At 39.5% G+C, this 72,089-nt stretch overlaps 1 protein-coding gene across 1 annotated transcript; it reads right to left on the bottom strand.

Annotated features, from left to right (window-relative positions):
- Positions 1-17,508: 17,508 nt before the first annotated feature.
- hsd17b12b (hydroxysteroid (17-beta) dehydrogenase 12b) lies at positions 17,509-57,920 on the bottom strand. The gene is made up of 11 exons (XM_085162469.1): positions 57,586-57,920; positions 49,138-49,184; positions 47,263-47,338; positions 46,381-46,488; positions 46,043-46,107; positions 43,876-43,920; positions 42,899-42,933; positions 38,685-38,766; positions 37,979-38,044; positions 37,650-37,799; positions 17,509-33,437 (listed from the first exon to the last, which is right to left on the bottom strand). Exons 1-11 carry the CDS (start codon positions 57,761-57,763, stop codon positions 33,330-33,332), a joined length of 960 nt encoding a protein of 319 aa, XP_085018595.1. The 5' UTR covers positions 57,764-57,920; the 3' UTR covers positions 17,509-33,329.
- Between the last annotated feature and the right edge of the window lie 14,169 nt (positions 57,921-72,089).

Below are 72,089 nucleotides of genomic sequence, written 5' to 3' on the forward strand. Positions count from 1 at the left end.
CATAAAAGTAAATACTGCCCAGAGAATGAGCTGCCTTGGCGGAGGTTTGCGCTTTCATACTGCTTCTTCTTCATTATGTTTGTTTTTATTTTTAGGCTGGTGAATCGCTTTTGTTCCTCCAGTAAAGCTAATCCTGCATGAATAGGACAGTACTCTTTCACAGGGATGCATTAGTATGTCCCCCTAAAAGGTAGTCAACTGGCTAATATGACAAGAGCATCAATACAAATACAGATAAGTATAAAAGCTATGGGGCAGGTCAGTTAATGATGAGATGATGATCGCTAAAATATTCCAAAGGGAGGAGGGAGTTGCCCGCTGAGTCTATTTTCTAAAGGTTCCCTTCAAAATTGCCCAGTCATGGTTTAAAACGTTTTTATTACAGTGTGAAAAATATATTGATGTTGAAAGATGATCTAAAAAACAATAAGAACAAAATCCAGTGACAATTCATCTGCATGTTATATCATGGCATCAATGTGTTGTCATGCTCCTGTAGCATGCCCTCATAGTTGCTGGCATTATACAGCCATACAGAGAGAAATTATTATGCATGATGATAATGAGCCAAGCCAAATGGCTGTTCATATAAAAACTATTACATATCCGACGGCATGTTTAATGAGACACAAGGACTAAATGCATTCTGTGGTGAAACTCAATTTTGGTCCAAATATCAAAGTATTTGTACGCAGGTAGCACACAAATGTTTATATGTGATGCACCATCTTTGCTCCAACATATGAGGAACGGGATATGAGAAGAGCATGAAAAAATGTGCTACAATTTATAATTTAATGTCATAAGCAAAGGACCGCCTCTCAACCACACGCACAAAACACAAAATGTATGGGCTGTAGTTGTCACAGGCCATATGCAGTTTGTCTGGACACACAAAAAAACAGCTGATCAGCTAAACATGGATGAGAAACGCTGGAAAACACTCTGAGGAAATGCAGCACACATTACTAAACAGGACTCGGACACAAGATGAAGCACTAATAACTAATTAAGAAACCAACATGATTAAAAGGGACAGTAGAATCCAAATGACAAAAGACTGCAGCATATTTAAGGTTAGTATGATGACAACAAATTACATAAAATGTCATGTGAGGTTAGACAAATTTGAAAGTCTCTGATGCAGAAAATGAAATCATCGCTTTTGTGACAGTGTGCGAGTGTTGGTGAATGTGTATTGAGGGTATGGGTGGCTGAGTGTATTAATTGTAACTTAATCCTTTATCAAATTCATTTGCATTTTTTGTTTATCTGGAAGTCTTTTTGTGTCTTTTCACATTTGTTTCAACGTGCTAGGCTTTTATAAGCCCTTTAGGATTTTGCATACGCTGCGTACCACTGCGACAAAAGACACTTTGATTTCACACCAAACAAGGGGAACAGCAACAGATGTGAGAATGGGCTTCATAAAAGATATTATCATGTTCAGCGGTGTCAGCAGGGTAGCTATGAACACTGTCGAGATATTGGTGGTGTTTGGTTTGGAAAGCAGCAGTCTCCGAGGTGTTCAATCAAAAGACCTGAACAAAAACAAATATTTGCTTTGTGACAGAATGTGTTAGTACAAGAATGTGAGCGATAGCAGATGAATGAACTTATCAGGATGTTTGGCTGGAGCCCTTAGAGTTGATCTCCTTGGAGAGGAAGACGGTGCATTGCAGAAGCAGTTGGCTGAGGGGATCTCGAAGTTCATCATACCCAGGATGTCTTTCCCAATGCTGACCATCCCACGAGGAGAGTCAACCATGAAACCTGTCGATATGACCAATCACAGTCATATCGACAGGTCTACTGGCAGTGTAGCAACTGATTTTATAAATGAAGATAAAATTATAATATTAGAAAAATATGGAGAGGTTAAAGCTACAGACAACACAGGTGTGTCAGTGTGTGAGAGGAAAAGTATGATAGGCTATTAAAAGTGCTGTGTGATTTTGTGTGTGCTTTAAGCACTTTGGTAAGTACTATATTATTAAAGTCTAGCCTATTTGAAGCCGGAAAGGAAAGCCAGCAAAAATGCCGACTGCAAGTTAATAGACTTATCAGTATTACAGCTTTATCATTAAGACACGGGAGAATCTGACATGTTACAATTGCATATTCCATTAAATTAAGGTTTAAATGTGTGTAGGACTATTTTAGCCTTATTCTTTCAACTGCAGCCACTGTGGTGTTTAACAGTCTGAGAGCAACTAAAGAATAAATATTAAAAACAGAATTGAAATGTAAGCTTGGCCCTTGCAAATTTGATAAGGTCAAGAAGTGCAAATAGCTTTTCTGTTTTAGGATCATATATTAAAGCTTATCGAACATTAAATTGAATTAAAATTGCTTGCAGCCAACAGAAATGCAAGCCAGGAATAAAGCTGCTTCTAAGAATCTATATTACTCACAGATTCTCATTAGGGAAATAAAAAGAGTTTAGACTCTGTTTTTTAGACACTGTGTGTCTTTACGTGGTCGAGAGATCTTGCACAAACTTGATTGCATGATTGCAAAAGCATTTCATATCTGTGGTTCTCTAATCTTGAACAGGTGGGCAGCATAAGTCACCCTGCTAAAATGTGAACCACTTTTATTAACTTAGAAACTTTGGTTAAATCTAAAATTACCCATCTTATGCCTTCATAATACAGGCCTGTGGATATTGCTTTGGAAAGCATTCAAGCACTTCACTTGTTCTACATTTCTCTTATTACAGCCTTATTTCAAAATGGGTTAAAGTAATTTTTAACCTACAAATTCTGCATGCCATATACATATATATAGTGCACTAAAAGCCTTTGTTATGACACTCAAAATGAAGCTCAGGTGCATCCTTTGTCCACTGATCATCTGGTACATGTTTCTACAACTTGATTTGAGTCCACCTGTGGTAAATTCATTTGTTGGACATCATTTGGAAAGGCACATAGATGTCTACATAAGGTCCCATAGTTGAATGGCAGAAGACTGAGACAGGATTATATCAAGTCACAGATCTGGGGAGGGGCACCAGAAAAATTCTACAGCATTGGAGGCCCCAAAAACTCAGTGGCCTCCATCATCTGTAAATGACTCAAGAGTAGAACTTGAGTCTTCCTTTGCCAATCTGAGCAGTCAGAGTAGAAGGGTCTTAGTAAGGGAGGTGACGAAGAGCGCAAAGGTCACACTGACAGAGCTCCAGCATTGCTCTGTGGAGAGAGAAGAACTTTCTACAAGAATAAACATTTCTGCAGCACTCCATTTCTACAGTTTACCAAAAAAAAGCACCTGAATTACTCTCAGACCATGAAAAACAAAATTCTCCTGTCTGATAACCCAAAGATTGCACTCTGCGGCCTGAATGCCAAGCATCATGTTTGGAGGAAACAAGGACACCTCATCACCCGGCCAAAAAACAAAATAACCCCACAAGTGGTGCTGTGCTCAGTTACACCACAGAATACAAGCAGCACCAATGAGTTGACTACACCCACCTTCAAGCTCATCCTTAATATTGATCTTAAAAGTGAAGCAGTCAAACATTTTATAACTGCATTTTGCATGGTTGCAACGCTGTGCTGCTGACAAAGTCAAAGCTGCCTTTGACAATAGGAGTCTCCAAGACTGCATATTGCCATGATGACACACACTACCACACACACACACACAGTGAAAACAATGGCAGGCTCTCTGTTGCAGCTGGTAATCATGGTTGCATGACTTTAGTGGCAATTCATGAAATTAGGAAGATTAACCATGATAATTGTGTTTTTAGAAGGTTCTGCACACATTTCTCAAAATACTAGAGTGAATTAGGCACATTTGTCATGGCCTATGAGAAACATAATTTTCTTTAATTATTCTCTCTTGCACAGTGACAAACAAATTCTTCTTGGTCAAGTCTCATCAGCTTTAACAGTCTGTGTGCCAGTTAGCAAATCTAGTGTGAAAATCTAAAAATTAGGGCTGAAACTAATCTGCTGATTATTTTCTTGATTAATTGTGTAATCGTATAAAACAGTGAAAACTGTTATTAGAATTTCCTTCAAACTCTTCAAATCATTGCTTATTCAATTTACTATCAAGACAAGCAGACAAGCAGAAAGCCATCAGCGTTGAAGAGATGGAATCAGTGGATGTTTGGCATCTTTGTCGAAGGAAATGGCTGAGCTACTCAGTTTTTTATGAAAAGAATTAATTATAATTTTATTACATTTATAGAAATTCTGCCAATAAATAGCTACCAAAATTCTGTGCTTAGGCACTGTGTTTAGTGTTCTAGTCAACAACTGAAACAGACCTAACTAACGAGTCAACTGCTGAAATATTTCAAGACTAAAATCATTTATGGAAGGTGTTTTCAAGTCCTGGCACCAAGCTAACATATCCTAAACCATCCAATTCTAATCTATGTATATGTTTCTAGGCTTTCTATTCTAGCACTCTATGATACAGATGCTTAGTTAAGATTAGAACAGCCAACAGGATTATTTTGATCTTTTGGCATCTGTTTTAAAGTAGAACCAAATCCTCTCATCTTTCATGACTTTAAGTAAAATGGGCTTATTCATCAAATATTGAATTTCGGTGTGTGTGTAGGGGGTGGGGGGGTGAACAATCAAAAAGCCACTCTTACCTAGAACCACCAAGTACATAAAACTAATATAAAACAACGACTGCGGCATGCTGGGATGCCTAGCAACATAATTGTTTACACAAATTTTAACCTGCTCTAACATGAGCCAGAGCTAGCTGGTTGCGATCGATAAATAAATATATAGGTCTGTATAGACTGTAGTTAGATGAAAACAAAAGCAGGGCTGAGAATGGGATACTGAGTCAGTGCAGAGCAGGTCAGAGTGGGGGAGTTTGAAATCCTGACCTCCACAGTCACCAGATCTCAAGGATTTGCATCATGGTGCTATCATATCAGTATGATCCAAAATGTCTGATATATAGGCTGCATAGGAATAGGTCAGAACCTATAAAATGTCAAGGCTCAGATAACATTTTACAATATGATAACAACGTAAATGGCCATTTCATACATGGCCTCTTGGACATGACAGAGTTTAAATCTGATTAAGACAAAGCATTTTTGGGAAAGGTCATTAGAGCAACTGTTTACATCACATGGTTTTTGTCATGATACGCTATTACTGCATATAGGAAGATCATGAATTTTAATTTCCGTATTTGTGCATTCATATTAATAAGTGATACGGGATTTTATAAGCAATCAACTATATAGTTCCTTAATTCCAATAATTCCATACATTGTAATCCCTCTGAAAAAAAACCAAAAGCTGAACACACGGGCAGAGTTAACTGGAGAGCTAACGCTGCCTCTGTCTCTTCATCTGTCATAATCCATCCACCACATGTTAGAGGTTTGAGTGGATTTAAACTCAAATAACATTTGCTGCCATTCCCTCCATCCCTACGTGCATCACCATTACGGTAATAGCGTTCAGCTCATATGCACGCTAAAAAATGGATTTAGGATCCATTAGCTTATTAGGCGCAAAATGACATTATCTTCCACAATGTGAACTCCGTAGCAGCCATTCAGAGATAAATTATGCCACAGCAACACCCTCCTGGTCTGTCAATCAATCCTATCAGTTTGTCTCCCCCAGGGAGAATGTAAGTGCACTGTGGTTGATCCATGCATGCAGCATGTTTGTAGAAGGATTAATTCAAATGAGAGCGATATTCTGAACTAAATGCTTGACTAGAGATAAAAGTGAAGAAGCAGTAAGGGTTTAAGACTGTCCTTCCCTTTACCAGACAGTTACAGTGATATAAACAGTTCAGTATGTCATTTTTTTTGTCTCGTTTTTGTAATGTTTTGATATAAATAGAATTTAGGCTTACCCTATTTTCCAACAATAACAGTCCCATGAAAGTGAACTAGATTCTCAAATATGCTTTGACGTAGTAGCAACATGGCTACAGTATAAGACAGAAGATAAAGGCCACAGTTGGAAAGAGAAGGCAATTGTAGTGCCATATGCCAGACTGTGAATTTTCACCCACGAGAAGATTTAGGTCCAGTTTTTTAGGACTTTTTAAGACATTTTTTCAATCACTATTTGGTTAGGATTAGGAAAGAAAAATGCATCCTTTGACAAGGGTGTTACCCTCATTTAAGTAGCTTACCAGGGTGATGACTCTTTCAACTTCTTTTGTAGGAAGAGAGGAAGATAATACGTCACTTAGAGTAATTTTAAAATGTCTCTCAATCATCATAGAAACTTAATCTGGGACAAAATAAGTTTTTCTCAAAAATAACTGAGAAGGCAGATCAGGTACACACTCTTGGATTTTTGTCCATATTGACATGGTAGCTTCACACATTTGCTGCAGATTTGCTAACTGCACATCCATGATACCAAGCTTACATTTCACCACATCCCACGCAGTGCTGGTCAAGTTACTTGAAAAAAGTAATTAATAACTAATTACTGATTACTTCTCCAAAAAAGTAATTCCGTTACTTTACTGATTACTTATTTTCAAAAGTAATTACTTAGTTGCTTAGCTTAAAAACAATACACAACCTGAATAGGTAATAAAGCAATAGACCTTTCACCCCAATTCTATTTTTTCCGCATAATCCATCATACAAAATGTAATCAAATGGAAAAATCTATTTTTAAAACTTGTTTTATTAGTTTTAATCTTTTAACTTTATGCATGAAGCAAAAAAATTAATTACATGCAACATTCTCTGACTGGAAGAAATTTGTTTAACCTATTTTCTGGATAATCCAGCACATAAAATATATATATTTTTTTGCATTTACACTCACTCTTTCAAAGAGATGCAAGTAAAACACAGCAGAAAAGAAATAAAATCAAAGATTCAGCGACACAGAGTCCTGTCGCTCGTAAATCTATTTTCACCTGTTTAGCAGGAGTACAGCAGGCGGATGTTTGCCCGGTGTTGCAGCAGTCATGTCGGTGGGAGGGATCTGGGGGTTTCTCTGTGAATTTCACATTCCTGTGGCAGCATGCTAGATACTTGCTCAGAAGTTTAGGGGGTTTTTTCGCTGGAAAAAGAAGTTTTCTTCCCACGCTGTGAACAGCAGACGCTAATGTTTTTGTCAATTTTTACTGAATCAAACTCAAAGTAAGGTCAGCACTTCCACGCTTTAAACACTACACAGTCATACTCTCCCCCGCACTCGATATATTATCCATTGTTGATCTGCACACAGATGTTTCCATGAATGTCGCATACGCTTAAGTCATTGTCATGAGACACTCTCACAAACAAAATCACGTTTTAGTAACGCAGTAACGCAGCGTGCTTATGGGAAAGTAACAGTAATCTAATTACTTTTTTGCAATAGTAATCTCTTACTTTACTCGTTACTTGAAAAAAGTAATCGGATTACAGTAACACGTAACGCATTACTGCCCATCTCTTATCTCAGGATGCTCTGCTGGATTGAAATCTGTTGACTACAGAGCCCACTTGAGTACAGTGAACTGATTGTCTTGTTCAAGAAGCCAGTTTGAGATTATTTGAGCTTCGTAACATGGTGCATTATCCTGCTCAAAGCCAACAGAAGAGGGTGACATTAAGGTCATAAAGGGGTAGTCAGGCTCAGCAACTGATGTGACATGTAAACAATGAAAATATTCTCCAAATCATTACAACACCGCCACTTACCTGAACCACTGATACAAGGCAGGATGGATCCATGCGTTTATGTCCCATCCAAATATTTCACTGCAGAAATTGAGACTCACTGGACCAGGCAACATTTTTCCAGTCCTCTATTGTCCAATTTTGGCAATTTCGTGTGAACTGCAGCCACAGGTTCTTCTTCTTATCTTATAGAAGAAGCACCTGGTAAGGTCTTCTGCTGCTCTAGCCAATCTGCTTTAAGGTTGGACGTACTGTGCATACAGAGAAGCTATTCTGCATGTCTTGATTGTAACAAGTGGTTATTTGGGTTGTTTTTGCCTTCCCCTCCGCTCAAAGCACTAGGGTGGTTTTCCTCCTACCTCTTACTTTAACAAGTCAAAAGAACTGGATTTTTTTCTCGCTTTCTCTTTTTCACACTGGACCAGCGTCTGTAAACCCTAGAGATGGTTGTGCAGGAAAATCCCAGTAGATCAGCAGTTTCTGAAATACTCAGACCAGCCTGTCTGGCACATTCAGTGTCAATGAAATCACCTTTCTTCCCCATTCTGATGCTGAGTTTGAATTTGAGCATGTCATCTGAACCATGTCTACTTGCCTAAATACACTGATTATGTTACTGGCTGTTGAGATATTTGCGTAAACGAGCAACTGAAGTGGTGTACCTAATGAAGTGATCTGTGCACTGTGTTTTTAGGGCTCCCAGTTAACTTTTCTATTTGTTGAGTTGTTTTTTAATTGTCAAGCTGTTAATGAAGTCAAGAGTTTACATCTTTATAATTGTATTGAATAAGTACCTCTTTTTTTTTTTCGTCTATCCCTGATTTTTTTTCTTACTTGGTTGCAGATTGGCTGTCCAATGTTATACTGTACACTGATGTTACACTGAAACTTCCAGTGTGGCCTTTGCAGGATGAATTAAGAATTAAATAGTGCATCTCTGAAGGGTTAGCTGTACTCCAAATTGGAATCTCTCTCCTCCTTGCTTCATTATCACATTCTGTGTGTGTGCGTGTGTGTGTGTGTGTGTGCGCGTGTGTGTGTGTGTCTGCATGGAGGCTAATTAAGAGGGGACAGAGAGAGAGAGAACAAGACCTCGTTGATGGAGATCAAATGAGAAGGACAGGAATGTGAGAATGCAGGAATAATCGGTCGTGTGATGAACGCTTACAGTGTCCTTGATGAATAGCGCCCATGCTTTGCTGAAAAGGATAAGGGGCGAGCTTGACAAGAGCCAGGGAAAAACTAGTCTTCTAAAAAAGAAGGGTTAGCCAAGTGTAGGAAGGAACCAAAGTAAGTAAAATCGGCTTAATTTGCCGGCTTGAGTCTTATTTGTGCCCCCATCCCTGACAGTCAGACCACATAGTGCAAATTAACTGGCCTGAATTCATTCTTTTGCCTTTCTTTTTGTTTACATTGGCTATATTTGTTCTCTTTTTGTTCCATTTTCTGTGGTACATGGGAAATGTAAGTGATGTAAGTAATGAATACATAATTGTAAGTGACAGATCCTGTTTTTTGGTTTGTTTTGTATTAATCTTATCAATATTTTCTTAATGTCATAATAACGAAAAGCCAAATCTGTAAATTCAAAGATAACATCTCAGAACTCAACTTTTCATTATCGTTAAACACCGAAAAGCATGAAATTCAAAATGCGATATTTGATTTGAGCAGCAAAGTTACAATCGAGAGTTTACAGATTGGGCATGTTAATAAAAATGCCATCTTTGATTTGCTTAGTAAAGTAGCCAATGAGTCACTTTTGTTGAATGACAAATAACTATTAATTTATCAATGACTCATTTACACACACAGCGTAGTTTAACAGCACAGGCAGAGTCGGATATGTGCCTCTTTCTTTCCGTCTCTATACTCTGGGAGGTCAATCAATCACTTTGAGTTTCCTTTAAATCCTTTGTGACAAGTGACCTTGCAAAATGGCTTTTGTCAACATCTCTGCATTGTAATTCATGCTAAACGACAGACTGTGACTGTGGCAGCGCAGCATCATTCAAAATTGGCCGTCTAATCTAATACAAAAATCCACTTTATTAAATAAACCATGTCCCATGCCATGTCTGAATGGAATCAGTGCTCTAAAGAAAAAAGAAAGTCCGATCATAAGTAGAACTTTCGCGATAGTGCTTTTAGGGCACAGGTTTTTAGCCTCCTGTCAGGTCTGCATAAGACAGCTGGGGACTCACCTTCCCCTGCAGACTTTAATATTTAAAGCATGTATGCTCTTAGCATGTAGATGAATGGGTCTGTTTCCTTTCTTCCAAGAACTCAACATAACCAATCATGCCAAAAGCAGAGAAAGTGTCACTTTGTGCAATCTGTATTTTAATAACGAAGAGGAAAGACATGAAAGCGTAGAAGAGATGCGTGTATGTCAGGACTCACGGTGACTGACAACAGAGTGTGTTGACTGGGCTCGGAGTGTGCGGGGGTGCATGTCCTGGGTGAAGTGTGAGAAGCAGAAAAGGTTATTTGTCACCAAAGCATAAAGAGGAAGAGAGAGCTGGCAAAAGAGGGGAGAAACAGTAGTGGCTTTTGTCAGTCATCACAAATGTTCCCTCTTTAGAGACAAAACTAGCAAACCTGGGAGTGTGCTATTTGAATGGCATTACAGTTTGTTTACTGTACTTGTACAATCACACTATCAATAGACCTTCTTTGTAGGTATTATTATAATCTCCTTGAAACAAAACTCGGCAGAAACACGCAACCTCTGATGAATAGGCTGCTGTCATGTAGACACAAAGAGCTCTGTAGGGTAACAGTGGGTTTTGATATTGAAGGCAAGACAATCCACACTGTCACATGATGCATAAAAGCACTGTGCTTTTTGACACGCACATGCACGCATATACACACTCATATGCATATCATTTAAAATGGTTATGTAATGCAGCTAATAAAAATAGCACCTCCAGTTTGGGATCGTTCTTTATAGATATATTTCAAACAAAGTTACAAAAGTAGCTGGAATCAGCGGAATATGTAGTTCAGACAAATATAGAAAATTATCCCGAAGGGAATGTTTTTTGTTTTGTTTTGTTTTTTACGATAAAAGAAACAAAAACAATGCAGGGAGCGTGAAAAATGTGAATACAGTTTGCATCCCGTGAAAACAAAAGTAATTCTAAAGACAGCTTTAGCTAAAAAGGAGGGCATTTTCAAAGTCTTGACAAATTACTCTAAGCTTAAGTGTAACCTCCTGAAAAACCAGAAAAAAAATAAAAAAAACAAAACATTTGTCTGTCTTCATTTACCATGGAAATATATTCAAATTATGCAGATTATCTTTGTCACCAAATAGGACGAAGAAAATAATGAAAAAAAAAAAAAAAAACCAGCTGCTGTGTAAATCCTTGCCAAATGTAGAGCTTGAGCATGTTGTGTGATTCATATCAGTTTGGCAGGTGGACAGTTTCTGCTCTGCACCATATCTTTATGTAACCTCTGTATCACAGAGAATCATTGTATATATATATTTTTGATTTTATTGCACAGTTAAAAAAACAACAAAAAAACAGTACAACAAAGTGTACATGTGGGATTATTGGCAGGATACATGGAGGAGGCAGCAAACAGTAAATTCATTTAGTGGTAGAATCAGCATTGCGTTGTGATCTTTTCCATCACAGTATTTCACTTTACTTAATAAAGTAATAATTGTGCTGGGGAAATACATTCTATGAAGCTTGATAAACACACAGTCTTGCGTTACAGAGTAATGCGTTAGTGTAATCATTTTACATTTTTTCAGTAACGCAGCCATGTAACATGTTACTGTACTAAATTCAGTAATCTCATTATAGTTACACTGGCACTTCAGTTATCTGCATGCCAGGTGGATCACAAGAAAACATTTTTTTTTTTTACCTCCTGTGCACTTCAGTAACAATCTCTTAAGTTTAGTTAGTGTGCAAGGAGGAAAGTGGTGGAGCAGTGCAGTGAGAAGGCTTTTGACAAGTGGAGATATGGTCATTACTTTTATTTTTATTGCACAAAAGAACAACAGCGTGACGGTAAAGTCCAAAGTGGGCGCAGGACAGACACAACAGCATTATACTGCTAACACACAACTTTGGCTCTTTGCAAGCATCTGCACAGACAGCATGCTAACACAAAGCTAGCCAAGAACCCAGAGTGATGTTAAAGCTGAGCGAATGCTGACCGCAGCCCAGCAGTCAGAACCTGAACTTCAACATGTAACAAACAGATGAGCAGTCACACGAACAGGTACTGTTGAGCTCGTTCTCAGCGTTGCTTTGTGTTGTCAGCTTTGTGTTCACCCATAAACACTGAAAGAACGCTTGTATGTTTGTCCTCATTAGGATACACATTTTTGTCGTTGTGGGACTGTAGCATCAGGTTTATATTGTTAAATAATAGTTATGTGACATGTGGCGTTTCAGGTCATTTTTCAGAGTAACGAGAAAGTAATGTAACAAGTAGTGTAATTAATTACTTTCTCTGGTGAGTAATTAAGTAACATACTACATTACTTTCAAGAAAAGCAATGAGTAATGTCTAATACACACACACACACATTTAATTTTGTTGGCTACAATAAGGCCTAAAGCCAAAAGCCACTCATCTATTTGTAGCTAATGATTTTGTTGTTAGCCACATTCCAGTCTCAGGTTCCACAAGTAAACTTCTGATATATTTACCATCCTGTTTTATGTCAGTCAGCAGTGTCCTTCACTTCCACTGGTTGATGCTTTAACCCAGCGGTCCCCAACCTTTTTTGCGCCACGGACCGGTTTATGCCCGACAATATTTTCATGGACCGGCCTTTAAGGTGTTAAGGTGTTAAGGTAAATACAACAAAATAAAACTAGTACCGGTACCGAAAAAAAGAAAATTTATTCATAACACATGAAAAAACCAAGGAAAACCGAGTAAACGATAAAAACGATAACAAAATAACGCTGAAAACCGATAAAAACCCTGAAAACTATACATTTCACACCTGAGCCTCAACTCTCGCGGCCCGGTACCAAACGACTCACGGACCGGTACTGGTCCGAGGCCCGGGGGTTGGGGACCGCTGCTTTAACCGCTTGCAGTGTAAACATTACAGATGAAGTGAAAGGTTCAGTCCTGCTCAAAAAGGTCACTTGCCCCCTCAGCAGATTTTTCCTAACATACTGTTAGACTTTTTTTTTTTTTTTCAAAAGTCATGAAAAAGTTTGGCTCCTGCATTGAAGTTTGGGGGCAGGGGGTATTTCAATGTGATTGTATTTACATGTGTGTGGAGAGTGTATTCATATCCAATATCCATTCATGCATATTATATCCATATGTGCGTAATCTGATCCATGCCACACTTGCATGTTGAGACGCATGTGGGCATAATCTGATTCGAATGCTTCTCAGAATTTTTTTCAGAGTTTTTAAAATGAAATAGCAGATTGTTGTTTCTCCTAGGTTGATATTATATCTAAGTGTGGCCTAACTGAGCTACTCTCCTTAACAGTAAATTAATAGAGAGTTTGGAAAAACTAATAAAAAGTGAATCATCTTCTGAAAATCCTTTTGGTATGACTGCAGTGTTTACAAAGGACATTGAATACTTAACTCTGCTGACAACAAATAGTTTGGTAGAATTTCAGATCCAGAAATAGAACATCGTGAGTAAGACTCTGCTCTTTGTTCTCTGTGTTTCGCATTAATAACAATGTAAAACAGTAAAAGTTTAAGTGTGAAGACTGGGTGTTGAGGATCTCTCTCACATGTATGCAGTATCCTTCACCATGCTCTGAAGTGCATTTGGAGAATCTGCTACAGTTTCAGCTGGACTGGCAGGTTATACCCAAGGAGTGTGAACGTGAAGCTTCAAACTTCTTAGGGAGTGTAATCTTTTATTTTGAGAACTGTCCAGTTACAGATGATTATGACTGTCTCATTTACTGTGACAGTGGGTCTTTAGAAAGAAAGCTTTCCTGGTTTTCTCTTACCATTTGTGTTCATGTTTGCATAACATGGCTAAAAGCTATTTTCACAGACTACTGAATATTTTAGCTTAACACAACGGGACACAGTAGGACACTTGATGAATACAGGAATGTGACCATCATCTGTGTTTATTATGTGTTCTGTGTTTGGTTCTTATCTATGTTTTGATCTTCCTGTACTTGCTTTTCCTTTTGAGTTTAGTCTAGTTTTTTAGTTCTTTGTTCCAGTTTCTGTTTGTGTTTATTTGTTCCCTCAGTGATCTCCATCTCACCTTCCTGTCATTCTGCCTATGTTAAAGTAATTCATGTTTTTGTGTTTCTGTTTAGTTATTGTCTCTCACTTTGTTTTATTTTGGTGGCCCTTTGCCTTTTCCGCTTTAATGTTTAGTTTTATTTTCTCTTTTGTCTCATTGTTTTAGATTATCTTCACCTGTGTCTTATTACCCTCCTGCATTCTGTTCCCCGATTTCCCTTATTTTGTATAAATAGAGGCGATTGTGGCTCAAGAGTTGGGAGTTCGCCTTGTAATCGGAAGGTTGCCGGTTCGAGCAGTGGACAGTCTCGGTCGTTGTGTCCTTAGGCAAGACACTTCACCCTACTGGTGGTGGTCAGAGAGCCTGGTGGCGCCAGTGTCCGGCAGCCCCGCCTCTGTCAGTGCGCCCCAGGGTGGCTGTGGCTACAATGTAGCTTGCCATCACCAGTGTGTGAATGGGCGGATGACTGGATATGTAAAGCACTTTGGGGTCCATAGGGACTAGTAAAGCGCTATATACTGTAAATACAGGCCATCTACCATAGTGATTCTTCCCTCAGTTGTTGTCTCTGTGTTTGTTACCTGCCTGGATTGTGCTTAGATTTGTGTGTGTGTGTGTGTGTGTGTGTGTGTGTGTGTGTGTGGACTTTACGCAGTTTGTGTCAAGAATCTGCATTTGGGTCCTCAGTCATGCACTTTGTGACAGTGATGTGTACGGTGGACCTGTGAGGTAAAACCTACTGCAACTTAACCGCCTAGGACCTGGGGTCCACATCACATTTTGGGTTGTCTAGACCAAAATACTAACTTTTGCTCCACAAGGGCCTGATATCCACTTACGAGGACATTATACTGTCACTGTTCTATTGAAATTTAAAGTGAATGTCCTCATATGTGGATCAAATTTTTCTCAGAAACAAAAATCAGGTTAAAAAAAATCACGAAATTCTTTGTTTTTACATTCATCAGGTCCCAATCAGCCCAAATAGCAAAGATAAATTAAAAATGCATGCCAAGAAAGAGTTCGGTTCTTAGAGGTTAAGAAAACACAAACATGTAGAAAAATGCACACAAAACAACAGAAGTACAAAAAATAAAAAATAAACACAGTGAAAAAGTTGAATAAAACCCAGTGTCAATAGGGACAAAAAATCACAAAACCAAATGGAAGTGTTTTAGTGGAGACAGTAATGTGACGGAACAGCTGCAGAAGTGATAAGCATGTGATACTTGATAAAAACAAACATTTATCCACACTATTATATTAATCAAGCCTTTGAAACCCATGTTACCTTTTATCTTTTGCTTCCCTGTCAAAGCCAGTGGTTCTTGCATGCTGTGCTGACATCAATGTACAGTCTTTTATGCTGTGGAAAAACTGCATTAGGATTTACATGTTTAATTATAGTGCTAGTTTGCATGAAACCCCACTGTAGCTGATCTGATCATGTTCAGCTGTTCACATCCTTTCAGTGTCACAATTGCAGGAAAAGGGTGAAAATAAATCTGAAGCTGGAATATCTGTGTGACAGACTTGATGGGTTAGATCGGATTATGCACACACAGATCACAGAAACACACACACAACTCTCCACACACATCTAAGCATGTGCATGCATTTGCATGCAGATTGTGAAACACAAATAGTTTTCCTGTAATAATAGCCCCATATATCTCCAGCAATCCTGGAAAGCATGGCTGAGGAGGATACTGATTTATGAGCATATGGGTCTATGTAAGTCAGATTTTGGGAAGTACCCCGTATGTCTCTGGGGCACTATCGGCCCCTGAAAACACGATTTCACTCACAAATTGCAAAACAAATAGAAATGTGCCGAGGACATTCTGCACTCACAGTCACTGACCCCAGTTGTCCCCGCGGACTAAGACTTCTGCACACAGAGAGGACCTCTCTCCTGGTTTGAGAAACACTTTGAGACAGATATTTTTATGATTTTAGCTACATAAAGCTATCAATGTACCATGCGTATATGATTTTTATTGTGCATATCAGGTTATGACGTAGTTCAGAATAGTTTGCTTATGATTGAATTTAGTGTTTTGATTTCCTTTTGCAGTACTGTTTCTAATTCCTTTGTTTGCTTTTTTTTTTACTGTGCATTACTTAATAATTATGTGACTGCAAGCACAACTGTGCACACTAGTGTCAGTATTAATGAACTCTCTATCTTTTTTTTAAAAAAGAAATAGCACAGTGAGTTGATAGACAACCAGCTTTGGCAGATATCCCTGGGTTGTCCATCCAGTTCATATGCTCTGGTGCTGACCCAGGCGACTTGCCTCAAAGTAGAGAGAAGCTTAACTCAGGATCTGCCTACTTTACACCACTAACAGTTATTTTGCTTGTTGTCAGTGTCTTTTTTGTGTAAAAGTCCCTTCCAACCATTTAAAAATAAGCATGGGAATTTTAATTTGCATAGCCAGTGAGCTGATCTGGCGTTGCCTTGGGTTGCTCAATCAGGTGCTTGTGATTGCACCAACAACGCTTTTAGGCTCAAAAAAGACCCAAACTCATGTATCAGAATCCAGTTGTGTTCGGTTGCAGACGCATTTTTGAAATGAGCAACCAACCGATGACACTGGACATTACACTGGAGATTATACAAGCTGAAGTCAAAGTGTATAACTGCAGCGGTCACGATTTTTTCCTGTCACATAGCACATAATAACCATAATTTACCTGGGAGGATATGACAGATATGATCAACATTGATGACTCAACAGTTTCTGTGCAGAGGCTGATATTTCTGGCTTTTAAGCCTCCATTTTTACACCTGTTCTGCAAGATAAAACTGCTTATCTCTTGGGGGAAGTTCAGGCTGTTAAAGCTGGAGGAGAAAAAAACTGATTGAATTAGAGGCGATATGCATATAGTTTGAGGAAATGGGACTACTAATTTAAAGTAAAAAAAACAATAGGTTAATGAACAATTACATTCCACAATACTCAGCATGTCAACATGACTAAAATAGGAAGAGGTAATTGACATTTGTGTTGCACTCAACACATTCTAAAAATAAATACATACAATTAACCTAAGCGAACAGAAAATGGAAGCGTTGTTTATGCTGCTGTGGAAAAGAAGATTAGTGGGGGTGAACTGCAGATGGTGTAAATGCATAAATTAATAGTCTTACCACTGCTCTGTCATTGAGGCACTGTGGCCATACTTTATATTGATACAGCACTATGTCATCACTCTAAAATGGTAAAGACGTTCTAATCACAAAGTTGGCTCTGCTTAGAGGTAATTGGAACATTTGCAGTATATTGCTCCATTTTCTCTTGGGAATCCAGTGAATAAGTCTCAGCACACTCACTATGCACCGGTCTTTTTCATTCATTACTGGTAACTACACTCACCTAAAGATAGTTACCTTCTATTCACTTTGCTTTTCACTCTTCTCTTTTATGGCTAAGATTCAGAAAACAGCCCGGGATGACTATAAAGATGCATGATGTAAGGCGTCTTTCATTATAGAAAGCAAAGTGAGTGTACTCGTCTCTAAACGCTGCATTGCTTCTCCTCATTTTCTCTTATTTCAAAGGATTGTTGCACCAGTCTGATTTTATTTCTTTGATTTATTTATTTATTTTTTTTTATTTTTTTGGGGGGGGGGGGGAGGAGGCAGGGGGGTTATATCAAAACTGAGATGTAGTGGTAAAGTAACATCAACAAGTTTAGGGGATCCTTGTGGGAACAGTGCATGTTTTTGTGGCTGATTTTACTGGAATTTGCACAAAGCCGTTTGCATTATAACTTATCTTAGTGATGCACTCTGTTGATGTCTAAATATGCACTCACCAACCACTTTATAAGTTACACCTTTGCAAGAACTGGATTAAACCCCTGCCCCCTCTATTTTTTTATTTTTTTTTTGCATTTTAATCTGCCTTTATTCTTTATGAAATAGATTTAACAAGGTGCTAGAAACGTTTGTCAGAGATTCTCGTCCATATTAACATGAAAGCATCACTACATTGAAATAGCCTGATGAGGCCATGTGAGTACAATGAACTCATTCTCATGTTCAAGAAACCAGTTTGAGATGATTTGATGTTTGTGACTTTGAGCTTTATGCTGCAACCATCAGAAGATGGATACACTGTGGTCATGAAGGTGTGGTGTCGTGTATGCATGAAGATCAGTTGGAAGGGGCCCAAAGTGTGCCAAGAGATTATCTCCCACCACTGCTCCAACAACAACCTGCACCACTCAAACAAAGGAGGAACACCAATCAAGACTTATCAGACCAGACCACATTTTTCCAGTATTCTATTGTCCAATTTTGGTGACCCTATATGAATTGAACCTGTTTCCCTATTCAGTGTTGTCTCCTGCTACTGTAACTGCTTCACAGCTGACAACCACCCCACAGCTTTGTGGGGTGGTTGTAGCTCAGGTGGCAGAGCAGATCAGCCACTAACCAGAAGATCGAGCCTGGGTGGTTCGATCCCAGGCTGCTCCAGTCTGCATGCTTGGTAGCCAATCTCGGGTGGGGGTGATGCCATCTCCCCCCTGACCTGTCGTTCTGGCTCCCCCTTGCCATAGCATGTGTGTTGTACCTCGTCAGTCTCTAGCTGTGAGAGCAGTCCCTTCTTCCAAATGTTGGAACACTGAGCTACAGTTGTTTAACCATCAATGTGGATAGTTGGTATCAAAGATTTGAATAGGTCCCTCATCCTATTCATGTAACCCCTTCCACCAAGTTTACAATAGATAGATAGATACTCACAGTGGACAGGAATGCTCAAAATTCATCTTGCAGTTAATGAGGTTACTTTAAATAAACACCTCAAGCTAAGTTTATTTTGATCGATTCAGAGTCCCTGATACAAACAAAACAAATATCTAGCTGTGCAGTATTACCTTAAACGAACTTCAATTCAATGCAGACTTCAATGTTGGCCTGCTGTGTGAATCTATCTAACTGACCGTGACGGATTGAACCATTTATCTTTGTTTTATTCAGTTTTTCTCTTTTAATAATATCACCTACTGAGCTGAATCACACAGAAAGACTTTCGAGTATCTCTACTATGAAATCCGCATTTAAAATGAAATTAACCAATCTTTATTGCAGTTGAAGCAGATATGTTGTTTGCGCTGTCTGTTTAAGCACTATTCAGCTCCTGTATTTTATTTTCAAGAAGCTCTAACTCTATTATGCATTGTTACAAAGGAAAACATCATATGGGAGTGTTTCTAATGGGAAAGCAAAAAAAAACCAAAACAGCATTGACTAGTAATATCTGGCTTCAAAGCCCTTTGTAGCAGTCTGGAACACGGTTAAAACTTCTGTTCCTTTAAAAATAAATCTCTTTTTTAGTTTTTGTTTTGTTCCACTTACAAGCCTTATAGTCCTATTAGATTGCTCGCCTCTCTCTTCTCATCTAACAAAAAAGAATGGCTGATTGCTTTGGGGCGGGCAAAGTCCCACGGAGTAGCTCAATTATTGACTTTGCTAAGTCAACCTTTAACGTACAAATCTTGCTCAGACTCTTGTCCTTGTGGTGGCCAAGGGCCCACTGAAGGCACGCATTCGGCTCACAGTCCAGCAGACATTAATTCCTCTCAATCTTCACACTCAATTTAGTCTTGAATGTTCCTGCCAATATGGCTGAGCCTTGGAATTAGAAGTGGTAAATTATACAAATAACCCCTTAATAGCATGTCATGCCTGAAAGTGAACCCACCAACATGGCACCGATTTGCAGCATTGCAAGTGAAATGGAAGGGCAAGGCCAATCATGTACGTACATGCGCTCAGCCAGCAAACTACGCTTGGATAATGAGGATCGGTGCCCATAACACACAAGTTTGTACAATGTCTATTTGTTTGTCGTTATTTTCAGCTCGTCATCCCCACAGCCAACACAATTGCATGCAGCTAGCGTGGGAGAATGGCACAAATTGTGCCTGTGGTGACAAAAATCAATTCTGCTCTTCTATTTGACCCCATGATTGTGTCAAGACATAATTAATTGGAGATTTATAATAGTATGAGAAGGCAGGCTCTCAGAAGGACTGAATTCGTAGACTGGGTTTTGGGGAAGGATACAGAGGATGCATACCTCTCAATATTTAGAGAACCACAGAAGACCTCTTGAAAAATTACTATAATGCTACCCATCAATGCCTCCAATTTTCAGTTATAATACAACCACAGAACCTTTTGTTGGAAATATAATTATTCGCACTACACACACAGACACGCACACACTCACACACAGTGCAGTGAGTAGCATTGTATCTATTCCTCTACTCGGCTTAGGTCTTCTGTGTACACAGGCAAACTGGAGCCAGGAAAGGAGGAAAAGGAGGTTTGATTTTTGGACATGGGATGGGAAGATGATAGGTATTGGTAGATATTTTGCTAATTAATATTGAGGCAATATTCCCTTCTCTTTTTTGTTTCCAGTGAACTTCATTAATGTGGCACATTATTAAACACAGGAATGTGTCTTTTAACTGGATGCTTATTAGGGGTAACCCTTGCTTCTCTCTCCTCAACTCAGCAGTTTCGAGTGCCCAGTTTACTAGGAATACCTTTGGAAAAACCTGGAGCATATTCCAGCCCTCCGAGAGGTGTCTTTATTGCTAAACAGAAGTGCCAAAACTCAGGATTAAGAGGAGGTTGTCAAATGTCATATTTATGAGGGCAAGGGGTAAAGGGGCAAAAGGTTTTGATCATAATCAGAAACCATCAAGCCCTTTATGTACATAACATGGGCAATTTAAGGTCTTTACACAACGGATGTGTGGGGTTTTTTTTGTGCATTAAAAATATTTGTTGGACTCACCTATTTTTTTAATACAGCTATTCTCACTGAACGAATTTGTGGCATTTATGTTTTTTGAACCAAGCAGGATTTTTCGATTCTTTCAGATCCAAATAAACAGATCTGACCAATGAGCCCACTGCATTGGCATTATCTCAGACAGCAACTAGACGCTTCTCCAGGTTAGTCGGCTCTCTAAAGTTATTTCTTTGGCCCCTCAGATGTGGTCCCATCTCTGCCAACTAGCTAACCAGCTAACATTTGTTTGGACTGTGGAGAGAAGTCTGAGTACCCTGGAGAAACCCAAACAGGCACAGGGAGAACATTAAAACTCCATACAAGAAGGCCGTGAACCCTTGAGAGCTAAACTCTACACCACTGATCCGCTAATTTACAGTAAGTGGTGTCCCATCCAAGCGTTAACTTCGCCTGATGCTTAGCTCCTGAGATCAAATCACTCTCATGGTGGTGTGGCAATGAGCCGCAAAGTACAGAAGAGTAAATTGTGAATGTGTGTAAGTTGATTCAGTAGAGATGGTAATCTAAACAAAATCTATTTACAATTTGGAAATATTAAAAAAAAATCTTGCCTTTATGTGCTACCTTAAATTGTGAGGAAAAAGCATTAGATAGAGCACTGTAGTGAAATGTTTGAGTGCTCCTGACTTCCTTCACCATCATTTGCTGATTTTCCTCAACATTCAACCAAACTGTATGCTACTGACCATTTAAAACAAGTGTTTCTGAGCGCTTAAAAAAATGAGCATCAGAACAGGATATCACCAAAATAGCCAGTGTAAAGTGGGATTTTTGAGCAGCTGTTGTGTAACTCTTCATCAAAACTGTGAAAGAAATAGAAAAAAGGTCATATTTATTTCCTCTTTAAGATGTATAATTTTTTTCAGGCAGCCAGCTCAAGTAGAAAAAAGAGAGCATGTTGAGAGTTGATATTTGGAGACTGAGCTTGTCATTCACTGCAAGCGAAAGCAAGCCTCAGCATAGCGGCAACTGGGGAGTGACGATAATAAAATCCCCCTAGGGAAACTTAGACTTAGAGCCTACAGGTGGATGCTGAGGTGAAGGTGTGTTTATGTGGTGGTTTATGAAATGCAACAAGAGAGCAGCTGTGGCTGCTGCAATTTTTTTTTTTTTTTTTTTTGCAGCACAGTTAGAGAATTAGCCAGAGGCAACAACCACCATTCCCTTTCTGGGTGCCTAAAACCACAAGGGAATATACTTTTTAGTGAAACGAGAAGGACAACTCTAAATCTAGCCTGCCACCTGATATGTAGCAGGCAGGCTGAGACACATCAGTTATGCAGCTGATTATTATGAGCTTATACATATTAAAATCACAAAACCTCAGGCTTGGAGCTGGCAATCTCCTCATGAAATATAGCTATAAGCAGCTGATGACCACCAATAGACGGATACAAAGCTGACAATGACTGCAGTTGAATGAAGGAGCAGTGAAAAGGTCAAAGCAGCACACTGCAGCCAAGATGTAATTAAGATACGAAGAATAGTATAGAAATGCATCACAGTTTCACTGAGTTCAAGTAGTTTTACTGGTCAGTAAGTATGAGGAGTGCAGAGACATTAAAACCACATTACAGTACACTGTAAATAGGAAATGTGTATTCTCATAGATGTTACTTATTTTACCAAGTCTTTCTGTCATTTTTAAATACATTAATCTTCAAAAGTCACGAGCTCTGCTCATTTCTTGGAAACATGGAAATACAATTCATTCACACAAGTCATTAGCTTGAACTCTCTTAGACAATTGTCTTGTTATTTCTTTAAGTAGTCTTCAGATTCTGGGAAGGTCAATCCATGATCTTTCACACTGGCAGTTCGACTGTTGGGAATGTTTTTTTCTTTATTGTACTATATATTTTTCTTGTTTCCAGTCGAATCAAAGATGCTTTCTAGATGGTATTGCATGATTCATCAACATCTAATGGTATTTTTCTCCGTTGATAATTCCATCAATTTTGACAAGATCCCCAACAATGCTTGTTAAAAATGAGCCCCAGGCCATTACAGAGCCTTCATCATGTTTTACAGATGGCTGTAGACACTCACTGTACCTCTCTTCTGACCTGCTGTTTCGATATTGATGGTGATTTGATCCAAATAAAATTGCCTTTATTACTTTATATTACTTGGAATACTGACTTTGGCATGTCTCTTCCTGTTTGCCTTTCTTAAAAATGTCTTCTTAACAGCCACCCACTGAGACCATTTCTGATGACAATTTGGCAAATAGTAGATGGATCAAAGGAAGGTCCAGAACCATTTTTTAGATCTTGTATTTGATCTTTGCTGGACCACCCCCCCCCCCCCACACACACACACACACACACACATTTTCTGTAGAACCAACTAAAGAAGGGGAAATGAATTATATGTGTTTGTGAAGGGTGGAAAGAAAGCAATATTTTTTTAAAAAAAAATTAAAGTATTGCTCAAGGTCTGTTTAAAAATGACAAAAACTCTGGCTCCTTTCCTGGCTTTTGCACAGTAGTATACATGATCATATAAGTAAAATTTCAACATGAAAAACTATACAAATAAAAAGTCTTCCTTAAAAAATAAAATCCAGTCATTCTTTCATCATTATACAAATGTTTATTTTCATTTAAGAGATTAAAAATGATTGACTCAATCGTCAAATGACCTCACACATACGTTTTAACCAATAACTTTTCATAAATATTATTCATTTTTTGTAAATTTTAATGTCCTTTCTTCTTTCTTAGATCATATATTAGTTACTAAGAAAGAAAGAGAGAAAGAAAGAATAACCCATATAACTCACATACAATTACCTTTTAGTTGGTTTGTGCAAATTGTGATAATGATCAGAGTCCAAGACAGCAGTATGCCCACATCCCTAAAACCAATGTACAATATTAATCGCTACACAGCGTTCAAGTTTACAATGAGCAAAAAAGGAAATCCTCCTCAAACAACAGTAAGAAGCAGGTTAGGGGGAAAGCTGTGCAAAATCATTTCTACCCCCAACATAATTAGCCTATTTATGTATAATTACTAAGCTGAATCAGCAGTGCATTCTAATGCACATTACAAACAATTAGAGCTCTAATAACATTAAACTCGGCCAAAAAAAAATCCTGCAAATAAAATGAGTACAAATAAAATGGCCTACTATTGCTATTGTAAACCTAGCCAAGGGGAGCTAAGGGCCAGTGCACTCATAGTTCTAGACGCAAGACCAGATAAAAAGAGAGGGTTGCATCAGGAAGGGCATCTGGCTTGAAATCTTGGCATAAAGAATGAGATTTCCATACTGGATCAGTTGAGGCCCGGGTTAACGACGACTGCTTCTGGTGCTGCTGGCTGACAGGGTGCCATGGAAACTGTGCTACTGCTGGCCAAAAACAAAGAAAGAAGAAAGGGGCAGCGAGAGAGAAGCAAAGGAGTTTGGAGGTAAGGGAAGAGACTTTAAATGTAAGAGCTATGGCTGGTAAAAGGAGAGAGCTGGATGATGTGATGGAGAGTAGGAAGGTAGATTTGTAGTGTGTTCAGGAGACCATGTGGAAGACAAGCAAGGCAGGGGTGGACTCCTATCTGTACCACTGTATAGATAGGAAGAGAAATAGAGTATAGGCTATATTGAAGACTCTGTGAATAGTTTTTCTGAGGTGAAGAGAGTGTCAGAGAGGACTGTGAGTTTGAAGCTGGAAATCAAAGGGGTAATGATGAATGTTGTCAGTGTGTATGCCCCACAGGTTGGATGTCAGATAAAAGCAAAGGGGAATTTTGGTGATTGGAGCAGACTTCAGTGGACATTTAGTTGAAGGGAGCAGAGGTGTTGGGTAGGTGTGGTGTTGAGAGAAATACAGCAAGACCGATGATGGTGGATTCTGTGAAAAGAATGAAAATGGTTGCATGTGGGTTGCTGCACACAAGTGGGCTGCATCTTATGCAGAAGGTGCAGTCTGAAAGAGATAGGAGCTTGTGAGTTGTTGTGTCAGGGGAGAATATAGCTAAGCACCACTGGACAATAGTTTGTTGGATGGCTGTGGAAACCAAGAAGAGGAAGCGAGTGAAGGTAGAACCAAAAAAGAATGTTGCAGAGAGCCCAGGGAGGAGTAGAGACAGGCTCTGGGTGGTAGGGAAACCTCACCGGATGACTGGGACAGTGCAGCTGTGGGAGACAAGAGAAACTACTAATAAGGAAAGAGGGCAAGGAGACTTGGTGGTGGAAAGAGGATGCACAGGAAAGAAGGTTAGCCAAGAAAAAGTGATAGTCGGGGAGGTGAAAGTAGACAGGAGTAGTGGGATGCTAGACATACAGCAAAGAGAAAGGTGGCAGAGACAAAGTAAAAAGGTTATAGTGAGTTTTATGTGAGGTAGGATACTAAACTAGGAGAAAAGGACTTGTTCTGTTTGCCTTTCAAAATCAAGCTGGAAAGGATGTACAACAGGTTTAGGTGGTTAAGGATAGAGATGGAAATGTACGAGCAGATAGCAGCAAGAGTGAAAGGAGAAGGTTGTGAGACCTGCTATGATGTATATTTTGGAGACAGTGGCACTGATGAAAGACAGGAAGTGTAACTGGAGGTGGCAGAGTTGAAGATTTTCATTGGAAAAAAAATAGAATGAACAAGATTAGAAATGAGTGTATCAGAGGGACAGCTCAGCATGAGTGTTTTGGAGACAAAGTGAAGAGAGCCGAGGCTGAGATGGTTTGTCCACGTGCAGAGGGATAGAGGATATATTGGACAAAGGATGTTGAAGATGGAGCTGCCAGTCAGGAGACAAAGATGAAGACCACAGAAAAGACACATGGATGGACTGAAGGAGGACATAATGTGACAAAAGGGGATGCTAGAGATAAGGAGAGATCCACTGTGATCCACTGTCATGACCCAAAAGAAAGCAGCTGAAAGAAGAAGAAAAGAAGAGACACAGGCTATTGTGCACCTATAATAACGATGTTCAGTTGATATTAAGGGGTTCAGAGTGTGCCAAGAAAATATCCTCCACCACAGGTCTGCAACAGACTAGAAGTGAAATTGTAAAGTGCTTTGAGGGTCTCGAAAAGCACTATATAAATGCAATCCATTATTATTATTATTTTGATGCTTTCTTGATGTTTACCTTACCATTCAAATGCAGAAATCTCATTAGCCCCAGCAGCATTTTTCCAATCTTCCATTGTCCAATTATGGTTAGTCCGTGCAAACTGTAGCCTCAGTTTCCTGTTCTTAGCTGATACGAGTGGTCTTCTGCTTGCTTCAAGGTTTGACATGTTGTTCTTTCAGAGAGGCTCTTCTGCATATTTCAGTTGTAACATGTATTTATTTGCATAACTGTTTCCTTCCTATCAGCTCAAAGCAGTATGGACATTCTCTTCTGACCTCTGGCATCAAGAGGAGATTTTCACCCAGATAATATCACTGGATATTTTCTCTTTTTTGAGCATTCTCTGTAAACCTCAGTCCAGCCCATCTCGCACCAACAACCACCATGCCGCACTCAAAGTCAGTAAAATAACCTTTTTCCCCATTTTGATGCTCAGTTTAAACTTCGTCATCTTAACTATGTCTACATGCTTAAATACACTGACTTGCTGCCATCTGATTGGCTGATTTGATATTTGTGTGTACAAGTAGTTGAATAAGCATACCTAATGAAGTGAGAGTATATGGGAAAAAGTAAAGAATGTAGCATGCACGAATGCTACACAGCACAGTATTTATAGTCGAAGTCATTTATAATGTCTACATGGACGCTTAAAATAATAAGAATAATAATTGATCAAACTTAACAATACAGCATAACACACACACACAAACACACACAATCTATGACTATAAATCAAACTATAAAAACTTTTTAAACTTAAGCTGCTGTGTTAGTTTAAGTTTCATTTGTGCTGTAGTGTGCTAAAACCAGATAAACTAGCCTTTGAAATGCATCCTATTAGAGTGGTCAATTACACATGACCTGGCATAACATGAACCCAGTGATGTTAAGAAAAATACAGACAATAATGTCACCATTAGTTTACTCTAAATGAACTCCATTAGTCACTCTATGCCAGAAAAACAGCAACAGTGGTAAAACAAAAAAACAACAAAAAAATACCATATCTAAGTGCAACCGTAGAAATGTTGTGTGCAACTAATTTAATAAATGCAAAAATGGGTTATTACAAAAAGTACAAATCTATTCCATTTATCCTAATAATGTTTTTTTTCTCTTTATTTATTAAAAGGTCAAATAAGGTGAATTTAATTGTTTTTAATTCTTTAAACTCAAATGTTTAAACCTTTTCATTTTTCTATTACACCTAATGTTTATACAGGTGTATCAGTGTGGTCATTTATTTCTACTGTGAACAAATTTCTTCATATATCAAGAATACCATTTATTACATGTACCAAATGCTACGCTGTTGGTACATTCTGTCCTAATTCCACTTTATAGTTAGAGGAAAACCCTAATCTAGCAGAGGACTTTGTAGTTTTCTTTCAGTACCCTAAACAAGGAAATTCCACAGGGACAAATAGTTCTAAAAACCCTGCAGCTTGCACTGTGCTGTCGGTGAATGTTTTTCCAGCCATGACGTGTGATTGTGCAGTGTCCTTCTTGTCTCGCAAGCTGAGCTTGGCTGTGGCAGGGTGTCTTGGGACACTGGACAAAAATATTTCAGAAATGCTTCAATAAACTCAATATTTGTCATGTCTGCTCTCAACAAGAAGGTCGGAATTTGAAGGAAGCTGTCTGTGCGGCGTTTACATGTTCACCCTTTGTACTGCATGTGTGGGTTTCCTTCCTCAGAGGCACAACTGCATACAGGTCAGCAACTCCAAATTGCCTATAGATGTCAGGGTAAGTGTGGTTGTCTGTCTGTGTTAGCCTTATAACAGATTGGTGATTTGTCCTAAGGTGGACTCAGAAGTGCACAGAGTCTGAGCTCTTTTCCACATAATGTCAGTCTTTATATATCTCTAAGCCTAGCAAAAAAGTGACCACTGGAACATTTTTCCAGACTTTTTCCCAAAATCTTCTTTACAGCATTGCTTCGGTTCATTGAGGTTTCATTTCATGTACTGCCCTTATAAGACCCCCTCATAGCATTTAAGTTCAGGTTGAGGTCTGAACCTTTACTAGGCCATTGTAACACCTTGATTCTTTTCTTTTTCAGTCATTCTATTGGAGATCTAGGACCATTCGCTTGTTCCATGACCCATTTTCAGTCGAGTTGTATTTGTTGGACTGGTGATGTTACATTTGGATCTAGAATACTTTGGTACACAGAGGAATTCATGGTCAACACGGTGAATTCAAGGTGCCCAAGTCCTGTGGCTGCAAAACAAGCCCAAAAAAAATCATCATCCCTCCACCACCGTGCTTAAAAGTTGGTATGAATTTATTTTTGTTTCTCTTCTCTTCTCTTCTCTTCTCTTCTCTTTCACAGGACTCTATAGAATCACATGAAACCTTTCTTTTTCAGCCTGTGTATGTATATATAATTACCTCCATTGCTTTTTCAAATTACAATGACAGTCTAAGGGTTTATTGAGGGCATTCCTGTACATAGCTTTTAATGAATGAGTAATAAAAATATTCATTATTTTACTTTGAGTAATTCTTTTTTCTTAATATGAATGATTTAAAACCAAATATTTGCGGCCTCCAGTCTGGTGGGAAAAGTTTTGTTGGGAAGGAAGCGTCTGACTTGAACACCACTGCAGTGATCGCAACATTAAGTGACGGAGCAAAGGGAATTAAAAGAGTTGTTTGCCAGCATGCAGAAATCTGAAAAAGCTCCTCCACAATGAAATGATATTTACATAACAACCAAAAATTAAACAGGCTCCAGATGGCATACAGTATCTGTAATTGAATTCATTTATACAGCAGACATCTGCAGAGTGTTTTTCAAAAAAAAAAAAACAACTTTTTTTTCTTCACTATTTTCTAAAAATTCACTGAGAAATGGAGAAACAGCAAGTGAACCCATGCGTGATTCAAACAACTGTTCATTCATTCATTCTGTGTAACAGCTCCTTTACTAAGGGTTTGTTTTTGCCTTTGAAACACTATCACATTTATGAGAGTGCAAAGATGAAGCAGAGCCGGAGCTTGATAGTGCAGAGAACCTTTTTGATAATCAAAGCGGAAAGAAATCAGTCACATGATGGGAAAAAATAAGAGGTGAAAATCCTTCATCACCTTTTTTATGTGTGTGTTGCAGCAGTGTAGCTGTTTCTTCACAATTCATAACTGCTGCTTTTGTTTATTTCTCAAAGATAAAGTTGAGTTATATCTGCAGAGACACGGATAATTTAAAGATTTCAGCTGTGAATATGGCGTTAAGCTGGGCTGTTGAGTAGGACAGTATACTGTGCGCTTTGTAGCTCAAAGAAAGTGTGTCAATAGTGCCACCGCCTGGTTAGCCCTGGAAAAAAAAAACCTAATAGCTTGTAAATCAACATTCCTCCTCAAAACACAGCTTCTACTATAAGGTATGAATAATTGTAGCATATTGATGTACTGAGTGTTTTTCTCAGCTTTAACTGGAAATTTTATATATTAATTACAGACAGGCAACAAAATAAAGGTTCAAACATAAAGTTTTTATATGAAATTCAAAATCTTAACAGCAGGCAGTATGAACACAAACAACAAGGAAGCTAATCGTGTTCATGACAAATAGCAGTGCGGCTCGGTGATGGTAAATCTGTGCACATATTAAATACAATAAAGGTCATTTTGTTCTGACAGTGTAGATAAAATATATGAATATGCCAGTACCTTTGAACTGGCTCTATGATAACAAAGAGTTCTCAATGTCTTCACTCAGTGCAGTCTCTGCTGCCATGTTGGCATGTACTGTATGTTCTCCAACAATGATGGTGAAAAAACCACCACCCACAGAGGTTTCATGTCAGCACAGTCTGCATCCATAACACTGTAGACATCTGTTGGTCCAAACGGGTTGTAGGGAAGCCAAATAGGTCAAACATGTCACAGTCGTGCTAGAACTCCCTCTGGATCAGCTCATCTGGTACTCCTCCTCAGGCTCTCCACGGTCTGCAGGAACGAGCGCAGGGCCTGGTCCTCCTCTAGGGTGGAGCAGTCCTCCTCCTCCTCCTCGATGATGCCACACTGCACGCAGCGGAGGCGGGGCTCACGTTGTCCTGCCCTGCAGACACAAGCTGTGGCCAGAGACTGGGGAAACTCCTCCATCACCAAAGGCAGCAGATGGGCAGGGAGCGTGTCCATGCTGGTCGCCATGGTGAACAGTGGCCCAAATGTGAGGATGATGAGCTGTAGACAGTGAAGCTCTTAAGGGAGACGGAAGCGTAGCATGTACGACTTTAAAGGTTTTGTTTTAAAAATTCTTGAGTGTCAAATCAGCCCGGACTGATTTGGGACAGACAATGCAAAAATAAATTAAAACAAAAAAAGAGTAAAATTTATAACAATATGAAGTAGTCAATCAGCAAAAGCTGGCTGACATCTCTCTGAAGGTTCTGCTTGATAAGATGATGTGAGAGATCCTGTTTTAGCTCCTTTTCCAATCTGCTCGTCGTTCTTAAAACTCTGCTGTGAAATTACAAAGTGCAAGTAAGCAGTGGAGTCTGATTGCCACTGAGATCTTCTTTATATACATCTCCGCAGCCCACTCGCTTCTTCCTTTGGGCATCCCTCCACACAGAGCTCCTCTCCCCTCCTACATTCTCTGTGATGACACATTTCCGCAGCTTCCATACCAGTGCACCGGAATAATCTCCCAGAAACTGTTGGCATGGGAACCGGACAGTGATGTTTGGGAGGGAAGAGGCAGAACAGTGAAAAAGCAGCACGTTGGTATGGACAGTGAAAAATGACAAAAATGGTAAAAAGCCACTTTAGGAAGCTATGTGAGCTGGTAATTAGCACGCACAGTGTTAAATATAGGTATGTAAGACAAATTCATTACACAGTAGAGTTTACAGAGTTTTTACATTTAGGTGTGATGGTATGTGATACACACACACATTAACCACAGGCTGTACATAAAAGGCTACCAACTGATTTGTGGTTGGCTTTTTTGGAGCCAGAAGTGACCACATTTAGACAAGATGATGGATTTGAAAATTATCAGATTAATACTAGTAAGCCTTGTAGGCAGGGTACATCCATAGGCTGTGTGCACAGACGCCTGCTAATGCACAGATACCACACTAATAAGATAGTAGAATTCCACAGAGGCACCTCAGACTTATTGGACAGTGAAATTAACCACACAGCAAGGAAATACACGATAACCACAGCTGAAAGGTCCACTTGTGCGAACATGATGCAGAGTTAAAGCTTCAATAAAAATGTAGCAATTTATCTTCTTCTTCTGTTCCATTTAGGGGTTGCCACGGTTGCCATACTTTGTTCACTATATCCTTCCTCTGCATATGTACAAAACATCTTAGACTTTCCTCTCTTTAAAAAAAAAAAATATATATATATATATATATATATATATATATAACTAAATAAATCCCTATCTGCACAAGTGTGCAGGTGTTCAGTTATAGAGACCAAACTTGTTTTACGTTCCAGGGTCTGAACATGATGTAAAGTTTGGCATTTTAACATAGGAATCAGTGCGGTCGACTCTCTTTTCAAGGCAGCCTCAAGTGGGCATTTCAGGAACTGCAATTTTTTGGTACCTGATGACTGTCTACAAAGCTAATTTATATTTTAACCAACTATAAATACTAAAGAATAAAATTTAAAAAAAAACTACAAAGACCTAAGACCCAACTGACACATTTGATTAATATAGTTTAAAATACATGAGGCATACTGTAGTCAGCTGTCACTTCACAGCAAGGAGGTCCCGAGTTTGAGTCTGCAATCTGGCCAGGGCCTTTCTGTGTGGAGTTTTCATGTTCTCCTGGTATTTCCGTGGGAGCTCCGGCTTCCTCCCACAGTCCAAACACATGCAATTAGTGGGGTTAGGTTAACCTGTGAGCCTTAATTGCCCCTAGGTGTAAATGTGAACGCGAATGGTTGTCTGTCTTGCTGTGTTAAGCCCTGCGTCAGATTGGCAACCTGTTCAGGGTTTAATCCGCCTCTCGCCCTTTGGTGGCTAGGATAGGCTCCTGCCTCCCTACGACCATGATAAGAATAAGTGGAAGAGAATGGCTAGTTGGCTAAAATACACAATTCAAAATGCCAGTTACGAAAAATGCTGGTGGCTACCAGTGCTACCCCTCAGCTTCCTACTAGATACTCCTATGGCTATAAATGTGAAAATCCTAGGTGATTTTCAGAAACATGACATCCAGGTCACTGAGATTCAAACTCACCCAAGATTTTTAGTAGATCAATTTGAAAATCCTACATCATCTTCTTCTCGATTTATCATATTCACAAACTTGCGTGTCCACGTTGCCTTCCCAGCGGGATGACAACAATGCTCTATCAGCCTTTTACGGCTGAGGGGTAAAAAAGGTGACTGAACACAGGACATCTGGACAAACGACTGGATGAAGTTAGTTGAAAAGCATTTTTATTGACATCTGCAACGACAGTACACCTTAACAACATTTAAGGTGTTGTTAAGGTAAACAACATTTACCTCTACTGCCATACTGGATGAAGTCAAAAATCACAAAAGAATGTCAAAGAAAAGTCAGATTAGACTTTTTTTTCTGCTTTACTTCATCTGTACATGGGGTACAACATTTCAGCGAATCCAAGACTGAGAAAAAAAATAATACGTCGTCTGTAAAGATGGAGATAAATGTTGATGTGACCCACTTACTGCATAGAAAAAAAAAAATAAGCCACCCACTCATTTATTGTGGAATAAAATACATTTTTGGAATTTCGAGTGTGCTGTGAGAATGACACGGAAACTCAATCATGACTGTAAACAAAACACATTTTTAGTATTCTAACCATCACAAACTCTCCCTCTATGCTCTTCAAGTTTATACACGCAATGTATAGTTGGGTTAAATGACAGCAGCACCTTCGCTAACCCATCAACAGTAGAGGAAGTTTAAAAAAGAAAAAGGATGTTTTTGAATAAGCATGTGGTACTTTTCAACAGAAAGTTGTGCGTTTGCAGACGACAACAATGATGGAATTAAGGAAGTTTTTAACATCACAGTAGAAATGGTTGAAAAAATAAACTTTTCATAAGTCTTGATAACTCACTAAGTGCTTTCAAAACAGTAAGCGCCTCCAGTTTTTATTAAGCAGCTTGAAGCTAGTCCACAAACTCACAGGAGGTCTGAAACAACAGACACGTCCAAATCTTTTAAATCTTCTCCCGCGGGGTTCATTTTTTGATTACGCTTTGCAGACAGATGGTTAGTTTTTTTTTTGTTGTTGTTGTTGTTGGTTTTAGTTTTAACATTAGTGTCCCATTCATTAAAGCTGTTCACTTAGTAAAGAGCAATGCTTTAATCAATATTGTTTGCACAACTGTTTGGATTGAATGCTTTTAATGTGGCCAGATACTGCCTCACATCATCTATGAGCTAGCAAATATCAGAGGGAGACAAAACTGAGATGTTTGCCCAGAAACTGTCACGTTCATTTCAGCTCGGGTCCGTGATGATGATGATGGTAGTCGGACGAGTCGTTAATCCCTCTGTCTTGGCCTCCACCAATCCGTCTACCCCTGCTTCTGCTTCTTGAGGTAACGAGCGCGCTGGGACAGACCCATCCCCATCACGTGGCTGTTGAGGATCTTGGCTGGGAGCAGAGCTGTAGTCACCCAACCCTACAGAGGGAAATTACATGGTCAGCTGGTGGCATTTACAAATAACAGATTAGCATTCATTATTAATTTCCAACCCACAGGAGCAACAAATGTGGCGAGCACGTTTGCGCGCAGGAAAATTCCGGCAATTGTGCCGTTTTAATGCCTGTGCCCTTTTCAAATTATGCTTGAACTACACGCCTTTTAGTACAAGTCCCTGCAATAACTGTGTATTTTGCATAAAGATCATAAAACCATTTCAGCATTATGCAAATCTTTTCTCACTGATGTCATCAAACGCTACACAGACAATCCCATGGTTCCTTTAGAGCCAGTTGTAAAATTCTATCTCTCTCCCCTTTGACTCTATGGGTAAATTCATCTAATTTGCATGCTACACATCATATACTAACAGGCAGCTCAAATTAAACGTTTCTGCTTTAGCCAAAAAGTCTGTTACCTTACCTTTAAAGACAACAGTATCACACTGATTTCAATTATGATTACAGTAAACTTATTTTACAATCAAGGAACAGTTTAAGTAATAGAGCCTTTCAGAGACTTAGAAACACATCCAGATAATTACTAGTAATTTCCTTTTTCCCCCTTTTCATTTTTCATGCTTTATTTACTTTAAAGCTGAAATTCATTTCTTATCTAAAATGACATATTATTAAAACCGAGGGGGTTGTAATCATGGAAAGCCAGTGTGACTTTTTGTGTCAGCTTTAGGACAAAGAAAATCACACTACGGCCATCTGTATGTGCCAGTGAGCAGCGTGTACTGGACCTCCTCCACTGTGTGACAAAGACAAACCCTCAACTTGTGTGAGGAGGATGAATGAGTTGCAGAGAGACCGATCTGGCAAATGCGTCGGGTGAAAACAACTGCGTTGATGTCCCTTTTAAGCGGGCATACACAACAGTTCAGTCACCGCCGCTGCCACAAAACGTCATGCTTCAGACGACCCGCTTACATTCTGATCCCGAGGGAAGGATTCACACTTCGCAGTAGGGATGGGAATCATTCAGTAACTTCCAAGTAGAGCAGGGCGATATGACCAAAAATATTTATCACTATATCCATTTGAAAATTTGCGATAACGATATAACTGACGATATAATTGACACTAGACAAAACACTTTACAACTCTACAACTTTATTAGTGCAAAAAAAACCCACATCAATATATTTTCACTTAAACAAGCAGCTGTGTTTTATGTGCAAATGCAAATTCCTTGCTGACAGTTTAACCAAAAGGCATTTCCAGTGGAAATTGGCCGACATGTCCTCAGCATAACCATGTTTAATATCCACAAAACTTAAAAAGAGGTTATACACACGCAATACGGTAATATTATGTTGAAGCACAGTACGTATCAATCCGCGAGGCGCCTGCCTACGATAGTCGTAATGCTCCGACAATCCATTAAGCGGTGCGGGTTCCTAGCTTAGCAAAGTTGTACTAAAACATTTGACAGATTTTCGAGCGCCGTGTACGACATAAAATCGTTTCGAGGTCAGTAAACACAACCAGAATTCATACATAAGGCACACGGGATTATAAGGGGCACTGTCGATTTTCAGAAAAATCAAAGGATTTTTGAAGTGTGCCGTATTTTCCAAAAAACACGGTAATAACGACGGCCCGCTAGCATGCTCTACCAAAAACAGTGCTTTGTTGTGTATCTGACGGACGAAAGCTAAACCAGTTCCACACCACTGAAGTTGCAACATTTTTACAAACCAATTCTGGTTCATCTGTTTCATTCAACGATCCGCTTTCGCCCTTCTCATTCTCCGTCGTCGTCATGCTTTTTCCGCCATGTGCGTATGAAAATAAAGGCACCGCGCATGCGCGTTTTACCCATATTCTATCGCGATATTTCATTTTCTTATCGTTGCCCAACATTATACCGGTATTACCGTGAACGGTATGATATGGCCCAGCCCTACTTCCAAGTGCTTATTATTACAATAGATTGCCTTTGATTAACATGTTGATGTACTGCTGCAAGACAATCACCCAGGTGACGTCACTATAAGTAGGATTACACGAGTCTGTCCAAACTTCTGACTGGGACTGCATTTACTGTATTATGCACTGCTTTGTTATGTCAATATCTCTAATAGTTTTCAGTTTCAGCTTTTCCTTGCTGCCCAGTCCAACTTTTGTTCACTCTCCCTCATTTACTATTTAAGTGAAGAGTCACACAGTCATAACACGGGTAAGTCTAACTGACTGGGTTGGATGTATTATCAAAAACACTGTTATTTGTCACCAGCGTATCAATAACTGTGCTACAAGAGGAAGCACTATGATATACTGTAATACTGACAAGCCCTGGTAACTTCAGTTACAGTTTCTGGAATGTGGGCTCTTCTCTCTCGATTGTAGCCGCAGACCTGGCTCACCAAGAGTGATGACACTCGATGTGAAAGTTGGGCGAGCCGATACAATTTAAGTTCAAGGCTCACGGTGAAATAACAACTGCAAACCTGCAAATGGTCAGAACAGGGCTACCAAGAGGGAGCTGTAATGAGACAACATTGAAGCGACTATAACTCAGGTACAGGCTTTGATTCTGCACACGCAAACCTTTTCTCTGCACTTCATATGGGGCTGGAGGCAGGAAAGAGTGCTGACTTTATCTTATCCACAAAAAAGAATTCTTTTTTGTGAAAGCTTACTTATGCTGATTAGAATGTATTGACCACCTGTATGCTCTTAATAGACCCTATTCTTATTTATATGCACATCAATAAACAAGATCATTGATATTCATGTCACACAGTTCACCGGTGTAAAGCACAGCATGAAGGAACTGTAAAGAGAAAATGACTGCTGCTCTCAGTGACCTCTGCTAAAAACGAAGACGCCTCCGAAAAAAAAAAGAAAAGCAAAACTATGTTTGTGTTTCCATCTCATTTCTGATGCTCATTTCTCTGCAGAGTAATTGCAGTGTTAGGATGCAGACAATACTGAAAAGATAGCCGAGCATCCCACTCCATTATTTCAGAGGATGTTTACCTTTTGACAGATGCTTTAGCAACTGTTGACACAACATTAATTCAGTGAATGGAGATGAGCCTGTAGGAGGCTATTTTGTATAAAGTGAAACTGCTGCCTGATGGGGTTTCAGTCCTGTTGCCATCACATACCTTGACTACCTGCAGTACGATTCTCGCTCGTTATCGTGAGTGTTACGCTGCAGCAGATCCATTACTACTACAGAGAAACCAGTTGTGTTAAAATAGCATTGCTTTTATGTGCTCCAGCTGTGCTCCCCTATCCTTTATTGTCATTAAGACTACCATTTGCCGAGTAAGAACTGGCCTGTCGAGTCATTTTAAGTTCCAACTAACTGAAGCACTTTCAGCGGAGCTCGAGTCACTGTCAGCAGCAGGTTTATTGTACACACAAATGTCAAAGCAGCTATAGCATCCCAATATTGTTAGTCATGGTTAGTTACTGCCAGCCGTTAAAAGCTAATCCATCTGCAGATACAGTGAGGATTTTGTACTGTGCAAATGAAATGTATTTGATTTTGTTGTATAATTGGTTACACAAATCTTGGCTCCTACACCAACTAAAGGTGTTTTCAAAACACATTATACTCCCAAAATATTCGCTCATCTGCCTTCACCCATATATGACCTTGACTCACATCTCATTCCTAGTCTATATGGTTTAATATGATGTGGGCCAACCTATCACAGCTTTAACAGCTTCAAATGGTCTGGGAAGGCTTTCCACAAGGTTTAAGGGGTGTTTATGGGACTTTTTGGCCATTCTTCCAGACGCATATTTGTGAGGTCTCACACTGATTGGACGAGAAGGCCTGGCTCGCAGTCTCCGCTCCAATTCATCCCAAAGGTTTTATATCAGGTTGAAGTCAGGACTCTGTGCAGAACAGTCAAATTCTTCCACACTAAACTCTCTCATTCCCACACCATAATCCCCTCTCCACCAAACTTTACACTTGGCACAATGCAGGCAGACAAGTACCGTTCTCCTAGCAACCGCCAAACCCAGACTCATCCATCGCATTGCCAGACAGAGAAGCATGATATGTCACATAATACATCAAAGTCAAACTTGTCCTGGATTTTTAGTAAATGAATCTATGAAATCAATTTGAAAATCCTACAACGCCTTGTTAATGTCTGTGCAAACTTTGGTGTCCATGCTGCAAAAAGATGATACCAAGGATGCTCCAAAAAGAACCTACCATTATGGCATGAGGCAGGTAGCCATTGGTCTGGGTCTGTAGCCCCACAGTGTTGAGCTGAGATGCAACATAGCGCTCTGGGCTGGGCTTGTCCAGTGTAGCCCGTCGAATTTTACTCAGCTTAGTCGCAACAAAAAATGGCAAAACACTCTGGAAGAAGAGAACAATGAGATTATAAGTTACAATGTGTCAAATTGTGTAACTCTAATGTATCAATACAGTATTCAGAAACGTGTTTTTTTGGCCTGAAGTCCTATGAAATTTGCATTAATAACTACAGTTATGTCTATATTAAATATGTGGGTCTTTCGCAGTGGTATAAACTTTACCTGAATAATGATCCCCTTACTCTTGTATTCAGCCTGCAGTCCTCGTGAAAAGAAGTCCACAAATGCCTACATGAAATAAATGTAGGTCATTAAATCACAAAGATCTAGAAAGGTGGCAAAAAGGTGACACTGAAAAGATCCTTTAAACTGTCAAACTTTATTAAAAACATATTAAAAACAAAATCAATGAGTGACCGTATCAATGGTACCAGCAGACGAAATCATCAGCAAACTGGACGACAAACTCAAGATGTTGCAAAGGCTAATTTTAGCTGCTTATTTAAAAACGGCAGCCAGGACGGGACCCAGGATTAAGACAGCAGTAAATTAACCAGGAAAACTGTGAACAGCAGGCTGTATTTAAGGTAACAAATGCACATGAGACCGTGATAAAACATTATGATGCCACATGTTCCTATAAACATTTAATTGGTACACTACCTCAGGACCCGAGTTACTCACCGGCTCATTTATTTTGAATAAAAACAGCAAAATTAAAAAAACAACAAAAAAAAAAACCCACTTCATCCCTTCTTCTAAATAAATATTGGACAAACTTCAATCACCATCGTCAATAAATTATCAGTACGCTGTTCAATTAGAATAATTCATAGGATGAGATGGATTCCTCTTCAGTACACGGTAAGCTGAGTCCAACTTCAGTTAACACTTTATGAAAAGGTCATAAACCATGTAGTGCAATTACCTTGGAGGCAGAATAGACAGTAAGAAGAGGAACAGGGTACATGCCGCTGGCAGACGAGATGTTGAGGATGGCTCCCTTCTTCCTAGAAACAGCAAGACAAGCCGGTGCTTCTTTTAAAGAAGCAAATTACGAGTGAAAAGAAAGATGTGCAACAAACACTTCAATCCCCAGGTAACAAAAGAAGACGGTAGTATGTGTACTTGCATGCTGAGCCAAAACTGCTCTTGCTCTACATCAAAGTGGAACTGGTAGATACAGATAGGATCAAAGATTTCATCAAGATACCTAAATGTTTACAATGTGGGGAATAGTTCAGCTGTAACCTGCGGTGCTTGCATACATTTCATTTAACAAAAAAAGAAAAAGACCGATGAAGGAATCATCTTTCTATTATAATGTCTGGCCGTTTGCGTGACCTATCCCTTGTGGAATTATTCAGCCACATTAGTCAACAACAGCCTACGATCAAGCATGCGGCCCACCGGCTTATAACAGCACGACACATTAGCATACACCGAGTGTGCCAGGACTTATTTGAAAACAGAAAACAAACCAATATGCCTCAACACAGCGCCACATTTATTAGGGTACATCTATCATGACTTCTATTTCCAAAGAACGAAAGAGGAAATCCAAGTTGTCATATACTTCTGTGAACTGATGTTTTTCCTGGAGCTGAATGACTATATGACGCACAGAAGGAGAAATCATTTGATCGCCTGCTGAATTTTTAGCTATGGTCACTTCCAAAGAAATCAAAACTCTCTTTTAATGGTAGTTTCATTTAGAAATTAAAAAACCCACATTACATAAAAAATTATGAATTGTTCTGCATGTCACTGAGTGAAAAGTATTTGATCACCAAGCCAGACACGATGTTGTAATTGATGGATTTGATCCACTCCTCATTACAGAAACTGTCTAAATCCTTTGGCTTTTTAGCTACCGGTATGTTCACTTTAGGAGACAGAAAATATGTTCAAGGTTTAAACTGAGGCATTTTCCTGCTTCATGAAAATTATCAGCTCGTTCTAATGCTAACGCTGTTTACAGTTGGTATATATGTATATGTATACATATGTATATTTAGTGTGTACATGTGGGTGTGTACATGTCTATAAATAGGAATAGTAGTGGTACAATAGTTATGTCAAGCTATATAGTTTGTCTTCCATATTTCCAACCATATCCACAATCACATACTGTGTATGCTACCATTGTATATAGTGTATTATTTTTTTCACTGATTGTACTTATTTGTATTTTTGTATTTCCTTCTGATATCTGTACCTGAGCTGATGTGATGCAAAAATTTCCCCGTTGTGGGATCAATAAAGTCTTATCTTATCTTATCTTAAAATGAATGCAGCACATCTCAAAAAAGTTGAGCTCGGGCTATGTTTACCATTATTAGACATCCCCTCGTATTTTAACATAATGTAAACATCTGGGAACAGAGGAGATCATCTGCTGGACCTTTAGAGAAGAATGTTGTCCCACAGCAGCTGGAATCAGCAGCTGGAATCAGCTGGAATCCAGTGTTAAATGAAACACTGGATTCCAGCTGCTCAACAGTCCCGAGTCTTCTTTGTCACATTTTGGTTTTCATGATTCCAAATTTTTTCGTTATGGTGAAAGTTGTGGACTGCAGACAAACCATCACAGCACCTGAACTCGTCTACTATGAGGCCATGATGCTGTTATGGATGCAAGAGGTGATTTGACTTTGTCTTGATGAAATATACCAGCATTGTCTGGATGGAAGCAAATGTGTATATATTGTTCAGCTTCGATGGGGAAAGCTGCTAATTCAATAGGTACTAATGCACACCCGTACCATCAGAGAGAAAGGCTTTTGAACTGAGCACTGATGACACACCGGATGGTCCCTCTCTTCCTAGATCCAGAGGATACAGCTTCTGTGATTTCAAAAAAGAACTTCTGTGTTTTCCACTTTGCCTCTGTCCATGTTAAATAGACTTTGGCCCAGAGAAGAGAGAAGTGTTTCTGGATCATGTTCATATATGGCTTCTTGATAGAGCTTTAAGCTGTATTTGTGGATGGCACGGTGACCTGTGCTCACACATCGATTTCTGGAAGTGTTCCTGAGCCCATGCAGGGATTTCCATGACAGAATCATGTCTGTTTTTATTCCAGTGATGCCCGAGGGCCTGAAGATCACGGGAATCCAATATTAATTTTCAGCCTTGTACCTTGCACAGATATTTCTCCAGCTTCTCAGAATCTTTTGATGTTATGTGGTACAGATGATGAGATATTCAAAGTCTGTACAATTTTACACTGGGGAACATTATTCTTATTCCTCTGTCCAGCTTCACTTCAGAGAAACTCTGCGTAATATGCTCTGTTTTTTTAAATATACAATCAATCATGTTACTGACCTGTTGCCTGTTAACCCCATCAATTCCTCCAGCTGTTTCTTTACAGTGTCACTTACTTTTTCAGTATTTTGCTGCCCCACCACAACTTTTTTGAGGTCTGTTGGCATCAAAAGCCTGTTTTTGTTTCGATATTACATTTTCTTTGCTTAAACATTCAAATATTTTCTATGTTCTATTGTGAACAGTAAGTAACAGAAGTAAATATATGAATTCACTGGTGCTAAAATTTCCAAAAATGTCTTAACATGAAAAGCCCAAGATCTCTTCAGTTCCTGTTTTACTGCAGCTGGTAGCTTCTGTTTACCAAGATAAAAATACTGGCGGCTGCCAGTGGCACCCCGCGGCCTCCTAGTAGATACACTATGGTATCAATTTCAAAATCCTACTATGCCTTTTTTTGTTTTCATGGTATCACATCCACAAGACCTCCGACCTCTAACTTCGATGTCAAAGTCAGGTTTGAATTCAGTGTTTTAGTAGACACATCCATGGTGTCTATTTGAACTGTCTATTTTCAAGTTATCACATTCACAAACTTGGTTTTCCACATCTCCCTGGAGGGTGACTGCAACTCTTACAGCTGAGATGTATAAAGAAAAGAAAAGGTTTACTTGACTACACCCACTGGACTGTCCAAAACACAGTAAAACACAAAAATAAAAGGAGCTCAGTGCAGATATGAGAAAGAGGATCACAGAGTTACAAAAGTTAGGACCTTCTCTTGAAAAACTGAAAAGTCCAAGATCATGAGTTCAATCGGTTCTACAGATACAAGTCAGTAGGAAGTGACACCTCTTTGCTAAGTGTTGAATAACTTAAGCCTCAGCTAAGTCACACTCAGCTAAGACAAAATTAGGCGAGATGGTCAGACGTAACTCAGACACAGGCACTGACTCTGTGGTTTCTGGAATCTGCTGGAACAGCATTGTGTTTTAAATCACTATGGACTAAGAGGCTAGAGTCTAACTACAGGTTGCAGCTGACCGCACAGACAAGAAAACGCCTGCTGGAGGAAGATTTAATGGTCCGATGAGACTAAAAAATTGAGATGTTTTGCCACAATTATAAAAATATGTTTTGGAGCAATGTTGAGGTACTCAAGCTAAAGAAAACAGCATAAACTGTCAAGCATTGTGGTCGGGGTAGAAAGTTGCTGTGCGGCTGCTTTGCTGCTAGTTGAACTGGTACAGAGTGGATGCAATAATGAAGGAAACAGACTACCTCAAAATGTTTTAGCATTACCTCAAACCATTAGAACACTCAAATGGGTGTTTTAGGAACTTTAACAAAAAATCTTTTCTTCCATGCACGAATGTGTATGTTACATGATCTCACAGCCCCAGAAAAAGAACAATTCACTTTTCGAAAACCTAATATTCCCGTGTCATTTGACGACACGTTTGACCCACTGCGTTGTCAAATAATAATAAAGTTCGGGTAAATCTCAACATCTTTTCACATAATTCCAGCATTCTGCCACATTTCTTCTGTCTGTGATTGTATACAAATGACCTTGACTGGAATTTGCTTCAATATCTTCTTTTGCTGCCAGGAAGAAGTTTCCCAAGAATCCTGAATCTTCCAGATCTAATATTTTAAATATCCATTCACCACTACCACAGAAATCCCAGTTTAATCTTTCACTGACCACACTGCTGGTTGGCAAACACAGCGCCCTGTTACACAATCCCACCGTACCGGCCTCCCACGTATCTCGCAGCGGGTTCCAAAACAGGTGCATATCAATGATCAGGATTCACTGCGTTGAACCTTTTATAGATTCGCAGACAACGGTGATGTATAACAACTTACCTCTCCACCATTTGTGGTAAAACAAGACGTGTCATCTGGAAACAGAAAACAATGATAATGGGGAAAAAAGACAGAGAGAGAAAAGGTTAGAAGTGGGTGATGCAGAATAAAAGCATGAGACAGACAAAAACGGCTATTGTTTGTGGGTTGTACGTGGAGGAGTTCATCCACATTCGTAAATGTGTGTGTGCGTGTGGGTGGCTGTTGTGTGAAGAGCTGGTCGGAGAGACAAGAGAAAAGAAATGATAATGATAGCAGAGGGAGCCGTTTAAAGAAATATTGAACAATATAAATTAAGTGTTAAGAGAGAGGGTCGACTGTAGCTGTTGCTCTGGGAACTGCTGAACATGGAGAACTGGGACAGAAGTGACTTCTTATGGTATAAGTCACTGTGTTGTGCCAGTGTGTGTGTGTATGTGTGGAGGTCTTCGCTGGTCTGTGGGACTTCCTGACTATAGATCTATCTTACCAACCATCCTAAACACCTGAATCCACCTTGACAGCTTTAATTACTCATTCCACAGTGAGCGCACCACAGGGAAACGGATGACAAACATTTATGCATCACGAGTCCTCAGCGTGCAGTTTGGGACTGAGCCAGACATTTAAGATGAGCGGTCTGCAGCAGGCATTCGCGCTGACTATCAAAAAGCACCCTGAAATTCTGTAAACATGCCTGAATGCTATTTTTCATTTGTTTGAACACATGTGCCTTTAAGTAAAAACTGGAGGAGAAAAAAAAATCTCAGCTATGTCCCAAGTAGCTGTATTGATCCACACAAATTCAATGCTGTAATTACCGCTAAAGGTGGCTTTACTAAGTATTAGCTTGCTGGGGGAAATACCTGCAGTGCAATCATGAATTTCTTTAGTAGATTTAATTTGTTTTCACACTGACATTTTAAGGTTTTTTTCTCTCTCTCTGATAACCTGTTAAGGGGAAAAAAACGTAATTACTTGAATATAGCAACACTCACCTGGCACACTGATGTTATGTTAATGTTGACCAGGGTGTCAATGAACTGAAACAAGAAGAACACGTGGATTAGTACAGATGGTTACATTTTGCACTGGTGCAAGTACTTGTAAGTAGAATTGTAAACATTATTGGCAAATGAGGTTTGTTTTGTCATTTTTAAGCCTTTTTAAGTAAAAAAGAAAAAGTATCTGTGTGTGCGTTTACATCTAGTGTAACTGACTCGCCTCTGTCAGCTCATCAGACACATTCACACAATCCAACAATCCTGTTGCTTTTGGGTCAGATCCAGCAATCTTTTGAAACAAGCCAAGTTTCTTTCAGAAGGGCCGTGTAGTTTCCAAACGGGCCTTCCACTCGCTTGGCACAGCGTTAACACTAGCAAACTTTTCCTGACAGATGACACACTCGGGCTGAAGGCTGTTGATATCCCTGATCTGAATAAATCCAAAAGATAGCTAAGCTTACGTGATATTTTCTAGTAAAAGGTTTTTATTTATTTAAATTGGATCTCTTTTTATAGGTGTAAGGTTACCTGTTAGCTAACTGTTTTGTTTTCCTCCTTACTGTCAATCACGGCCTTTGATGCATCATGCTATAAGAAATGTGACCATTAACCCTTTAAGACCTACCATAGAACCAAGTCCGCCAGAGCTTATATTATATTTTTACATGTTGTAGTGCCATTTTTGGGAGCATTTCAAGTTGCTATGCATCAATACAACCATTATAGCCCAGATTTTAATAATATGTATGCATTAAGTGCATAGTAATTACATAAATTGCAAAAAAGTGCAATAGACTACGAAGAAATTGAAAATTGTTTTTTTTTTAACATATATTTTTAGTTAGAGAAATTTAAGAGGTTTATCCCTCAAAACTGTAAATACAAAAAAGTTGTACAAAATAGTTTCCCACCACAGAAAATTTATTTTGAGTGTCTTCATAGTTTTATTTTTGAAATACACCAATTTTTATACACTGCAGGAAAAATTAAAATAAATATTATAATGCAAATTTGAAAAAAACAGCATGTGCATCAAAATAAACTATTTCCAGCAGTGTGATTTGAGTTCTAAGCATCCCAGAAATGACACAGAAAGTCATAAAGTCAAACATAACCTTTAAAAACACCAGTATATGCTTGTATAGGCCCTGAAGATAAAAAACATTTCCATGAAAATGATGTCACTTCCGGTTTCGGGCAGGTCATGGCGGACATGCGATAGTTTGCGCTGACGTCTATTCCAATATTATGTTTTTGTTGCTGCAAGCTTTTTATGCAGTTTTTGCAAAGCTATATGTGGAAGGAAACTGTGACCTAGGACAAGCTGATGGCATAAGATGTAAGTACAACTCCTCTGGTTTCATATGCAAAAAAAATTATTGCACTAGCTTACGTGGTTGCAGTGCTACCTGGATTTAAAAATAGTTACGCAAAACGGAGCGTGCCCGCTCCGACCGGCTTTAAAGGGTTAATGGAACTACATACCTGGGATCCCTCTCATTTTTTGTTAGGCTATAGAATATGCCTGAGTGGCTAAGATAGCAGTGATGTAATCGATTTGTTTTACAAAAAGCACTGCATGGCTGACACAAAATCCCAAGTTGTGCAGCAAATCACTTAGGAGCCACTGCTGTAAATGATAACATGATAGGGTGGAATCGTAAAAAAAATGTATTCTGTAACAGTAAAACATTCACATGAAAGAAATACCACGCGCATTCTTCTACAAATTCTTTTACACCTGCTTTCAGCTAGAAATTCCTGAGCAACAGCCATTACTGACTTTATGACTTACATAGCTTAAAGACTTCATGAATAACAAATTTCCTTTCTTCTACTTAACACTTTTAAGAGGCAGAATACTGCTCTGAGTGTAAAACTGTCCCACCTATACCGATCTCCATTTAAGGAGAGTGAGACTGACGGAAACTGGACTGCTGTCTAATGCAGGTGAAGCGACCTAATCTAATTAACTTTAAATAGTAATAAAAAATTTAGATTTTCTTCAACGCTACAGCAGTTTACAGAAATGGAGCAGAGAGCCGATATATGTTGTGGAATAGCAGTCGCTGGAGAACACTTAAAGGGCAAACATTCATGTATTTTCATACTAACTATAATTTGAATGTGAAATACAATAATCAGAAAACTTGGAACTTACAGTGTCGAGATTGGGGACGCTGAGGAAGAACTCAGGGTAAGGGTAGGAGATCCCAACATTGTTCACTGTTAACAAGAGAAAAAATTTCAGAATTGCCAAATTATTCAAAGAGATTAAGTATTTTATGAATGCAGGATTGAGTCTGTTATTCCTCATTTCAATCTTCAGGGGGCAGTAAAAGGCTTATAAATTAACCCTTCTGAATACATGAAAAACAGTGGATTTCACAGCACTCCTTGTTTGTCAGATGTGGTTGAGATAAGATTTGACATATCGTGTGACAGGCTGATTAACACTCATGAAAAGGGAACCGGCCTCAGCACCTCCTGCAGTCTTACCCAGTACTCCAATCTCCAGTCCTGTGAGTCCTTCTTCAATCTTAGAGTAGATGTCAACAGCACTGAAGTCTGCTTGAATCGTTTTTGTCTCCACACCACATTTACTGGCTGAGGACAGAAGTATGCATTTTAATTTAGTATATCTGAGTCACAATGAAAGATACCAGAAAACAATACTCACAAATAGCATTCAGGAATGGCAAAAATGACTATTAAATAGTCATTTAGAAAGGGAAGGAAGGGGAACAAAGTATTAAACCCTAAATTAATCATCAGTGATGTTATCCCTCCCTTAAGAGGACACTTTCATTTAACTGGACATATTCACTTTCAGCTCCAGTAAAAGATTTTACTGCCTCATAACCAAAAGCATAAGAGTCCAGCAAAGGGCTACTCAGTAAGAGATCACTTGTGCTAAAACACTAAATTCAGTGCAGTATAATTTATTCTTTTGTTACTGAGCCCTAGTGTATTATTATGCAAGCTGTAAGATTTCAGATTCGGGACAAATGAGGCTCTAAAAGTCGCGGTCATACACATGAACTAAATTAGTCTGGTGCCTCTGGAACACAGGTAGGGTTTAATTTGACTCTAAAGATGTTTTCACACATAAACTGAAGATAATTTCAGCTGAATCGGTGTGAGATATTGTCCTTAGCTGCTTTTTTGTTTACTTCAAATCATTCTGATAAGCAGGGTGCAGACTCACTGGCTGCAATACACCTAACTACTTCCTGCAGCGATTCTCACAAATCACCAAGGCACACAGACATTGCACCAATCAGGGTGACCGATGCATTAAGGAGAGGAATATTTAACCATGTCCAAAATTTTACAGGGGTGAAACGATTTTGAAATAATATAAACATGTGCATATCTCACCAATAGCCTTGGATACATCATCCAGCTTCTCCTGAGAGCGGCTGATCATCACAATGGCAAATCCTTTACGGGCGAGCTGCAAATACAAAAATGAAATATGTCAACAAAGTAAAACAACTGCGCACTGCACTTACATCCATACTGATGATCAACATTTAACTGCTTCTTTGATCGGCTTTTACATTTTGGCACTAGGCTATCCTGCAATATTATGACGACATCAAAGTTATTACTTTGAATTAATACCAAATTAATATTGTAAACTGAAAATGCAACCTTGTGAACCAAATGCAGATGAAAAAGCTTTTAAAAAGCAAAGTTTGTAGATTTTATTTTTGTCATTTGGTTTCTAAAAATGGAAACTCAAGTAAATAAATTTAATGGAAAATATAAGAGATTCTTGTTGAAAATGATTCTATATCACATGTCTCTGAGGTGAGGTAGTATCTCAAAAACTTGATGCAAAACAGACAATAAGTGTTTGGACTCCATTGATTCACTTTGAACCAGACTTCAAATCAAGAACACTGCTTTTGTTCACAGCAGTGGTCCGCCAACAAATAGACCCAGTGTGTGCCTTAACACTAAACAACAATGGCGTGGATGGCAGGGTCACAAGAGGAAAGTCACTGCACTCCAAAAACCAACGCTGCTGCCCAGAGCCAGTTTGCTAAAGATCACACTAGCAAGCCAGAAGGCTGTTTGAACAGAGCTCTGTGGGCAGCTAAGAGCAAAGAAAAACTTCATTGTGTATACGAGAGGCGTTTGGTTTAGAGGAAGGGAAAATCGCTGCATTCGAGCGTCAGGACCTTATTCCATCTCTGAAACGTCACGGATTAGGCTTGTTTTGCTGCATGTGGGCCACGACAGCTTGCCGTCATTAATGGAACAGTGAAATTTTTAAATACAGCAGCAAATTCGAAAGTGCAATTCAAGGACATCCGTGAATGGAATCTCAAGAGAAACTGGGTCACACAGTGCATCAAGATAAAAAGATGTCCTGAAAACTAGTCATTCTACAAAAAAAACAAAAAAAAAGAAAAAACGAACAAGAGGAATAAATATGTTTTGAATGGCCGAGGTCTCACTCATCAAAAGATATCGTGGAATGGCCTGAAGCGAGCGCTTCATGTGAGGATACCTGTCATCGAGTTCAATATGTTTTGAACATTTAACTCAACTCACTCATCCAAAGTGATGTGAAGGACTGATCAGCAGTTACTCTAAACTCATATTACACCGTGGGCCACATACAACCCACCTTGATCTTTAGTGGCCTGTTAGTCTAATGAAGTTTAACTACTCATTGTAAAAAAAAAAAAAAAAAAACCCACTTATATAGTAGATACTGAAAAAAAGGAACTTTTCTGTAATCTAATTGTTTTATTTATTACTGAATTACTCTGGTGTAATATGACTAACGATGGAGGAGGTCTTTATCAGAAGGAAAAGCTGTAGAACTTGAAAATACAGAATCCTAAAGTTTCTTTCTTCCCATTTTCCAAAGCCATATAGTCGAGGGGTTTTTGCCAGGCCGATTCTGGCCCCCCAGCCTGGTGTTTCACACCCCGGCTCTCAACATTTAGTTGCAGTTATTGCTGTGCAAGGTGGTCACACCAGTTACAGATCAGTCTTTGCAACTCACATGTATCATATTGGGTCATTTTCCTAAATAAATAAATTTCAGTGACCATGCTTTTGTCTCATTTGTGTGGCTCTCCATGTGTTACTTTCTGTATAAAAATAGAAAAAAAAATAATATTTTTTTTTAACTGTACTCACCATCAGGTGTTACATGTTTATAGATCTACTATTACAGGCACATACTATTTTCAAGTACAAGTTCATAACTCAACACCTCTGGGAGACTCTTACCTCTTCTGCATATGCTTTCCCAATCCCATCTGTGGCTCCTGTCACAACTACAAACAGAGAGAGACTTAATTAGCAAGGAAACTATATTACCATTACTCGTACCTTAATAAGATCCTTTGTACACATGTAAAAATATACAGCCTTTCCGTTATGCTCAATTGCACTGGATAAACATATGAAAAACATATTGAAAATATATCACAGACTGACCCATTACGACTTAATCACATTAATCTCTACGGGCCGTAGCTTTGACTTCTGTTATAACAAAGCGTTGCAAGCAAAACACATTTAAACAGACCAAAGAAGACATGTGCTATGTAGCCAAATATATGGGCATGTCATCCTGATGTCATCCCAGGGCCAAGTAATGAGGTTAATCCACTTCTCTAAACACCTCCAAAGCTGAGGGAGATTTCGGAACTTAGATCCTGGGATTTGCTCCATTTCCACCACAAGATCATCTGTGCAGGGCGGTCAACCAACTGATGCTCACACTCAGCTTTTGTGTTCATCCCAGGGATTCTGGAGGCTAAGAGCAGGTCAGTCAAGTTGGCTTAAAACAAACAAAAAAAAACTATTTCTTAATGAGCCAAGATATATAAGGAGTCAACGTCAAGCTTAGGCAGGAAGGGGCTTTCCTCGAACTGTTGCCAGACATGTATAGCCATGCTATTAAACAGCACTTTACAGCAAGGTTGCTTATTGTAGCAGTAATGTTTCATTTATTGGTACTAAGGAGCTGAAATTATAACACTACGTAAAAAAGGAATTTACACATTCAAAAGTACTAGAGGACTGTCCTGTTGTGAAGGATTCCAGCGAGTGACCACTTCACAATCAGAGATACTTTAGATGCACACTGTCAGTTTGAGGACCTGAAGCCATTCTGCCTCTTCCACTTTAGACTTGTTTTGTCTTCGTTTGTCAAAACGTAGAAGCAAAAAAACATACTGCAGAAAACCTGAGCAGTGCTAGCCACCACAGATGAACAGCTAAAGAGTGCCACCTACAGGAACTTTATCAGCACAGAGATCTACTTCGAAGCATGACACAATACTTAACTGACAAGTGATGTCAAGAAATTGCTGTGTAGAAAGGCTAATTATGACCCAGCGCAAAAAGCTTGAGCACAATAAAAGGAATTTACTTTTAAAGCCAAAGAGTTAAATGAGGGTGTAGACAGATGCAGTGAAGGACACGGTTGACAGGGAACAGCTGAGGTGACTAAGGAGGACAAAAAGAGAGTGAGGGAGGGTGAGGGGAAAGAGGTCCTCTCTGTCATCAGTGGCAGTCGAGCAAGCAGATGCCCTGGAACTGCCTGGCACAAACAGCAGCGGCAGCAGGATCCTATTTTTAGCAATTCCCATCTTTCAGAAGGAACCATTCATCACACCTCTGGCTAAATATAACAAAAAAGCGGATGGGGAGTTGCGTGGTGAGTCGAAATGTTACAATATGTCCCTGAATGACCTGCCAGGCCCTACTTAGAGAGGAATACTTGCCTCATCTTTGTGTAAAATATCGTTGTGTTTTCAGAAACTGTCCATTATATTTTATATTCTTATTATTTTTTACATTTAGTCCCTTCTTACTTTTTTTTTTTTTTGCATTAGACTTCTGAAAGTAAAGTGCACTTAAGATGGGAATGCTGCTGTGTGGGTTAGGTCAAACCACATCAGTGTGGTTGGGTGCACTGAGCAGTTCGGCCTCTAGGGTCTGCTACTAGGGCTTTTAGGACGCTTAGGCTCATTAAATACTACATGCAAGGTGCACCGACGTAAGTGCAGTCTGTTCAGAACAAACTTCACTACCTGGGACCATTCATAGTCAACAAAAGATATACACGGTACCACCAAAAAGCAATAGTCAACAAAGGTTTGTGGAAAGGAAATGTTTTAAACTAAAGAATGAGTCATGTTCTGTTCCTCGTTGCAATTCCAGTACTCAAACTACTCTCACTATTCACGAGAACGCACACTGATGATTTAGCTTACGAGTTAAAGATTAAAAAAGGGGGGTTGACCATTTTAAGCTTAAGTACTGCTCCACTGGGAAATGTCTGACTGTTCCTCCAGTGTGTTCCACCAGTGTTCATTTTGATGGCAGATTTTGATTTAGTATTAGTCACAGTCTTTTGACTAAAACATCATTTAGTTTTAGACATAATTTAGGCATCAAAGTTTTTTCAGTTTTAGTTATTTAAATATCATATCAAGTGTAAAAGTTTGGTATGTTTTTACTGGTTGCTCCACAAGGTTTACAAAGCGTTTTATTTCCCTTGACATCAAATGCAAAATATGTCCACTCTTCTTCTTCTCCCAGAAGCATAGAACCCAGCTGAACCCACTCCCTGTTTGTTGGGGGCATATCAAATGTGGGCATCTAACTCGCCGCACAACTAATTTCTTCTCACTGGATTACTTCCAAACTTTTTCGGCCTTACTACACAACTTAATTAGTTCTAAGTCTCATCTCTCTAGAATATTTTCATCCTGTTTTCATTTGTTGATGAAAGTGTCAATAGACTTCATCAGAGTTTTTGTCCTCGTGCATTAGTTTGTATTTAGTTATTGACTTGTTTTTGTCAGACAAAAGATAAAGGTTATTGACAAAAACTGAGACAAAAATTATAGGTCAACAAAACTAACCATCTTCCACCCAATTGCACTTTCAACAGTCCACAGTTAAAGAGGGATCTGAGGTGCATAATCCCCTTTTGTATATTTTTCACATCTAGCAATCCTGGTTACAACACCTGTTAGTAACCATGCACTGCATAAAAATGGGTGTATGTAGCTAATGTTACATCATAATGGTGCCCATTGGTTTTGAACACTACATGTTAAAAGTCTCAATTTAAAACATTTCAGCCCCATAGCATGGGGATCTATTTAGTTCGTCTTGCCTTAAAAACAGCTGTAAGTGACCATCAGCAAAACTGTGGAGTTTGGCCCTGTCTTTTTTGCTCAAACTGATATCATCATGTTGGTATAGTTCCTGGATCAACAAAACGAATGTTGGTCCAGGTTCAAGACTGCAAGTGACCAATTACATTGTAGTAAAGTTATAGTTTTGCAACATGGACGCACCCTACCTATAGCCCTGTAACCCTAACCGCGATCACATCCCAACCGGCCCCTTTTTTGGATTTCTTCCTGAGTGGACATCAGCAGGTGTTTTCCCATGTTTCAAAGCTATGACATAACAGCGTGAGTGGTCTGATGCAATGTTGATCCTCGATGAATAGTTGATTGATTAAAATGTTGATCCAAGAACAACGCACAACAAAGGGATATTCAACCTGATTTTTCGATCATGTTGGACTGGTGGTCCAACAGATCATGGTGGTCTGGAAGATATTCTATGGTCTTTACTGCCTCCTTCTGGTGGTACAGGTGGCACAAGGTAAAATAAACAGTGCAGAAAGAATTTAAATATTTTAAACTTTAATGTCCCCAGTATGTATACTCTTGCTCTAAGGACATCTTATATGTCGGACAACATCATGGAATGCACCAACGCAAGACTCTGTGATACACACATTTAGTGCAATTGCTTTTTAAAAGCAAGTCATCAGTTAATTTTTTGAAATTCTCTCCATATATTACCTTTATTACAAAGTCCTAATAATAAGCTATGCTCAGTGTACTTTAAGATTTAAGACGAGTTGCTGACATCACCCTGTGAGACACAAGTTACAGATTTTGGATTTTCTAGTTACCGTTTTACCAGAAGCAAGGACCATTGAAATTCAACCCATTTTTAAAACAGGATGAATTCTTGATTTTAACACAGTGACTTATGCACAATGGCTGCAGCAATTTTCAATTTGTACATGTTCAAATGCTCTCTGTACTCTTTCTGGAATGTCTAATACAAATGCCACCTTAAAAGAGTTTATTTTAACACTACTCTTCATTTGTTCTTGTGCTCATCCATCTATCTGCCCTTTGCTGTGCCCATTTTCCTCATTTTCCTCTTTGTGTGATTGTCTTGAGTGCAGATGATGCCGGGATGCCAAGCATCCTCTAGGGCTGCAGCACAGCCAAACAGAAGGGAGGAGTGGAGGAGCAAAAGAGAAGAGAAAATGACAAACACGAGCACAGGGGATCCTGAGGGCAACTAAAAATAGCACAGGGAAAAGGAGAGGAGAGTGCAGGGGGAGTCTGGAGGCACAATGATGAGGAAAACGTAGGCTGGGTTATTTTTAGTTGTTTTAAGAATGAAGTGATTTGCAGTCAGAACAGGGAAAAAAAGGAAAAAACATTTTACAGCTGAGTGCATGTTCCCTTCACTCAAATAAAACAAGATCTATTTTAGGAACTGCCGTCTCTGGCAAATCTAGGTTAGACTGGCTAGGTATTCCAATGATAGTGCTACTATGTGAACAACATTGGGGCGCAGGATTTGATGACACCTTACAAGATATCAGGACAATAACTGATTTTTGTTTTTTTAACAAAACTGTTTTCACAGAAAAGTTAAACAAAATGAGAATTTTACCAACCACTCTTATTTTAACGCCTCAACTTCAGCATTTTAAAAGTCAACTATCTTGTGCTGAAATTGGGACCAGAGGATAAAAAGTTATCATACAGAAAGCAGGGTTAAAATGACGCATGAACTCATGGACTCGACTGTCCAGGATGCTGCTAGAGGTGAAACAGCGTTTTCTTGGCACCTTTTGTGGCCAGAAAACCAGTCAATTAAAGTATGAATCACACAATCAAGTTCAGAATAGTTACTGACCATGTATATCCCCTTTCAATTAATTCAATTCAATTTTATTTATATAGTGCAAAAGCAGTCACATCAGGGCAATTGATATTGGGGCGATCGTGGCTCAAGAGTTGGGAGTTCGCCTTGTAATCGGAAGGTTGAATGTTGTGTCCTTGTGTCCTTGGGCAAGACACTTCACCCGTTGCCTACTGTTGGTGGTCAGAGGGTCCCGTGGCGCCAGTGTCCAGTGCCTCGCCTCTGTCAGTGCGACCCAGGGTGGCTGTGGCTACAATGTAGCTTGCCATCACCAGTGTGTGAATGTGTGCGTGAATGGGTGGATGACTGAATGTGTAAAGCGCTTTGGGGTCCTTAGGGACTAGTAAAGCGCCATACAAATACAGGCCATTTACCATTAGTAAAGACCCTACAACAACACAGAGAAAACCCCAACAATCAAATGACTGCCTATGAGCAAGCACTTGGCAACAATGGGAAGGAAAAGCTCCCTTTTAACAGGAAGAAACCTCCAGCAGAACCAGGCACAGGGAGGGACGGCCATCTGCCGCAACCAATTGGGGGTTATGGGAGAGAGGGAGAGACAAGACAATAAACACTGCCGAAGTGAGGCAAAGATAATTAACTATTGATTAAATGTGAAGTAGTGACCCCTTATTGTCATGATTTCCCCATGTTTTTATGGCTATTTCCAGCAGGGTAACGCACCATAATGCAAAACAAAAGTCTAAATGTTTTTCATACAGCTGAGAATTAGTTCAGCAGACTTCAGGAACCTCCCCAGTTGCTTGATGAATCCAGCAGTATACCCAAAGGCATTCTGCTGGATTCATCAAGCAAGACAGGTGGCTTGTAGTGCAAATGTGCAAGTTGCAAATCTGCACAAATTGTGAATTGAATCGCACTGATGTGGAGCAGAATCTGATGCCGGCACATCGGAGTGAGGTAAACCTATAAGCAGTTTGCCAATCACCAAAACTGTGCCGTCTGTGAAATCAGACGGCACTGTATAAAAGTCTGCAACCATCAAAAGTTTAGGGTGGAAACAAAACTGTATCCAGTATTGGTATGTCACATGTGTCACAACTATGTCATCTGAAGCAATGTTTGAGAAATAGCTTCTTTTTTTTCTTGAAATGTCTGATCCTTATCTCGCTCCAGTGTTACCTTCCTAATAAAATGCTCAGCAAGTGTCACAATGCATTAAGGCAGCTGTATTTCTTATAAGTCATTGTCTCAGATAACGTATGATTAGGATGTGTAATACCATCACAGCTTCCCTTTTCTCTCTCCCTCACAGTCTCCTGCTCTCTCTCTCTGCACCGCTGAACCAGAATCACGAGGATCCTGCGTCTCATGTAAAGCTAACTTATGAATGGCTGTAGTCCCGTTATATAATCAGGCCATCCTCTCAATCAAGTCCACTTCAGTGAGACAAAGTTTGTGAATGAAAGTAGTAGCCGAGGCTAACGGGCTCCCTTTGCCTCATTGCATATTCTGAATCATTTTGCATCTGGAATCCAAAAATATCCTCCCTCCCCTTCTGCGTTTCCATTTTTAGCCGTGCACAAAAAAAAAGATCAAAGGCGTCGTCGGTTCACATCCCCCGAACATTTGGCTCCTCTCTAACACACTGATGTGACTGGAGCTGCAAAGGCTGAGAAAGATGTAGAGTCCTCTGATTTTAGCGTTGAATCTTGAATTGTTGGAAATGGTAAAGGAGTCAGGATTACGTGTCCAAGACATAAAGAGAAATATACAATATAAATATGCAATGAAAAGATTGTGGAATCAGATAATAGAGATTGGAAAGGCATTGATAATACTTCTATGATGCCTTATAAGCATTTTAATTTCAGGTTTGGATTTTCATTGACTATGTAGTTTTTTTACTGACAGGCCCTACAGGTCCTGGGCTCTTCTGGGGTGCCTAAATGAATCATTGTGTAAAAAAGATTTGTGAGCTACCAACTCTGATGTTGGTGTGAACTTTGTACACCAGACTTGCCAACACCGAAGCAATCCCAGCAGGCCAGTCTGTTCAAATTTCAAGGTTCAATCAGTAAGCAGGTAGGACAGATGGACAGCATTCAATCTAACTTGATAATCCCCTTGAGCCATAATCCAATGATAAGCCTTGCAACTGTTTTACATGTGATGACAAAAGGGCTGATCATCCCTTCAACACTATGTATTGCTTTTAAACAAAAAAGGCATCAAAGGCTTTTCTGCTGCTTTACTAAAGAAGTCTTAGTGTGTAACAAGTATATGCTGAAGCAATATGGGACGACTGGATACGTCACAATCACCCCACCAGAGTGAAACATTAAACAGAGCAGCCACAGCTGTGACACACCGCAACAACCCCAGCATGAGTCGTTCCCAGTGGTTTCAAGAATAGGAGAGTCCATTAGAGAGCACCGTGTGTGCTTGTAGTCCACTGTACATTCTGTATTATGTTAGGTGCACCATTACAGCCCAGTGCAATCCAGTTTACCCCTAAGAAACAAATAAACTACAGAGACACGAGGTGTGATTAAAAATGTTAAATTGCATCTATAAAATGCAAAAACCTGCACCTGCTTTGAATTTGGATTGTATCTTACAGTGAAGGGCACCAGCTACATTTTATTAAAAGGCCAAAGTTGCACGGCACCAAATCTGGTGAGAAAAATGTTCATTTTTCATGGACATCAGGCAATGGTACGTGCCATACTTTAGGTCATTTGTGCTAAATATTCTCCCTAAGACACCGAAGGATGTTATGAGAGAAAAAAAATAGACAAAAGAAGTGGTCAGACTCTCAGACTAACAAACAAAGACCTGACCTGACTCGGGATAGTGGCACTGGCAAATATAAATTGCTTTTTATAGGGGCAGTAGCAGGGCTTTTGCATAGGACCTCATCTAATACAAGCCATGTGTTCTGCCTCAGTGGAGTTACTCTCACTGTTCATCGGTTTGTTAGCTGTAGCTGGTGTTCTGATAATCTCAGTCAAATAAGATTTGTTAGCACATGTGAGACCTTAAAGAAATTCAACCCTGGAACTAGAGATACACAGAATCCATATATGGATCAGATATCATTTCAATCCAAAATCAAAAAGATAGACCAGGTATCATGACATCAGACCAATCAATAAAATGTGTGTGTGGGGGGAGGGGGGTTTTTTCGTCTTTCCTCTTTGATTTCAAACGATGGTCAAATAAGCTGACACGTAAGCTGTAATAATGATGACAATACATTCCCTGCAATGTTACCAACTAATGTGTCAAACAGCACTGAGTTATAAAATAATTTATTATGGAAGTGACTTATAATACTTATACTACAGAATAACACTGTAACAAAGTTAAACAGAAAAAAGATTAAAGCTCTACCGTTTAATTCTGTTTACATATCAAAAACAAAAAACTATAATTTCGCACATTTCAATATATATTTCTAAATATATATATATATATATATATATATATATATATATATATAGAGAGAGAGAGAGAGAGAGAGAGAGAGAGAGAGAGAGAGAGAGAGAGAGAGAGAGAGAGAGAGAGAGAGAGAGAGAGAGAGTTGGGGGGGTGGGGGGGTGTTCAGACAAAGAATAGCTACTTAATACAACCGACAGTACAAAAGGAGAGGTCCCTTTATATTGTACCATTACTACTTGAATGAATAAAACTGGCTGGTAGTCTCCCCAATTAGTTTCTCACCTGCCCACTTTCCTAGTTTGGCGGGTGACAGGAGCCGTCCGTTGCCCAGCACCCACACCCTGAACCCGGACAGCAGTCGGTACACGGTGCACAGAGACAACCAGGCCGCGGTCAGAGCACCGAGCCAGAACAGCGGTGCCTCCACGGCCCGAAACACGGCTTCTCCGCTGAACGACATAGCTGCACTACACACTTCTGTGTCTAGTATCTATACTAGTGCCTGAATTTATTGTATCTATATTAACGTGATGACAAAGTGCTCAAAGTGCACATACATGCGTCAGCCAGAACCCCTCCTCTGTTGGACACTTCCGCATCAGTGTTTGACGGCCTGTGATTGGCCCGTTCTCTTCTTCTTCTTTTAATGCTTTTAAAAACCCCATCGCAACAAATCTACTCGTTACTACCACCTACTGTTCCAGCACAGGCTGGACCCAAAACGACCGTCATGCGGCTACAATGTTTTGCAAAATATACGCGTTAAATTCTTCTATATCACATCTTAACTTCCTACCTGTTATGTTGACGTAAAGTAACAACTTTAATTTAAAAAAAAAAAAAGAATCACATTTCAAAAGGGACCGTTTTCACTCTATGAAGCATTACGGTTTAAGGATTTACTAACTTGGTAACATCATATCAGTTTCTACTTTTACGTCCTTCTAATATTTATAATCTTACTCTTTTTTTTTACGTTTCATCCCTTAATATTGTAAGCGTTATAGTGCCCTAACTCTACCTCTTATTTGCCCTTAGTGTGCTTTGCCTTCTTTGGTTAAAAATACTGAATATTTTTTTCTTCCCACAAATAATAACACTAATAGTAGAATCGGGGTTTAATAAGTATTCCAAGCCATACCATGCTTGTGTTATTTCACGTGTTTTCTCTGTTTGTGTAATAGCTGTATATGCGTTTGCACATACCTTTTCTCCAAGTGTCACTTTAAACAAACATTTATTTTTTCAGGATGAAGCTGAACCTGCTTGCATTGTTCTATTAATTGCTCAAATTTGTCCATCTTTTCTTTTTCTTGTTTTCATATTCTTTTCTGTATTTCATGTATTTTCTCGTAGTACACTAAATGTGCCAGTTATGTTTCTAATCTCTTGTGGGGAAAAATGCTTGTATTGTAAATGTTAATGTTTAATGTTCTCCCATCCTAAGACTGCATATATACATGTACTGTATATACTGTTATGTCCACTGGCAGCAATTTCAAAAGTGCTCAACACGGTGTCTTGATTACACCGTAGAAAGCTTTAATGAGGACAATGATTTGATCAGTTTTCAGTGGTCAATGAAAACACACATTCTTTTTACCTGTGCTTTCATATTGTTTGAAATACTGTAGACTGAAAATGCAATATCAAATACCCATTTCAATTTTACACCCCAAGTGTGTGTATGTTTTTTCTCCCTGTTTTCCTTTATAAAAATATTTACATTTTATCATTATGCCTGCTTTTGTCTACACCTTAGTGTTTTGAAAGGCAATTTAATGGCAATAGTAGAACTTACATTTTTTGGAGTGTTCTGGGTTTAGCAAACATACGTGTAATGTTTTTGAAATATAGTAAGAAATCTTGTAAAAAACAAAACAAAACAAAACTCTTTTACAACATTTCCACCCAAAACATTTTGAAAAACAATTGTTTTTAATTTGTGGGAACTGACTTTTTAGCATCCCAGATGGAGGTGTAAATAATAAATTGACACCATGCAGAATCCTGTGTTTTAATTTCAAAGATGTGTGTCCACAAATCCACTTGTGATAGATATTTAGTCTTAACTCTGCTTTTTTTTAAAAAAAACAAACAAACAAAAAAACAAATGGTTTGATTATTTGTTTTATTGCTGTGATTATTCTGATTGTAACTCCTCTTTGTTTCATAGACATGATTTGTGTAATTGAATCAAACTTAATATACAGACACACACATACGGAGTACACAGTTCAGCCAAGTGGAGCAGACATGAGTGGTCCATAATGTGAGTGTGAGCGTTATATAAGAGCATGACATCTAAAAATAGAAATGCAGCAACTGTAAACATGGATCTGAACTGTTGGCTTTAAGCTTTCAAAGGAGTCTGAATGAAAGTTAGATTAACCCAGCATCCCGCATGTAAAGTGCCTAAAGTGGTGACCGTGAGTCTGATGGTGAGTACGGCTGGCATGATAGTGAGTGGGTAAAAAGTGAAAGTCAAACCTGCAGCGCTGATAAATAATCGAGAAATATATCTGACTTTTTTCTTTCATTATTTTTTTAAGCTCCCGATGAGTAAAATATGTTTATAAGAAGCACACGGACTTCTTTTAATAACACAATGTGCTGGACCATAGTAATTTAACACCACATGTTGAGAGACGTGTCATTGTGTTTGTTATTTTTGATACAGAAAAGTGTGACAAGATGATGAGATTTGTGTCCGTGCACTCTAAGACACTGACTAGTTTTTGTACAACACACAAACATCGCATTCTTTCATCAACTTTTGCGTTTTCCTTTTTTTCTTTTCGAGGATTTTTTCAGGAGATCAGTATAGATTTTATTCTGAATCTTTAAGTCTGTCAGATTCAGCTTACACATGCACACACACACACACACACACGCACACACACACACACACACACTCTGCAATACGTCATGTCCACTGGCTTTTATTAATGTGTAGTTCCATGTGCGTCTTTACAGCAAAGAATCACATTGATGTGTGAATTCCTAATTCTTTACAACATGTGAACACAAAGGCTTATCTCCTCAAATCAAACATGCAAACTCAATGAGGACACACGATGCAGGATCAAGGCTTTTATTAATCATCCATGTTGCTGCATAAAGACTTGAAATAACTTTATTTAAAGACAATAATAATGATAATAATACACACAGTTAATGATGTACCACAAAATTGAAATTCGGTGTATATTAAGGGAAAAGGAGAAAATGAAATCACAGTCGGGAAATCTGTTTAAGTTTTACATATCACTGACTTTTTAAACACCTGAAAGAGAAAACAAGAAAGAAAGAGACGGAGCCTAAATGTAATATTAATTTTAAAAGAAATTAATTACATAGCAAAGCAAAGAATCTTGAAGAAGAAAACGGGATTGTATAGCAAAACACACACACACACACCTCAGTAATAACTGGATACAGTTTGTCCACATGCTTTGTGTGTCTTATCTTACCTGTTGTTACATTAAGGGAAACAGAAGTCTGTTATCATGGAAAAAATCTACACCTGAGTTAAATGTTTTGTGTTCAAGGTAACTCGTATTTGAATGCATTTATTATGGCACCCTTTACAAGGGAGTGTATCTATTTATTGACATATTTATTTTTTAGAAATGCTCACTTCTCTTATTTTTATTTTAACTTACTCCATGCTAAATGAGTTTCTCTGCAAACTGTAACATTGTATAGCTTCTATGAAAATCTCGTTGTGTTTATCTGAAGACTTTCTGCCTGATACACAAACGTAGGTGCAGAACACGTGCGTGTAGCTTTCAAGTATTTAGTGAAATTTACATAACAGTGTATATGCAAAATCTCAACAAAGTAATCGTATAAATCTCAAGATGCTGTGGGAAACTTTGCACGTTTTCTTCACTGCACGTTTGCACATAATGGCAGTGTCTCGAATCCAGGCATGCAGACATCCACTCTTACGTCTGAAAAGCCAGCACTACAGCACAGACGCACATTAACTCGTAACGAAAATTTCATTCTGCCCGCTGTCATGAATTAACAGTGATTTTACGTCTAAGCAGGAAAAGCACTGCAAAACAAAAAAGCTGGCATCACTTAATACGCTTACAAACATTATTTCCATGGGATATCTCCTGTGGAGCTTGACGCAGACGTGTTTAACACATTTAAAACTACAAATCAGCTTCTCATTTGCGGTCCCATATGTCAGCAATGACGCATGCAGTACAGCCCTGTAGAAAAAGAGAGGAACACACACACCCCACATCATTAATCTACATTTTTGTATATTTTCCAGTATAAAATTTCAGAATCCCTCTTTTCCTTAAATTATTTATTTGGTTTGTGAAAGACTTTTTTTAAGTATAGTGTCCTTCACTGTTGAAAATACCTTTTTAAGTATTTCTGCCTTGTCCCTGTCCTTTCCCCAAACCTCCATCAAAACACAATGACAAAAGACTGCCTTCTAACCAGTGTGTGTATATTTTGGGCCTATGTACTCTTACTTTTCTGTCAGCAGGTAAGCTGATTTAAGAGATGCTGATAGGGAGAGTTGGACATATTCTTCTAAACCAGGAGCTCATGACTTCATGAGATGCTTTAAGTGTGTGTGTGTGTGTGGGGGGGGGGGGGGGGGGGGGGGTCACTTCCTGCTTCTTTCAGCCTGTGTGTGACCTCAGAATTCAATCCTGATTAAGGCAGGTTTAAAAAGTTTACCAAAAATCATGGAACAATCACACAATCATCATAACATTGTGCAATAATCTGAACACTCATATGTGTGGTGATCTGACGGTGTATGCATGGCAGTGTGGGTTGGAAAAAACCGGCAACCTACACAGGACTGTGTATTGGCATGTTATAAACACATTATGAATATTTGATTGTCAACACGTTAAATGTGCCCCTTGTGCCTTTGTTAAATAGTCCAGTATTTAACAAAAGAGAGTAAAAGAAAAGTTTGCTTAAGCCGAATCAGTTTCCTTCTTGGAATGATCGTAATGCGTTTTGATCCACAATAACAGACGGAGAACAAGAGAAGAAGATGAATGAAAAAGAAGGGCATGCAAGATAAACGCAGCGAATGTGTCTGTGTACGTGTCGAAGGTGAGGATTACATCCTCACACCATGAGAACATTACCAGCTGATTTTGTAAAATTAAAAATTAAAAATAAATAAAATGAAAGACTTTACTCTTTACTTCCCTTTTACAGATTCCCTCACTTGGTTCCACCTGCTGACCTCATTGTGCTTTGGTCACTGCTGCTGTGTCTCATTGTCCAATGTGTGATGTGAAGAACCTGCGAGTACAAAAGGCAAAAAAAACAAACAACAAATAACAATGACAAAAAGCGAATTAATAATAATAATAATAATAATAATAATAGTAATAATAATAATAATAATAGTATGCTGAGGCAACATTATTGCCATAATAAAGACATTTTCTTTCATTCTTTGTGCCAGAATTGACACAATGGCGTACAGGTGCTTGTGAAGAGTAACGGGGTAAATGTACAGATATATACAGATATAAAGGAGTAGAAGCACACAGGGTGATACTAGTATGAATGTCCACGCCCAGTAAGCTGTAATTGTAACAAGGAAAATGCATCAGAAGTCAAAACAGGGGAGTGGAAAAAGAAATGCTCAGCGTGTCACGGGAAGTGCCCTGTGATGCAGCCAGTTTAGTTCACAGAACCATAAGCAAGGAATAGAGAAAAGATGTTTTAAACGAGCAAACTATTCAACAAAGAAATAAAATGAGAAACGAAGCACACACTGGACATCTTCTGGTTTTCGCTTTGACATCTATGCGCACACCTCACAACCCTGGACACTTTATTTAAGTTGGCAGATTTACGTGTCTTTTTCCAGCTGCAGAAATGTTGAAAAATTTCTTTCATATATTCATTACTCACAGAATTTTGAGCTCATTTTTACCTCCTTCATCCAGACATGTGTCTGTCCAGTTTTCAGTTTATATACCAGATGCTTATTTGTGGGGGGTTTCTCTTTATGTCTTTATGGAACCCACCGAGTAATACCTCACAGCGCAGGCTGCAATTTTTGAATTTGAATTGAATTTAGTAACTCATATGAGGTTGGATGAGGTTTTACTGCTTTGTGTGCTGTGACCTTTTTTCCCCTCCTGTACATTCATGTCGTGGAACATCCAAACTTAATGTGCAGGTGTTTTAATGACACTGAGGGTTCATTTGGGGTCCTACAGAGAGCAGCACCAATCCTGAATGTGCTTGATATTATCTTATTTTTTGTCTGTATTTTTTAGAACTGCTTTTCTAGCCTTCGTGTTTATTTACAATTCTATTTCTATTGACATGTGAATGTATTTCACACCAGCACGTTCTTTTTGAGAAGATAGTTCTTTTATAAATAAGCAGAATGCATGTGTTCTTAATAGGAAGGGGTGCCTCTGTAACTCACACTGTAAATCTCATCTTGCTATCTTAAACACAGGAATCCAAGTACGTTTTGGCAAAGTTGCGCACGTAAACCAAAACTCAGAGTGTTTAAAGGAGACACAAAAATGTGTGTGTCTCTGTGTTGTTAGATTAGACCACTTTTGTTTGTCTGGAACTGTCTTTTAAACGAGCGTCAGACATGGCTTTGGAAAACATCAAGATAGAGATTTTGAGCTCACTGGAATTGCTCCAAACTTTTCCAAATATAAGTAAATGATTACAAAGAAATGCATTCAGATGGAGATGTAATGTTTATGGAGAATAACTAAATCATTAATTTAAAAAATAAAACTATTAGTAGAGGATAAATTGTTTATTTATAGCACAATAGAAAAAAACTGTGCATAATTATGCTGTGTGAGAGTTTGGATAGGGGTTCTGAGGTGCAAGACAGCACTCCTGATTGTTTTGTTTTCCTTCCCTCTGTTCACTCAGTGCTGCATCAAAGCAGGAGGTGCAAGAGATTCGTGTGTTTAAAAATTAAATCTAAATTTAATGTGTAAAGACACCTTGTTACAACTGAGCACTCTGTGTGTGTGTGTGTGTGTGTGTGTGTGTGTGTGTGTGTGTGTGTGTGTGTGTGTGTGTGTGTGTGTGTGTGTGTTGAAAGCATGGGTCACACTTGTACACTTTGTGATCCCAAATCTCATTCTTCCAACACACCACAGAGCCTGACAGCAGCAATGTGACTTCTCAGTCTCAACAACACGAACGATGTTTGGATCCTCCACAAATGCTTTTTGGGGTAAGGGCTTCCCAGGTTCATGTATGCACAGCAAGCCCAGACCGCAAAAAGATTCGTGACGGACAACTGCAACAGCTTCAGAAAAAAGAAGAAAGAAAGAAAAAGAAAAAAAAAACTCCAGTCACCGATTCCTCGGGGTCTTCATCCTCAAAGTGTTTTCAGATTTTAGAAAGAAAGAAAAAAATGGAGAAGAAAAGAAACGTTGCTCATTAGGGCGATTTTTGCACATGATCACGAGCTTAGATGACTTCCCAGCGAAGACGTATCTAGCAAAATTGAGCTCGAATCCGCTGGATCGGCATAGCTTCGCAACAGCGCGAATCCTTGTTATTAAAAAAGAGCGGCGACGAAGAGAGGCGGCATCTCATTGCCGTTATAGACTTTAACACGCAGCAGAGGATGGCAGCGAGCTGATTGGACGGGACGAGTCGCCATCGACCAATAGCGACGTAAAGGAAAGGAGCACCTAAGCAGGAGGCCGAAGCACCTGACAGTTTTTCATGACCACCCCCCACCCCACCGCCTCCGAAACACCCCCTCCCAAACAACGTTCACTACGGACATTAGTGTGACACTCAGTCCAAAAAATTATATATATATATATATATATATATATATATATATATATATATATATATATATATATATATATATATATATATATATATATATTTAAATCCATCACATCAGCTGAAAGCGCGCGAGAAAACGTCGTGATGTGATTGCACCACTTGTGGATCCCTTTCAGTGATGCTGCAAAAACAAACAAAAAAAACAACAACAACTACCATACCCCCTCCCATTCAGTCCCATTAATAATAAAGTTTTCTTTATTTGCAAACGCTTAATTTGGCTCCAGACCTCCAGCTGCCAAACCAAGGGGCCCTACCCTCGCCTCGTTTTCATTGGGCCGTCCAGCCGTTCATTCGTGGACGCCTCTCCCAGCCGGTCACGATTCCCCCCATCTGTCTCGAGCGCACCGAAGCCAGACGCCACTGACGCAGCACGCGCCTTACTCACTTTCAGCAGTCACGACTCGAGACTCATCGTGCACGGAAGAGGGGGGGAATCTGCAAAGAAGGATCAAATTGTAAAGGTTGCGCTATATTTGAGTATCTGAGGCGGATTGCTGCTTGAGCTGCTCACCCTGCAGCGTAAGCAATGGGAATGGGGGGTTGGAGAAAGAATAGCGAAAAGATAATAGAGCTTTCCACTACCAATTAAAGACAAAAAAGAGGAAAAAGCAAGCAGAGAGAAGTAATCACCCTAAAAGCCCACTGTGAAAAACGTAGTGCACCAAGCTACAACTAGAGTGTAAAAAAAAAGCAAAAGCCAGTCTTAAAACACTTCAGCACCACCAACACGGGGACAGCTCCCCACTCGCTCTAACAGCCTTCGTCTACCGCGAAAGGCTTGAGATTAACGTCACGAAGTGCCGCTAATAAGAGAAACAATGGCAACATTATTTCGAGCAGACCGACAAAAAGACACATCCACCCCCCTTTTTTAAGCATAGCTGAGGGTGATCCCCGCGTAGCTGCAAACGCGGACTGCTTTGATATCCCTTCAAGCATGCGGCAAAAATAGCAGAAATCCACACAAAACACTCGTGACACGGCGTTTTTTGTTTGTTTGTTTTTTCAAACATTTGTGGTTCCCTCGTCTTTTACAGCACTGTAAATAGAAACACTGTAGCAAACGGCTTTCTTTTTTAGCAAAGCATTTAAAACAGAGAAAAAAAGATCAGGCAGGTACAGAAAGGTATATAGCCTACAACTCACCATTGTAGCAGCGGAGCCTCCTTTAAAAATACGAAAAGTGGCGTAAAAAGAGGCCCCCCAAATAAAACGCCTCTTTTCTTCTTCTTCTTCTTTTTATTAACCATAAAATGTGCTCCGGCTTTCCGCTTCTTCACTGTACTCTTGAATGGTGTGCCTTTTATAGGAGTGATGCCCCCTATCTATTTCTGGATCACGATCCAACCCCGTTTCTATTTTTAGCTCGCGCGTGATGAAAAAAGAAAAGCTCGCAGAGGTTCCTTGGAGGAATTTCGAGCGCGTGCGGGCTGTTTGAGAACTGGCGCGAGCTCCCGCTTCTCCCTCCTTGTTGCACTGCCACGCGCGCGTGCACGCCCGCATGTCTTCCCTAATATACACTGTGGAGAAAAAAGGAAAGAAAAGAAAAAGAAGACATGGGGGGGAAAGATGCGATTTGATTTAAACCGAATGGCGAAATAAGGCAGAAATAGGCTTTTGATTTTATTTTTTTATTTTTTATTAATTCATGGTGTTGCCGCTGGAAGCACGGTTCCTGTAACCCCCCTCGCGCCCCGCCATCCACAACACACGCGCGCGGACGCCCCACAGCCTATCAAATGTGACTATAAAATAATGTGGTTAAAAACGCGCTAACCAAGCTTTAGCTTTAGCACAAGAGGTCATTTTTTTATGCAGCCCGCTTTATGTTTAACGCCAATAACAAATTTAGTTATAAAGCAGACTTCCTTCTCCTGTGGGCTGCGTCAGTCACTCGGCATTGACGTCAGGTGGAGAATCTCCCACTTTGAAGGTGGAAGCAGGAGCCTCCATTGCCTACGTTGAGCCGAAAGACCAGCGAAGCTCTGCAAATGTAAAATACCAGCGGGTGATACGGAAAGGCCACGGTCTAATGTAATGTCAGAGTTCTGTGTAATGTCACTGGGAGTAAAAGCTTGCTGCACGACAATAAAAACGGTGAGTTGCCTAAATCATGAGCTCGGTTGGTCAACTTGAGACAACACCAGCCGTCAGATGTGTCTTGTCGGCTCTTATTTTACAGCACAAGGCCCGTGAAGGTGGTAAAGGTCCTTAAAACGACTGTGGGTTGGTTTTACCCTTTCAGCACAACTACAAGTGGCCCTCGGTGTGATCATGCGGAGCTGGACTACACACACACACACGGTGCAAGCCTGCTGCCGCGGTCTGAGTCCTGCAGATTCCCACTGCACAGGGCAGAATGCTGAAACGCGTAGTAACGGAGCGGCGCTTGGCCGACCGATGATGCTATTTTTAACTCCCATACTCAACATGCCTGGCGCTGCGGGTTTCTCTGCTCAAGGTAGCTTACTATACTATATGAGAGGCAAAATATAAACACGGGAAAGAAAAGCGGGCGAGATCTGGTTTCTCTAGTTGGGGTGGGGGGGTGGGGGGCGGCACTCCTACGCAAATTATAGGGGGTTTTTTTGGATTATCAATTTATCCCTTTATGAATGAAGCACCTTGTTATTCATCAAAGCTGCAACCTGTAGGATTTTATTATATGCAAACTTGATGCGTCAGATCAAAAATGCTTTTCTTTTTTGATCTGCATAACTAAGGCATCTACAGTTACAGTGGGGCAAAAAAGTATTTAGTCAGCCACCGATTGTGCAAGTTCCCCCACTTAAAATGATGACAGAGGTCAGTAATTTGCACCAGAGGTACACTTCAACTGTGAGAGACAGAATGTGAAAAAAAAATCCATGAATTCACATGGTAGGATTTGTAAAGAATTTATTCGTAAATCAGGGTGGAAAATAAGTATTTGGTCAATAACAAAAATACAACTCAATACTTTGTAACATAACCTTTGTTGGCAATAACAGAGGTCAAACGTTTACTATAGGTCTTTACCAGGTTTGCACACACAGTAGCTGGTATTTTGGCCCATTCCTCCATGCAGATCTTCTCAAGAGCAGTGATGTTTTGGGGCTGTCGCCGAGCAACACGGACTTTCAACTCCCGCCACAGATTTTCTATGGGGTTGAGGTCTGGAGACTGGCTAGGCCACTCCAGGACTTTCAAATGCTTCTTACGGAGCCACTCCTTTGTTGCCCGGGCGGTGTGTTTTGGATCATTGTCATGTTGGAAGACCCAGCCTCGTTTCATCTTCAAAGTTCTCACTGATGGAAGGAGGTTTTGGCTCAAAATCTCACGATACTTGGCCCCATTCATTCTGTCCTTAACACGGATCAGTCGTCCTGTCCCCTTGGCAGAAAAACAGCCCCATAGCATGATGTTTCCACCCCCATGCTTCACAGTAGGTATGGTGTTCTTGGGATGCTACTCAGTATTCTTCTTCCTCCAAACACGACGAGTTGAGTTTATACCAAAAAGTTCTACTTTGGTTTCATCTGACCACATGACATTCTCCCAATCCTCTGCTGTATCATCCATGTGCTCTCTGGCAAACTTCAGACGGGCCTGGACATGCACTGGCTTCAGCAGTGGAACACGTCTGGCACTGCGGGATTTGATTCCCTGCCGTTGTAGTGTGTTACTGATGGTGACCTTTGTTACTTTGGTCCCAGCTCTCTGCAGGTCATTCACCAGGTCCCCCGTGTGGTTCTGGGATCTTTGCTCACCGTTCTCATGATCATTTTGACCCCACGGGATGAGATCTTGCGTGGAGCCCCAGATCGAGGGAGATTATCAGTGGTTTTGTATGTCTTCCATTTTCTGATGATTGCTCCCACAGTTGATTTTTTCACACCAAGCTGCTTGCCTATTGTAGATTCACTCTTCCCAGTCTGGGGCAGGTCTACAATTCTTTTCCTGGTGTCCTTCGAAAGCTCTTTGGTCTTGGCCATGGCGGAGTTTGGAGTCTGACTGGTTGAGGCTGTGGACAGGTGTCTTTTATACAGATGATGAGGTCAAACAGGTGCCATTCATACAGGTAACGAGTGGGGGACAGAAAAGCTTCTTACAGAAGACATTACAGGTCTGTGAGAGCCAGGGATTTTCCTTGTTTGAGGTGACCAAATACTTATTTTCCACCCTGATTTACGAATAAATTCTTTACAAATCCTACCATGTGAATTCATGGATTTTTTTTTCACATTCTGTCTCTCACAGTTGAAGTGTACCTCTGGTGCAAATTACTGACCTCTGTCATCATTTTAAGTGGGGGAACTTGCACAATCGGTGGCTGACTAAATACTTTTTTGCCCCACTGTATGTCCATAAATATTTGGACAGAGACAACTTTATTTTTCTAATTTTGGTTCTGTACATTACCACATTGAATTTTAAATGCAACAACTCAGATGCAGTTGACATACAGACTTTCAGCTTTAATTCAGTGGCTTGAACAAAAAGATTGTATAAAAATGTGAGGAACTGAAGCATTTTTTAAACACCATCTTCATTTCAGAGGCTCAAAAGTAATTGGACAAATTAAATAAGTGAAAATGTTAATTTCTAATACTTAGTTGAAAACCCTTTGCTGCCAATGACAGCCTGAAGTCCTTAAGTCATGGACATCACCAGATACTGGGTTTCCTTCTTTTCAATGCTCTGCCAGACCTTTACTGCAGCGACTTTCAGTTGCTGTTTGTTTGTGGGCCTTTCTGTCCAAAGTTTAGTCTTCACCAAGTAAAATGCAAACTCAGCTGCTAAGACCAGGTGGCCAGTAAAGGATATTCCACTTCTTTGCTTTAATAAACTCCTGGGTTACTTTGGCTGTATGTTCTGGATCATTGTCCAGCTGTATTATGAAACACCACCCAATCAATTTGACTGCATTTAGCTGGATTTGAGCAGACAGTATGTCTCTGAACACCTCAGAATTCATTCAGCTGCTTTCATCCTGTGTCACATCATTTTTTTTTAGTAAAGTCTAGACTAGACTTTCTATTCTTGAGGCTTATGAGTGGTTTGTACCTTGCATTGAACTCAGCCAGTCTTCTCTTTATGGTACACTTGGATATTTATGGGCCTACCTCCGTGAGAGTGTTGTTCACTTGGTTGGCTGTTGTGAAGGGGGTTCTCTTCACCATGGAAATGATTCTACAATTACCCACCACTGTTGTCTTCCATGGACATTCAGGTCTTTTGCATTGCTGAGTTCACCACACCTCAGATAAACTCCACGCCTTTAACTGCTTAACTGATAATGACATAACGAAGGAATTGCTCACACCTGCCCATAAAATAGCCTTTGAGTCAACTGTTCAATTACTTTGGCTCCCTTTAAAAAGAGGGTGGCACACGTTAAGAAGCGGGAACTCCTAAACACTTCATCAAATTTGAATGTGGATACCTTCAAATGATAGCTGATCTTACACATTATGTCCATGTTCATTATATAACTATAATTGGAATATGTTTCAGTAAACAGGTAAAAAAATAATAATCTCGTGTTAGTGTCCAAATATGAATCTAAGCTTCTGATGCAGGCTAGTGTCTAGCATACATGCGAAGACTTTGACAACACTTAAGTCTGGCATCATGTAAAATGTTAATTGCAATATCACAAGTTGGGCCATACAGCAGCATTACAGTATATTGGTGGACTGATGGGTGGCATTTATTGGAATATCAAGATGAGAAAAAAAGACTTTCAACTAGGAAAAGATGAAATTCAGTCTCATACTTTTCCAGATAGTTGCCCAACCTAGATATAGTTTTGTTAAAAAAAATGTAACACAATAAAGTTGCTTAACACAGTCCAAATTCAGTAATATTCAGTTCTCACATCGCAAAATACACAGAGCTAGCTCTGGCACAGTGGCAATGGGACTAAGCTATTAGTGTAACAGAACAAACAAAAAGTTCAGGATGTTAAATCCAAAACCTAAAGTATAATCTGAGAAACAGTTGCAGAAAGCTCTTCTGAGAGAGAAGACAGAAAATAGCTCAGTGTAAATTATTTTGCCTTAATTGTGATTTAAATAAAACACTTGTTTTCTGCTCCTTTTTTGACTACCTCGACGAATAGATCTGTAGGGGAACAGCATGCCAAGGAAAGACCGTGACAAGGTTTCTCAGGAGCTGTCCATGGTATCAAAACAAACAGGGTTGGGAGGTTCAGCTTACAGTCTCTAGTGATGTCAGGTAGTTTTTTTAGGAGTTGGGCCCGGCCTCTTAGGTCCAGTCAAATAATGTCCTTTTTAAAAACATTTGATCATTTTTTATTAAAAACATTATCCTTTTTCAACTTTATTCGATAGTCACAGTGCAGAGAGGACAGGAACGTGGGGACAGAGAGAGAGGGAAAACATGAGGCAAAGGGCCGCGGGTGCGACTCAAACGGGCTGCTCTCAGCCGTATGGCATGTGGTCGCCCACTCAACGCACTGAGCTTAACCAGCGCCCATGAAGGATGTCTTGGTATTTGTAATGTTTCAACATGCCAGGACATTTTGTCAATTGTATGCTCCAAACTTTGTGGTAACAATTTTGGGATGGCCCCTTCCAGTTCCAACAAGACTGTGTAGCAGGTTGAAAAAGCTACATGTTTATTTTTGTAAGAAAACCAATTACCCCCTTATTTTTTGTTTATTATTGTGACTTATTTTGACATTGTTATGTGTTGTCAGACCATGGTTATATTTCATTATGCCAGTAGATGGTGCTCTTGCACTGCTGTGGAACTACCAGAGAGACTCTAGCCTATAGGCTCTGCGCATGCGCAGCTCAGAAATAAATGAGCTCCGGCCTGAGCAAGACGCTAACTTCGGTGTCCTCTCTATTAATCCACAGGTACTGACAAACAAACTTTTATGTTACCGAACTGGTTCTAAATGTCATGTAAGTTGAGTA

This window comes from Neolamprologus multifasciatus, chromosome 1, assembly GCF_963576455.1.
Source record: "Neolamprologus multifasciatus chromosome 1, fNeoMul1.2, whole genome shotgun sequence".
Lineage (NCBI taxonomy): Eukaryota > Metazoa > Chordata > Actinopteri > Cichliformes > Cichlidae > Neolamprologus > Neolamprologus multifasciatus.

Bases quoted from the DNA above. Each gene is read 5' to 3' on its own strand.
- hsd17b12b (XM_085162469.1), bottom strand. From the start codon at position 57,763: ATGTCGTTCAGCGGAGAAGCCGTGTTTCGGGCCGTGGAGGCACCGCTG. The intron at 42,934-43,875 runs GTGAGTGTTGCT...TTCTGTTTCCAG, and splicing joins ACATAACATCAGTGTGCCAG to ATGACACGTCTTGTTTTACC. The intron at 37,800-37,978 runs GTAAAGTTTATA...CTCTTCTTCCAG, and splicing joins GTAAGGGGATCATTATTCAG to AGTGTTTTGCCATTTTTTGT.